Source organism: Salvelinus alpinus, chromosome 24 (assembly GCF_045679555.1).
Source record: "Salvelinus alpinus chromosome 24, SLU_Salpinus.1, whole genome shotgun sequence".
In the NCBI taxonomy this organism is placed as follows: Eukaryota; Metazoa; Chordata; class Actinopteri; order Salmoniformes; family Salmonidae; genus Salvelinus; species Salvelinus alpinus.
In genome coordinates this window covers 11243914-11316002 of record NC_092109.1, presented here as the reverse complement: position 1 = coordinate 11316002, position 72089 = coordinate 11243914, and the positions used below count along the sequence as shown (strand labels likewise).

General features: G+C 42.8%; 1 protein-coding gene across 1 annotated transcript; it reads left to right on the top strand.

Annotated features, from left to right (window-relative positions):
* Positions 1-12444: 12444 nt before the first annotated feature.
* LOC139551689 (GDNF family receptor alpha-2-like) lies at positions 12445-42711 on the top strand. Its single transcript, XM_071362960.1, has 10 exons — positions 12445-12554; positions 19825-20022; positions 20635-21056; positions 21810-22003; positions 22160-22347; positions 33807-33916; positions 36005-36145; positions 36305-36489; positions 37442-37489; positions 38011-42711. The coding sequence occupies exons 1-10, from the start codon at positions 12445-12447 to the stop codon at positions 38152-38154; spliced, it is 1740 nt and encodes a 579-aa protein (XP_071219061.1). The 3' UTR covers positions 38155-42711.
* Positions 42712-72089: the final 29378 nt, after the last annotated feature.

The following is a 72089-nucleotide window of genomic DNA, read 5'->3' as shown; positions in this document are numbered from 1 at the left end:
CTGGGTAGCCGGAAAGTAGAGCATTGCAGTAGTCTAACATAGAAGTAACAAAAGCATGGCTACATTTTTCTGCATCCTTTTTGGACAGAAAGTTTCTGATTTTTGCAATGTTACGTAGATGGAAAAAAGCTGTCCTTGAAACAGTCTTAATATGTTAGTCAAAAGAGAAGCAGAAACTGGTAGCTACCATGGCATACCCAGTTAGCAATGATCACTCGGGAGGCCGGCATCCTTCCAGAGTGGTCAAGTACCATGCGACAGCTTTTTGCCCATGGCCTCATTCATGGGGCACCCGCGATAGGCTGCCGTGCTCCTGTCGTTAACATGTCGTTTTCCAATCACACAACCCACCCGCCTTTCACCCACCCTTCTCCCGACCGGCGACACAACAGATGCAAGTCAGAAGCAAGATGCTTTTTCAGCGACAAGCCAACGGAATGGCTACTCCCTGTCGCCACTTATTTACTTAAAATATATTTATTGATTTTTATTATTTAAGATTCATTGGATGCCATGTCCATTTGAAAAAGGTTTTTGGAAAAGTACTGTAAATGATTATGTGCAAAATATATCAGAATACCAAGTCCTGGTCATGTGGATCCACTGGTGACAACAAATCAAATGTACTTGCAGGCTTCTCACACAATGCAATGGCGACAAAAGTGACAAAGTAATCAAATAAGTGACATAGTCAATATACAGCATAACATACAAAAAAAGATAAAAAGACTAAACTAACAGTCTTGTGGCTTGGGTGTAGAGGCTGGCTTTGAGACAGGTGGTCTGAGACTTGATGTTGACCCTCACTGCAGCGGATCCCTCTCCCTTGTGCGCCGCCTTCTCCCACCATCAGATGACCTGAATCTGAATCCCCTCATCTGTGGCATCCTGGGTTGTTCCGAATGGCTCGTATACACAAAGAAAGAACATTTGAATCGCACATGATCTTACACATGAGTTTAAGAAATGACTTAAAAGTAGAGAAAAACACATTTAATAAATATCAACACATACTGTGAGGAATGGTCTTTAAACAGGCCTTATCCTGGGCGGCAGGTAGCCTAGCGGCCAGTAACCGAAAGGTTGCTGGATAAATTCCCGAGCTGACAAGGTAAAAATCTGTCATTCTGCCCCTGAACAAGGCAGTTGTTCAGGGGCAGAATTCAGGGGCAGCACTGTTCCCCGGTAGGCCATTATTGTAATTAAGAATTTGTTCTTAACTGCCTTGGTTAAAAAAAAAGGTTAAAAAAAAAATTAGCAGCAGAGGTGGCGATGGCAATAGTGGCGATAGTGTATTATTTGTTCAGTATTTTGAAATGTTTGGTGGTGATACGTTAACTCAGCAAAAAAATAAACGTTCTCTCACTGTCAAGTGCATTTATTTTCAGCAAACTTAACATGTGTAAATATTTGTATGAACATAACAAGATTCCACAGACATGTGACTAACAGAAAAGGAATAATGTGTCCCTGAACAAAGCGGGGGTCAAAATAAAATGGCAGAACACTGACATTCCTGTCTTGCAGGAAATCATGCACAGAACGATCAGTATGGCTAGTGGCATTGTCATGCTGGAGGGTCATGTCTGGATGAGCCTGCAGGAAGGGTACCACATGAGGGAGGATGATGTTTTCCCTGTAACGCACGGCTCAGTCCATTGATGCTGTGACACACCGCCCCAGACCATGACGGTCCCTCCACCTCCAAATCGATCCCGCTCCAGAGTACAGGCCTCGGTGTAACGCTCATTCTTTCGATGATAAACGTGAATCCGACCATCACCCCTGGTGAGACAAAACTGTGACTCGTCAATGAAGAGCACTTTTTGCCAGTTCTGTCTGGTCCAGCACCGGTGGGTTTGTGCCCATTGGCGACGTTGTTGCTGTTGTGTGGTGAGGACCTGGCGACGTTGTTGTTGTTGTATGGTGAGGACCTGCCTTACAACAGGCCTACAAGCCCTCAGACCAGCCTCTCTCAGCCTATTGCGGACAGTCTGAGCACTGATGGAGGGATTGTCTGTTCCTGGTATAACTCGGGCAGTTGTTGTTGCCATCCTGTACCTGTCCCGCAGGTGTGATGTTCGGATGTACCGATCCTGTGCAGGTGTTGTTACACGTGGTCTGCCACTGCGAGGATAATCAGTTGTCCGTACTGTCTCCCTGTAGCGCTGTCTTAGGCGTCTCACAGTACGTACATTGCAATTTATTGCCCTGGCCACATCTGCATGTGGCCATCATGTGGCCATCATGCCTCCTTGCAGCATGCCTAAGGCACGTTCACGCAGATGAGCAGGGACCCTGGGCATCTTTCTTGTGGTGTTTTTCAGAGTCAGTAGAAAGGCTTCTTTAGTGTCCTAAGTTTTCATAACTGTGACCTTAATTGCCTGCCGTCTGTAAGCTGTTAGTGTCTTAACGACCGTTCCACAGGTGCATGTTCATTAATTGTTCATGGTTCATTGATGGGAAACAGTGTTTAAACCATTTACAATGAAGATCTGTGAAGTTATTTGGATTTTTACGAATTATCTTTGAAAGACAGGGACCTGAAAAAGGGACATTTCTTTTTTTGCTGAGTTTACAAACAATTACAACTGCCTGTGGCATTTTTTTTCTAAAATTCACAATCGCCATTCTTCTTGCTCCTAGCCGAGAATGGTAACTTTCTGTTGAAGTTGCTGTATGGCATCAGTGGATACTCAGACTGCTCTCATGGCAGATCTGCCAGTTTTGTCAAGCAGAAGTTACTTTTAGTAGCAGGATAGAACCTCTTAAGGATCGGACCCTTTTTTCCCCCGCCTAAAATGACATACCCAAATCTAACTGCCTGTATCCAAGGACCTGAAGCAAGGATATTAATATTCTTGATACCGTTTCAGAGGAACACTTTGAAGTTTGTGGAAATGTGAAATTAATGTAGGAGAATATAACACATTAAATCTGGTAAAAGATAAAACAAAGACAAAACCATGCATTCCATCATCTTTGAAATGCAAGAGAAAGGCCAATATAGGACTTAGGATTCTAGGCACAATTTAGATGTTGGCCACTAAATGGCAGTAGTGTATGTACAACGTTTTAGACTGATCCAATGAACCATTGCATATATGTTCAAAATGTTGTATCAAGACTGCCCAAATGTACCTAATTGGTTTATTAATAAATTTTCAAGTTCATAACTGTGCACTCTCCTCAAACAATAGCATGGTATTATTTCACTGTAATAGCTACTGTAAATTGGACAGTGCAGTTGGATTAACAAGAATTTAAGCTTTCTGCCCATATAAGATATGTCTATGTCCTGGGAAATGTTCTTGTTACTTACAACCTCATGCTAATCACATTAGCCTGCGTTAGCTCAACTGTCCTGCGGGGGGACACCGATCCTGAGGTGCCACCACCTACTGTACATAGTGTGGATCTCTCACAGGATTGAGAGTATGAGTCAGATTTTACCATACAGCATATCAAAAACCTTAATGCATATAACATTACTTTGGCAAAGGAGGGTAAAAAGTGGGTATATTAAGTTAATTCTCCACTATTATTGGTCACAGTTCAATGAAATGGCTATGGATTCCAAACACTTAAGCAATGCAGACTTCATTGAAATAATAGAAAGAAGCAACTATGGATTGGACAATATCCATGTATGACAGTGCAACATCTGAACATGTCCATCATTTGACATAGATGACGAAGAAGCAAACAACAACGAGATGCTACAATTCAAGTTCTGTCAATGATTTTGATTTTATGTTATTGGTGAGAAGCCAAATCGGCTTCCGTTTGCACTTTTTGGGGTGAGCCAGGACCATTCACAGTTGAGCTCACTCAGTTTAGCTCAACACTGATTGGTTATTATTGTATTCCAAAAAAATATCAAGGGAAGCCAAATGCTTGCTGTCTTCCCTTGCATTTAATTCTATGGGCAGCAATGATGTCAATACTCTGTTTGGCCAGATAGCATCAGAAAGTTGAGCTACTGTACACATAGAGACAGAGGGGCACTGTTTCGCTTGCTCGGATGCTTCCTCCGGTACATTCGGCCTCTTGCGAACTGAAGGAAAATGATTAAATAAAGAGAGACAAATGATAAAATTCTACACAGTCGCTACAGTCCCATTCGTTTTCTTTGTAGCCTCGTTTGAATGTTGCGGTTGCGCACATTTGTACGGAATGGGGTGAGTTTACGTTACTGAAGAAAACGCGTGAACAAAACTGAGGTTTTTGGATATAAAGAGACTTTATCGAACAAAAGGAACATTTATTGAGTAAATGAATGTCTGCTGAGTGCAACCATATGAAGATCATCAAAGGTAAGGGATTCATTTTATCTCTATTTCTGACTTGTGTAACTCTTCTACTTGGCTGGATACTGTTTGTAATGATTTGTATGCTGGGCTATGTTCTCAAATAATCGTAAGGTATGCTTTCGCCGTAAAGCATTTTTTAAATCTGACACCGTGGTTGCATTCACAAGAAGTTCATCTTTAAACCTATGTAAAATATGTTTTGTTTTCTGAATTTTTATAATGAGTATTTCTGTATTTGAATTTGGCGCCCAGCAGTTTCACTGGCTGTTGAAGAGGTGGGACGCTAGCGTCTCACGTACCCTAGAGAAGTTAAGGGTATCCTCTGTTTTTAAATGCACTATGTCCAGATGTGTGGTTGTATTGTGTTTTTACAATTGGCAAATAAATCGAATCAAATTAAAATGACAACAAATGTAAGGTATTTATAGAAACAAAAAACTGCTTGCAGCCTCTGGCTGGCTGTGGTTCGCTGGAAGGTGACAGGCCCAATTTGAGATTACAGAAATTCCTTGCTATTGTCTTTGAAATTCACTCATGGCTAGATGGCTGGCCGAAGGCTTATATCTGTCCTCTGAGTGGAGGCTAAATGGCAGAGATTCAAAAGCAGCCTGCCAAGGGCTTATAGCAGTCCTATGAGTGGGGGCTACCCGCCAGAGATGCAAATCACATCTTAAAACGGCAAACTCTGTTGGTGGTAGGAATTTATAGCCTTGGTCATACAGTAGGGAAAGTTGAAAATAGCAACTATTTTGCTGTCTGGGTAGGATAAATTGATTGACAGTGTGTATCCAAAAGCTAGCTATATGATAAACTGATGGCTTTCAGAGTTCCATCCAGCACTGTAGCTAGCTAGCTAACATTAGGTTACCTCTAATCGAGAATATTCCGTTTTGTTGAGAAGGGGAAAAAACGATGGTATCGCATCACTTCTCAGCTGGCGTCAAAGTTTATTCCCAGTCAGTTCAGCTAATCCCTCTGATCATTTTTGTAAGCATCATTCTTCATCGCTGCAAGCCACTGGCAGCATCGTGGTTAATCTCCGGTATGTAGAACGGTGAAAGATAACTCCTTTTTGTGCTTGTTTGTAATTAGCACAGAACACCACACGGGCATGATGACAAACGTTAGTGAAAAACAAACCTGATTATGCATGGTGTGGATCATTTTGACGTTTATGACAAAAACTTTGTTATTAACATAGTATGCAGTGGCAGAGCCAGGAGGGAATGTCCCTTTAAGTGTCTAAAAATGTATATAGCAAGTGCAGATTGCCGCTTTAAATGTCAGAAGACTCCAACAGCGCAACGTGTGTGTTCGTATATGTGTACGTGAAAGCCGGTGTGTGTGAGTGTATGTACTTGTGTGTGTGTCTGTTGTTTAGAGTGAGGTGATGAGCTTACAGACGGAGATAAAAGGATTCTATCAGTCTGATTAGATTTATAATGACCTCATGTGAAGATGCCCACTCAACCCTAGATAGTAAACTATCCACTCACCATGCAGAGATCGGCGACTGACAAAGAGACAGCGAGAGAGAGAGAGAGAGAGAGGGGAAAGACGAGCGGGAAGACAGGAGAGAAAGAGCTGAAAGACAAAGAGAGAGAATGGGAAAGGGAGAGAGAGAAAGAGGGATGAGGCAACAAGCGAGGGAGAAGGATGCAGAGCTAGAGAGAGACAGATTGGGAGGGAGAGAGGGAGGGAGGGAGCGGAAGATAAGAGTATGATATAGAGGATTGTTAAATAGCATGTGCAGGAGAAAGAGGAAGAAAGAAGAGTGGAACATTAAAGGATGTCTTAGACAAGACTGTTACCAATCGATTGGAAGGAAAGGCTGAGCGTGACAGAGAGAGAGAGAGAGAAGGAGGGGGTGTGTGTGCGTGACAAAGGACATTTGAGGTGACAGCGGAGAGACAATCACCAACGAACACACTTCTTTATCCAAAACACTGAGACGCATCAATATAGACAGCTCTGATGCAAATATGTGTGTGAAAGAGAGGGAGAGAAAGTATGTGTTGGCAGTTGTGTTTGTGTTTATGCATAAATATTTCTCAGAAGAGAGCTGATGTGATGTTCTTTGTTCAACTGGGATGCTTTGACAGTTTTTCAGTTGGACAGAGTTGGGACGAGCGCAAGACAACTCTATAATATAAGCCTACACATTTAATTTTTATTTAACCTTTATTTTAAGAGGGAAGACAATTATTGACACCTAGGTGACTTTTTCAAATGCGCCCTGTATATCCGACATAAATATACTATCTATACACACACACACACACACACACACACACACACACACACACACACACACACACACACACACACACACACACACACACACACACACACACACACACACACACACACACACACACACACACACACACACACACACACACGCACACACACACGCACACACAAATACTCTATATATACAAAAGTATGTGGACATCCCTTCAAATTTGTGGATTTGGCTATTTCAGTTACACCGGTTGCTGACAGGTGTATAAAATCGAGCACACAGTCATGCAATCTCCATAGACAAACATTGGCAGTAGAATCGTCTTACTGAAGAGCTCAATAACTGTCAACGTGGCACCGTCATAGGATGCCACCTTTCCAAGAAGTCAGTTTGTCAAATATCTGCCCTGCTAGAGCTTCCAAGTCAACTGTAAGTGTTGTTGTGAAGTGGAAACGTCGAGGAGCAACAATTGCTCGTTAAAATCGTCTGTCCTCAGTTGCAACACTCACTACCGAGTTTAAAATTGCCTCTGGAAGCAACGTCAGCACAGGAGCTGTTAATCGGGGGCTTCCTGTAATGGGTTTCCATTGCCGAGCAGCCGCACACAAACCTAAGATAACGAAAAAGCAAAGCCAAACATCAGCTGGAGTGGTGTAAAGCTCACTGCCATTGGACTCTGGAACAGTGGAAACACCTTCTCTGGAGTGATGAATCACGCTTCATCATATAGCAGTCCAGTGAAGGGAAATGTTAACAATACAGCATACAATGACATTCTAGACGATTCTGTGCTTCCAACTTTGTAGCAACAGTTTGGGGAAGGCCCTTTCCTGTTTCAATATTTCAACACCCCCGTGCACAGAGTGAGGTCCATACAGAAATGGTTGTCGAGATCGATATGGAAGAACTTGACTGGCCTGCACAGAGCCCTGACCTCAACCCCATCGAACACCTTTGGGATGAATTGGAACGCCGACTGTGAGCCAGGCCTAATCGCCCAACTTCAGTGACCGATCTCACGAATGCTCTTGTAGCTGAATGGAAGCAAGTAATTGCAGCAATGTTCCAACATCTATTGGGAAGCCTTCCCAGAAGAGTGGAGGCTATTATAACAGCAAAGGGGGACCAACTCCATATTAATGCCCATGATTTTGGAATGAAATGTTCGACGAGCAGGTGTCCACATACTTTGGTCATTTAGTGTGTGTGTGTATGCAGATATACATATATATTTGTGTGTGTGTGTATGCAGATATACATATATATTTATGTGTGTGTAGTAAACTTTGAAATAGTGTTTTACATTGGATAAAAGTAGAGACTAGAAAATGGTATATCATTCACTGCAGTTCAGGAACAATGGTAAAGTGATTCTGCTTTGAAGTTGATTAACTTGTAACCCCACTTTTGAGAAAATAGCCCTTGAATGTTTTGGTACACCTACTGGAGAGCTCTTCTTTGTCTACACTCGTTGAGCATCGTTCACACCCTCTTAAGCCTTAGCCCCACGCATCACTTTAAGGATTGACATGTGAGGCCATGTGCTAAACAGATTGAGTAGTGTAGTAAACAACCAAAGATTTCAAGACAAAGTGGTAAAAGTAGTAGCCTACAATAAGGAAAAACTCCAGGTTAAAATACACTCCATCTAGTCCTTGGCCTATATCCTAATCTGACTGTGGTGCAGGTCATGTGTTCTTCACATTACCGTCTCTGGTAAACACACACTATATCAAATCAAATCTACGTTTATTTGTCACATGCACATAAAAGGTGTAAACGGTACACTGAATTGGTTACTTGCATAGTAGCAATATCAAAAACAGAAAGTGTCCAGATAGAAATATTTGACAAACATTTTATAGTTATTAGTTATAGTTATCACAAAAATCTCTGAAACTGGAAACACTTATCTCCCTCACTAGCTTTAAGCACCAGCTGTCAGAGCAGCTCACAGATTACTGCACCTGTACATAGCCCATCTATAATTTAGCCCAAACAACTACCTCTCCCCCTACTGTATTTATTTATTTATTTACTTTGCACCCCATTATTTCTATCTCTACTTTGCACATTCTTCCACTGCAAATCTACCATTCCAGTGTTTTACTTGCTATATTGTATTTACTTTGCCACAATGGCCTTTTTTTTTGCCTTTACCTCCCTTATCTCACCTCATTTGCTCACATTGTATATAGACTTATTTTTCTACTGTATTATTGACTATGTTTGTTTTACTCCATGTGTAACTCTGTGTTGTTGTATGTGTCGAACTGCTTTGCTTTATCTTGGCCAGGTCGCAATTGTAAATGAGAACTTGTTCTCAACTTGCCTACCTGGTTAAATAAAGGTGAAATATATATATATATTTTTTTATTAGATGACACTTACCCGATACACAGGAAATGCTAAAACCACCCACATCTTGCTAAGTGGATGGGTCACTATTGTCGAGACATGTACACATGTTAATGAAATACATTAGACGACTGTAATCACCCCCAGACACATCTGGCTAACTTGATGCGTTATATAATCATCTGGCGAAGTAGAGTCTTTTGTTTAGAACCTGCATAATCCCAACTCATACCACTACCAATGCAAACATTGTCATAGCTGTAGTATTAGGCTATAACTAGCAATGAAAATGGATTTCTGATTCAAATAATATTACCACACAGATCATACAAGTAACATTAGCTAGCTAGCTAGCCAACAGTACTCTTTAACTTGCAATGAAAATGACTTTGACAAAATAAGAAACGTATAATATCTGAAAATGTAGCTAGACTCTTACCTGCATATATGGATGAACGATTCATGGCAGACTGGAACCATTTAATGCTGTTTTGTTTATAGCTACATCTTGTTTGGCCAGCATTGTGTCAAGTCACTCCAGTTCACACTGACCGTGGCGTGTTCAGAAAGTAGCCCATAACTTTTTCCAACTAATCTGTCCATACCGCCTGCTAAATTCAGGACATCAATGTTAAGGAAAGTAGCTAAACTTTTGTAGTTCTTGATGGCTTACGTTATATCTTCCAAAAATGGTACGGTAGAAAGGACTATCAACACATACTGAGCAGCTCATGTTATAGACAGAAGCATTCTACATGGCAGACCAATCCAAACTCATCTTCTGGCATGTCCAGCCTATCCATTATCTCAGGAAATCATGGCTAGCAGGAAGGTTCCTACCTTGTTCTGTGGCTAAACTAATTAGGCTCGTAATTTAACAATTTTATTAAGGCACATGAAAGTTCACATGTTCCAGAAGGCATTTGTTCCAAAAAAACTTTTTTGATTAAAAAAAATGTTTACGTTCAAATTCCTCTCTGGTGAAATAGTGATGTGCGACATGTGCCTAGTTTCCTGAAACGAGTCACATATTACACACACATTAAAATACAAAAACAGTAATGTGAAGGAAACACATAAAACATCACAAATCACCAAGAAAAACAGTTACATTCCTCCACAAATATGTCCCAATAAATACATTCAATTGCCCGAACGGCACCAGAACATCAAGATTAAATGTACTTAGAATTTTTTTCCAGCAATACGGTGCAATTAAACTTAAAGCAGATTTACCTAGCACGGTGGAGACCCTACGAACCTCAAGAGTTATTCAAGCCTGTGAATGGGTTAGGCAACTCGTGTCTATATTTCAAATGCAAATTGAGATGAAAAAAGATTTTGAAGTAGGGCCTTGCAAACAAAAAGGGAGTTATGTAGAGATCTATGGGGCTTTAGCGAAGTCCTGCCAAACTTTTTAATACAGGATTTAGTGATGAGTATCAAAACTGTCACCTGTAACAAAACGAAGGGTACTATGGTACATGGCTTCCAAAGGTTTAAGAGCAGTATCAGCTGCACTTTGATAAATAATGTCACCATAATCAAGAACCGATGGAGAGGTTGACTGAATAATCAGCTTCCACCTGCTTAGAGAAAGGCATTATCTGTTTCTGTGGAAAATGCCAACTTTAAATCTTAGCTCCTGAACCAGCTCATCTACTGTAGATTGAGCTTTCAAGTTTTAACAGATTGACAAATGGTGTTTATATAAATAGTGAAGAGAACAGGTCCCAATGTCGACACGTGGTACACCTTTATGTACTTCAAGAAATTCAGACTTTAACCCCATCAATCACGATGGCTGTAATAGTGTTATGCCCAGGCCTAAACCCTGATTGTTTTACATTCAAAATGCATTTCTCAGATAAAAAGAGTAAAGTTGTACATTTACCAAGGTTTGAAGAAATCTAGCTAGACACGGATCACTATTAAGATAATTATTGAGATCACTACTATCCCAGCCCTTATGGAGTGGCAGCACAAGAGCTGATTTCCAGACTTTTGGAATATTTCCTAATAACAATGTTAAATAAAAACGGTGGGTTATTGAACCAACAATGATGGGCGCTGCACACTTTAAGCAGACCAGGATCCAAATTGGACGGCACCTGTGGATTTCCTGTTGTCTATTGCTAGCAAGCATCCAGTACTTATTAGTCTGTAAATAGCCTAAAAGAAAAGCTTTGACAATAATTTCTCTGATCATACAGCAAGTTTCCATTGAGCCCAATATCATTGTGAATAGGCTTACACGGAACCCAAACTGGCTGCTCGCGTGCACCATCGTGCGCCATCGTGCTTAAATGTATTTTGTCCCCCCACACCAAAAGCGATCACGACACGCAGGTTAAAATATCAAAACAAACTCTGAACCAATTACATTGATTTGGGGACTGGTCGAAAAGCATTAAACATTTATGGCAATTTGTCCTATTTAGCTAGCTTGCTGTTGCTAGCTAATTTGTCCTGGGATATAAACATTGAGTTGTTATTTTACCTGAAATGCACAAGGTCCCCTCCCCCGAATATTCATCCACACATAAAACGGTCAACCAAATCATTTGTAGTTATCTCTCCTTCTAGGCTTTTTCTTTTCTTGACTTTATATTGCGATTGGCAACTTTCATAAATTAGGTGCATTACCGCCACTGACCTCGTTCGTCTTTCAGTCACCCACGATGACGCCGGTTTGGGTTCCGTGTTAGAAGGTATTTAGAAGAGATCAGTTATTTCCAAAAGTCAGGTAAAATTCACACAAATAAAATAGGTTGGCGAGGAATCAACTAAATGTCAATCCACACAGATTGATAGTTAGTTAGATGGAATCACACAGTTTGTAGGATCACCACAGTAATAGGCAGCAAACCAGAACCCAACCACAGACTAGAACCCAGCCAGCACTAGGACCCAGCATATAAATACACCCAAGGCACAAAACTCACCAGCCTAACAACAGCAAGGAGAGAGCAGTGACTTACTCAATGCTATTAAATGCTGGGGCCCATCAAAACAACAACGCAACGGAGGCCATGTTACCAGTATGCTAGCCAAGAAAGAAGCACCTTGGAGGGTATGTAGTTTCCAGCACAGGGTGGTGGAAGCCGGGAGGGAGGCAAGCGCTATACCGGGTGGTGGGAGAGTAAAAAAATAGTAAATCCAAGTATACTAAACGAAGTGGAGTTTGTTTGGTAGAAATTCAAAACCATCCAAGGCACAATGTCAAGTGGAAGGATGAAAAAAGCAGTAGGAAGGTGTCTGCTCAGAAAAATGCCCCAGTGCAGAGTAGGGTGCCCAGGTAAATAGAAGTAGGCCTCAAAAGTTTCAGCAGACATGTTTTGTATGTCTCCTTAAAAGTCAGTATGCACTATTGTCCAATGTTTTCACAGTTATATGAAACAAAAATTCAGCTACAAACATTGATCAGAGAAAAAAAGACATGCTTGTCGCCATCTTGAAAAATGAGTGTGACTGAATCACATGGTGACATAACAGACATCATTTAGACCTCTCACATCATTATTATGGATGAGGACAAAGGAGGAGAACAGACAAGAGAAGAAGGTGAAGATAGCAGAAGAGAGCGGAGAGAAGGAAAAGAAAAGACGAAATGAAAGTGGAGAAGAAGGAGAAGGAGGGTGAGAGGGAACAAGAAAAGAAGGAAGGAAGATGGGATATACACTGAACAAAAATATAAATGCAACATGCATGTTGGTTGGTTCCATGTTTCACAAGTTGAAATAAAAGATCCCAGAAAGCTTATTTCTCTCAAATGTTGTGCAGAAATGTGTTTATATCCCTGTTAGTGAGCATTTGAAACTATGTATTTGCACAACCAAAGAATTTGTCTGTCAGAAACCGTCTCAGGGAAGCTCATCTGAGTGCTCGCTGTCCTCACCAGGGTCTTGATCTGACTACAATTCGGCGTTCTAACCGACCTCAGTGGGCAAGTGCTTACCTTTGATGGCCACTGGCATGCTGGAGAAGTGTGCTCTTCATGGATGAATCCCGGTTTCAACTGTACCGGGAAGACAGCGTTTCTGGCGTCATGTAGGCGAGCAGTTTGCTGATGTTATGCTTGCTTGCATACACAACAAGATTTCACGGTTTTGTCCATGTTTCTCCAAACGTCAAATTTCGAAGTTTCTCAAAACTTCATAGTTTGACCCTTAAGTTCGTATAGAGTTACAGTTACAACAGAAACAACTCGTTAAAGTGGAACTGACAGCGATTTAATTACATTGCAGATATGAAACAAACACACAATTATAATATCAAATTCCCAGTTTATGCTACACATTCACCAATCTTCATAAGAGGTTTTAAAAATAGGTTATATTTGCTTCAACGTTCCATGACGTACACTAAGGCATTGTTGGCAGAATAGATGGATGCAGTTCGATATATGATTATTAGAATTCACCAATACATTTCTTGGTACTCCAAAAATATTGCTATCAGGTTGCAAATCACAATTGGCCTGGTACATTGTTTGCTGCCTTTATTCGGGATGCACTGTTTCAGTTTCAATGGCTCAATATTTTGGACTAAAACTGACTAATGTAACTAAGCAAGGGCAATGATCACAAGTCAGTCATAACGTGGCTAATAGGCTAGCTTATCTATTTATGTAGCAAGCTAAAGACACGGAGCCTAACAGCTAGCTAGCTGTTAGGAGGATGTCATGTCATTGAAGGAGTGGGTGAGTGACTGACTTTTTCCCCTCATGTCGTTTTTCGGTGGATAAACACAGCTAGAGATGCAGGTGACAGTTGGTTAGCTAGTAAGAACTTGAATGACTGTTAACCAGTTAGCATATCGCTAGCGTTCGCAAATTCAGTGCAGAATAACTGATGAATTTATGAACGTGCAACACCCACTGACACCGCAAATTGACTCGGTACCAGTAACCCCTGTATATAGCCTCATTATTGTTATTTTTTGTGTTACTTCTTTTTATTTTTATACTTTAGTTTATTTTGTAAATATGTTGCATTCGGTGCATGTGACAAATGCAATTTGATATGACCAACCGGTGTCAGTAAATGTAGGCAAAGAAAGTAACACTTAGTCTTGATAACATGTAACAGCCTAACCAGCTCTGCTAGGGCGAGTAAAATGGTCAGAGTAAGGTGTTCTCTCGTTTGTGTCTGGAAGTAGCTAACTAGCAAGTTAGACAACTTTAGCTAGTTAGCTTTGGGTGCTTGATTGGGATGAGTAGGCTACAATTCCCCATCGTTTATCAGTGCAATTTTGACGGCCAGCTAACTGAAAAAGTTTGAGGGGGTTTACCTCATGTTATTTCATTAGATTTTAGCTCATCTTGCTCTGGCTAGTATTAGTTGTTGATCTTGTTGTTGTTGTGCATAACTGATGGAGAGAGAGCCTAACTTTTCATGGTTGTTTGATCAATAGGACTGTAAAGTTCCCAAATGTACTGTAAGAGGACTCCCGTGGTGTTTACATATTTGCAGAAATCAATTCAGGTGTATTTTTTGGCTTTTGGCGAATGCTTTCTAATGATCTAAAGTCGCGCTGTTGGAACTGCCCGTAAACACACAGTCCAGTTCAAAGTGAATGATGGCAGGCCTGTGTGGCAAATAAATGCCTACAGTAGATCTGATTGGCTGGACGAGACAGAGACTTTTTTTAGGTTTTATTACTGCAGTTAATTGTCCAACTGCACGGCCACTTTCAAACGCACGGCCGCTTTCCCAATCAAATTTTCACAAATGCCTTAGCATACGTAATTCCCAAACATTCTATGAATTTTTGAAAATGGGAAAAAATTTAAATTTAAATAAAAAGTGAAATATTATTCCTGGGATTGTATATGAACAGATGTCATGTTGCTAAAATCCTGTCAGTTCCAGTTTAAGTTTAGGCATTCATTCCGAATGGTTAAGTTCAGGGTTAAGGTTTTGGTTAGGTTTAAAACAAAAAACCAGTGCCTAACACTTTAATTGAATTCGCGGCCCCCTGAGCCAGATCCGGAGCTTGCGGCTTACCCCCATCCACTACCCTCGTCCACAACTGGGCTCCAGAGTGGCGCAGCGGTCTGAGGCACTGCATCTCAGTGCAAGAGGCGTCACTACAGTCCCTGGTTTGAATCTAGGCTCTAGGCTCTATCACATCCGGCCGTGATTGGGAGTCCCATAGGGCGGCGCACAATTGGCCCAGGCGTCGTCCGGGTTTGGCCGGGGTAGGCCGTCATTGTAAATAAGAATTTGTTCTTAAACTGACTTGCCTAGTTAAGTAAAGGTTAAATAAAAAAAATAACTCCCTAGCAAACTGCAAGCCTAGTTGATGGTACGGTAATAACGCTCACCGTTGACCAAAGGGGCTGGTTTTTAAGTAATCTCCCGACATCCCAGGTACCTGGATGGACATTGAATTTCACAACCTGGCTGTGCATACGTGCGTGCTTGCATGCTTGAGTGTGTAATTGCATGTGTGTGTGTGTGTTTGTGCATATCTGCTATTGTGAAACCTGCTACATGCACATTAATTATTCCGTGTGTGTTCCCTGCAGTACGTCTGAGCACAGGGGACTCTAGACATTGATCATTATCTAAGTGAGGGGGGTTGAATACATTCCATGTTCGGTTCTGTTTTATCAGTCTCTGGTTCTAACGAGGTTCCTCTTCTTTCATCTGACACATCATAGCTCTGTCTGTACAGCAGTGGAGGCTGCTGAGGGGAGGACGGCTCATAATAATGGCTGGAATGGAGTCCACCTGTTTGATGTGTTTGATACTATTCCATTGACTCCATTCCAGCCATTGTTATGAGCCGTCCTCCCCTCAGCAGCCTCCACTGCTGTACAGTTCGCTCTGCTCAGTACTGTCTAGCTTCACATATACATCTCCATATCTTTTTCTACCATATTCTTTCCATCTATCTAATTCTACAGATGTTTGTGTGCATGTGCGTGTGTTTTATGTCTGTCGTTGTGTGTGTGTGTGTGTGTGTGTGTGTGTGTGTGTGTGTGTGTGTGTGTGTGTGTGTGTGTGTGTGTGTGTGTGTGTGTGTGTGTGTGTGTGTGTGTGTGTGTGTGTGTGTGTGTGTGTGTGTGTGTGTGTGTGTGGCTTTGGTCAGGCTAGCCAGCTGTGTCTATGCTGCTCTCAGGCGTCTCTCTTCATCTCTCCTCTTTTCCCCTCCTTGTCAAATTCCTTCTCCTTTCCTTTTCCGCTCCTCACTTTGCCAGTTTCCCCATCTTCCTCTCTCCGCTTCTCCTCGTCCCCCACTCCCCCCTCTCTCTGACCTTGTCTAGGGGGAGGGGGGTGTAGTTGAGAGGCTGCCCAACTGCAGCACTTTAATAAAACATATATGTAAGACACTATGTGTAAAAGTGTGTGTACATGTTTGTGTGTGTGCATGCATGTGTACACATCTGAATGTGTGTGCGTGTGTGCGTGTGTGTCTGGGGGCAAGGCTTTGTGTGTAAATACCCGTAAAGGCTGTGTGAGAGAGATAACAGCTGACCCAGGGCAACACTCTAATTGGCCCATGCACTCACTCTGGATATTGCTCTCTCTCTCTCTCCATCTCTATCGCTCCCTCTCCTGGGATCCCTTACTTTTCCCCCTGAATACTTTAGCACAGGAAGGAGAGGAGAGGAGGATGGACGAGATTAAGAGATAGACAGGGCCTTGGGCTATGGGCTTGAGACTCTATAACAAGAAGACACGGTTTAGATTGCAAACAAAGCCCTCGCACCTATGCGCCCGCACACACACACACACTCACCAGCCAGTTGACCCATGATACAAGTCAATATTTGACGCCAATCCATATCTGGATAGGAGGCGTACGTGGAGGTGGGGGGTGGGGGGGGGGGGCGGGGAGAGAGACAGAAAGAGAGATAGGGATAGAGAGAGTCAGAGGTGGTCTACAAACCATCTGCTCGAGAAAATATTGGCCCGCGGCTGATTCTAGTTGATGATCCCTCCATCTTAGCATTCGTCCACCATTGTAAGATATTTTTTAAGCTATAGAAATGCATTTATTAACATCTACATTTGTTTTTGCCAGATGTATTATATTGCAGACACACAAATGCATATGTTTTAATTATATTATGTGATATAAACATTAAAAAAATTGAAAAAATATATTTTTTAAATCCTTAAAGTATCATTTTTGGAATGGTGTAATGTCTCTGTTTTCACTACAACAACAAAATACATATAATTTTGTCCTTGAAACATTTAATTGAAATGCTGTAGAATTCCATTCATTCCTATGGAGGAATGATCTTTCTGGGGAGTGCCAATATGGCTGACCAGTGGCTTCAAAGGCTCTCACTGGCCAACACATAGCATCAGCAATCCAGGGTTTATAAAATACACCATTGGAAGGAACACACAGCCAGGTAGCTAGATATATATGCACAGCGTTCCCCAACATTCCCCAAGGCCAGAGTGAGACTAACCCATCCTGGCTGTAATTGAGTTTAATAGGTAAAACAATTGATGCCTAAACTTTAACACTTCAGATTTTGACGTTTGGAACAACTTAGAAATGTGACATTTCTGAAACATGGATGAACTTCTAATTCTGACGTGAGACCATGAGAGCTAGTTCACACACAACCAAACACTTATTTGAAATGTCCTACATTGGCATTAGGCAATTTGAATCGGCCGCGAATAAGAGTAAATGCCCATTCCGAGAGCAACACACACACACACAAACACACACACACACCGCACATACCGGAAAATAATACAGACATCAGTGCACACATCAGTAATTCTGTGCAGCTGGAAGGTGAAGCTGTAATGAAGTCGTTATTCTCCAGTCATTAAGGCTTGTCTACTTCAATCACCCTGAGCTCAGCTCATTTGACACAATCAATACACTACAAGGAGGGGGAGGTGTGTGTGTCAGTGTGTGTGTGTGTCAGAGTTGCCCTACGGGGACCAATAGTGCTCTATTAGAAGTCTAATATGCGATGTGGAGTATGAAATAAAAATGCTGATTTAGAATGTGTTCCCACTACAACAAACCGTGTCACCGATAATGAGAATAAGGGCTTGAACTTTACATAACAGTGTCTCGTTCCCACTGACAGTATTGTTTCTTTAAAGTGTGTGTGTGTGTGTGTGTGTGTGTGTGTGTGTGTGTGTGTGTGTGTGTGTGTGTGTGTGTGTGTGTGTGTGTGTGTGTGTGTGTGTGTGTGTGTGTGTGTGTGTGTGTGTGTGTGTGTGTGTGTGTGTGTGTGTGTGTGTGTGTTTCTAGCTTCATTAAACAGATATTATCCTGAGTTTATATTTGGTCACATTAGACCAGGGTTCCCCAACTGGCGGCCCGTGTGCCGAATTTGGTCCCCAGGGGGTTGTATTTGGCCCCCCAAGTTTTCTGAGCAAAAAAATACATATATATTGTTTTGTGTGGAATTTCATTGTTGGACATAGACTGTAAAAACACCAGGAAATCAGCTCCAAGTGATTTCAATTGAAGAAATCTATTCTCAAGTATTCCCATGCATAATAGAGAGACACGTGATTGTATACAAATGTAAGCAAGATTTGAAATGATTATGTTTTAGTCAAACATTATTTCTGTTTGGGCTTCTTGCGGTCAATTGAGAGTCTACAAATTATTTGTAATTAATTTCCGTCCCCCCGACCATCTGCTTCAGAAAACATTGGCCCGCAGCTGAATCTAGCTGGTGATCCCTGCATTAGTCTCTGGTGATGTGTAACAAGACAAGCACTGGGGTTAGACACAGATTGTGTGTGTGTCTGTTAACTTTCAGTACTCATATTAGCCTTTTCTCTCTAGCTTACTCTCCTCTCTATCTCTCTCTGCCTCTCAATTCAGCTCAAGTGGCTTTATTGGCATGGGAAACATGTTTACATTGCCAAAGCAAGTGAAATGGATAATAAACAAAGGTGCAAATAAATTATACAAAATTAACAGTAAACAGAAAACTCACTAAATTTCCAAAGGAAAGGTTTCAAATGTCATATTATGGCTACAGTATATACAGTGTTAAAGTACAAAAGGCAAATATATATATGGGTGTCACGTCATGACCATAGAGAGCCTGTTATTCTCCATGTTGGTTAGGTCGGGGTGTGACTAGGGTGGGTCATCTAGGTAATTATATATCTATGAGAGCCTGGCCTGGTATGGTTCCCAATCAGAGGCAGCTGTTTATCGTTGTCTCTGATTAGGGATCATATTTAGGCAGCCATTTCCCCTTTGTGCTTTGTGGGATCTTGACTATGGATAGTTGCCTAGTAGCACTATTGTTAGCTTCACGTTTTGTTTTGACATTTATTGTTTTTTGTTTTGCTGTGAGTTTCACTTCATAATAAATAGGATGGAACCATCCCACGCTGCGCTTTGGTCCGCTTATTATAACGATCGTGACAGAAGATCCCACCTACAACGGACCAAGCAGCGTGCCCGGGAGGTAATGGCATCCTGGTCTTTGTAGGGGATTAGGGAGAGAACATCCTGGACTTGGGACGACATAATGGCAGGAGAGAAGAGCCTGCCATGGAAGCAGGCGGAAGCAGCAAAGGAGGGACAGCGACGAAGTCGGGGAGGAAGGCCACAGAAACCCCAAGATAATTTTTTGGGGGGGGGAACATGGAGCAGTCGGCGGAGCCGAGGAGTGAACCAGAGCCGGTCTGGGAGAAGAAGGAGAATTTGGAGGAGAGAGAAATTGTAGAGTTGTTGAGTTGGTGGAGGATGCACGGATTTGGAATAAAGGAATGTGTTGTCAGTTTGGTGCCACCTGAGTCAGCTCCCCGTACTCGTCCTGAAAAGTGTGTTAAAGTTCCGGAACAATTGATGCCGACTATACGCACCAGGACTCCAGTGCACCTTCACAACCCAGTATGTCCTGTGCCAGCTCCTCGCACTCTCCCTCAAGTGTGCCTTCCCAGTCAGGTGCTTCCTGTTCCTGCTCCTCGCACTCTCCCTCAAGTGCGTGTTCCCAGTCAGGTCCGTCCTGTTCCTGTTCCTCGCACTCACCCTGAGGTGCGTGTCACCAGCCCGGTACCACCAGTGCCGGGCCCACGCATTAGGCCTCCAGTGTGCCTCCATAGTCCAGTACGTCCTGTGCCTCCTCCCCGCACTCGCCCTGAGGTGCGTGTCATCAGCCCGGTACCACCAGTGCCGGCCCCACGCACCAAGCTTCCGGCGACAGTTCCCAGTCCAGAGCTTCCGGCGACAGTTCCCAGTCCAGAGCTTCCGGCGACAGTTCCCAGTCCAGAGCTTCCGGCGACAGTTCCCAGTCCAGAGCTTCCGGCGACAGTTCCCAGTCCAGAGCTTCCGGCGACAGTCCCAGTCCAGAGCTTCCGGTGACAGTTCCCAGTCCAGAGCTTCCGGCGACAGTTCCCAGTCCAGAGCTTCCGGCGACAGTTCCCAGTCCAGAGCTTCCGGCGACAGTTCCCAGTCCAGAGCTTCCGGCGACAGTTCCCAGTCCAGAGCTTCCGGCGACAGTTCCCAGTCCAGAGCTTCCGGCGACAGTTCCCAGTCCAGAGCTTCCGGCGACAGTTCCGAGTCCGGAACCTCCTGAGACGGTCTGCAGTCCAGAGCCTCCAGCGACGGTCTGCAGTCCAGAGCCTCCTGAGACGGTCTGCAGTCCAGAGCCTCCAGCGACGGTCTGCAGTCCAGAGCCTCCAGCGACGGTCTGCAGTCCAGAGCCTCCAGCGACGGTCTGCAGTCCAGAGCCTCCAGCGACGGTCTGCAGTCCAGAGCCTCCAGCGACGGTCTGCAGTCCAGAGCCTCCAGCGGGGGTTCCCAGTCCGGAGCCTCCTGCGATGATCCACTGTACGGAGCCTCCTACGATGATCCACTGTACGGAGCCTCCGGCGACGATCCACTGTACGGAGCCTCTGGCGACAATCCACGGTCCGGAATCCCCAGCGACGATCTACGGGTTCCTCTGGCGACGACCCACGGCCTGGTTCCTCTGGCGACGACCCACGGCCTGGTTCCTCCGGCGACGATCCACGGTCCGGAGCCCCCGGCGACGAACCACGGTCCGGAGCATCCGGCGACGATCCCCACACCAGAGCCGACATTGAAGATGAGGTATCCGCGAGCGGAGTGGGTACTTCGCCCCGCACCGGCGCCGCCCCCGATGGTAGATGCCCACCTGGACCCTCTCATATTGAGTCAGGTTTTGCAGTCGGAGTCCGCACCTTTGGGGGGGGGGGGGGGGTACCGTCACGTCCTGACCATAGAGAGCCTGTTATTCTCTATGTTGGTTAGGTTGGGGGGGTGATTGGCTGCCATTTCCCCTTTGTGCTTTGTGGGATCTTGACTATGGATAGTTGCCTAGTAGCACTATTGTTAGCTTCACGTTTCGTTTTGAGATTTACTGTTTTTTGTTTTGCTGTGAGTTTCACATAGAAATAAAAGATGTGGAACCCAGATCACGCTGCGCTTTGGTCCACTTATTATAACGATCGTGACAATGGGTTGTATTAACAATGGTGTTAGTTCTTCACTGGTTGCCCATTTCTTGTGGCAACAGGTCACAAATATTGCTGCTGTGATGGCACACTGTGGTATTTCACCTAATAGAAATGGGAGTTTATCAACATTTGATTTGTTTTCAAATTCCTTGTGGGTCTGTGTAATCTGAGGGAAATGTGTGTCTCTAATATGGTCATACATTTGGCAGGAGGTTAGGAAGTGCAGCTCAGTTTCCACCTCATTTTGTGGGCAGTGTGCACATAGCCTGTCTTCTCTTGAGAGCCAGGTCTGTCTATGGTGGCCTCTCTCAATAGCAAGGCTATGCTCACTGAGTCTGAACAAAGTCAAAGCTTTCCTTCTTTTTGGGTCAGTCACAGTGGTCAGGTATTCTGCCACTGTGTACTCACTGTGTACTCTCTCTCTCTCTCTCAACCTCACACATCTCCCAGACTCCTCTCTGTCCAAGGCCAACCCATGCTCAGAGCCAGGAAAACCGTGTAACCCATGCCTTGACGCAGCCAAGGCCTGTAACCTCAACGAAACCTGCAAGAGACAACGCTCCAATTACATCGCTATCTGCAACAAGCCTCCTCAGCCCTCACAGGCCAACCAGGAGCCTTGCAGCCGCAAACGATGTCACAAGGTGGGTGGTGGTTGGATTTAAGTCTGAAATTATCCTATTCCCTAGTAATACACTACTTCTAACGAGAGTCCCATCACATGGTGGATGACGATAATGATGATGATGTTGATGATGAATACGACTATAATGATTGCAATTTGTCCTGTGTGTCCCCAGGCGCTGCGTCAGTTTTTTGAGCGTGTGTCGTGGGAGCTGAGTTACCCCCTTTTGTTCTGCTCATGTCCTGACCAGGCCTGTGCAGAGAGACGTAGACAGACCATCGTACCTGCCTGCTCCCACCAGGAGAAACACAGACCCTCCTGTCTAGAGCTACGGCGCAACTGCCGCTCCGACGCACTCTGCAGGTAGGCTACACACTCCCGCACACTCAAGTGTACACACGCATGTACACACGCATGCACAAACACACACTCAAGTGTGTACACTCATCAACACACGCATGCATGAACACACGCTCATACACAAACACACACACACAACCATACACACATTGAGCGCTGGGATCAGTCTTTTGGCTGCCTCAGGAATTAGATTTTCTCTCTTCCTCCTACATGATGTCCCAAATATCCCAGCGGTTTGTGCGGTCTGTTTGGGGGGTTTGGTGTTTGTGTGTGTACTGAAAGGCTTTCAGGGCAATTTAGAGAGTGAGAGAAAGAAAGACAGAGAGCAGAGATGGAGAGAGAAAGAAAAAGAAGGGTGAAAAGAAAGAGCGAGGGGGCAGAGGAGAGAGTAAGAAGAAGAGTGAGAGGGGAAGAGAAGAGAAGAGAGAGAGGTAGAGAGATTAAGAGAGAGGTAGAGGATGGTATCTGCGGGTATAACTTGGGGCCTCTGAGTTGGATGCTGATTGGAGCAGGCAGCCATGAACTCATTAGCTATGCAAATATTGTAAATATGTAATGACAATTAATTAAAGAGAAGATTTAGGCAGAACAAAACCCCTCTTTATAACCAAATACACACTCACAGATGCACCGGGGGGGGGGGGGGGGGGGGGGGTATTGCTTTAGAGCCCTATTAAAACGAGGTAGATTGGTCCTACTACTTTTCAAATGTGCAAAATTTATCTGAAATGTGGCCAACAACTGTCGTTTTATATAATAACACAAAGATATGCACCCCATTATGACATACAAGTGTATGCGAAATGCAGCTGTAATTGCCATAGGCCTACACATCATTTTTCTGTGGGAGAGTTTCAGAAAAGCAAACTAAATCAAACTAAGTGCATGTTCTATATTCATAGCTGATGTGAAATGTCCTACATGGCAGTAGCCAATTAGAATCTGCCGTGAATAAGAGTAAATGGCCATTCCGAGAGCAACACGCACACACACACACGCACACACACCATAGCAAAATAACAAGGAGGGGTGACAAAGTAGGCTGTGTCGTTTTCATAATATTGACATCACTTTTACAGTAGCCTATCACACAACGACTGTGTGTAATGCTAATGACAACAAGAGTGAACGTTTCGTCCTGTACTACTGCGACATACAAAATGTTAAAAATGTCGGCCCTTCTGAAATGCAGCCATATACGCAACTCTCATTTTGCACACAAGAAAGCATACAATGTTGAAGAGAAGCCCTACACACACCATAACCATCGATTTAAGATCACTTTACTGGTCAATTGCACACAAGGTCCAACCAGAATTTGACTTCCGCTTTTAACCCAACTCCTCCAAAAGACACACACACAGTTGTTTTTTGGAGAGGTGCGGGGAGCTGTCACACTGGGAGCCCAGGAGCTGTTCACTTGTAGACAGATTTCTCTTGTTGGAACCGGGAACCCTCTGATAACCCTCTGATTGCTGGCTCGCCTCTCTAACCGCCAGGCTACCCGCCACCCCAGGACAATGGACAGAAGGCTTCCACCAGTCAGTGTGATGAAAGGGTAACGTTAGATGCACCACCCAAGAGGAGCACCACGCCAGGGGTTACCTCCGAGCACAACCAATAGGCCACATTGGCCATTTTCTCAGCAAATAACGCAAAGCTGTATATCTATCAAAAGCAATTAGACCCGCAAAAACAAGAAATTACATTAAGAATCAAATACATCTAAAATATATGTATTGAAGTAAAAAGCAAACGCCTAAACTATATATTACATTAAGAAAATGACCAACAACCAGTAGGCTTACATGAGGGAAAACACATGGTTTTAGCTTACCATTTAGAAGAGTTGCAGCCTCCTCGATGCTGTGTTGAACCGTGCAAGGAAATATGTACTTCAGGGTGGAGAAGGAATTTTTGCACATTGCTGAAGGTGCCCCAAATGTTAATCCAAGTTTCAGTGCCAACAGCGCAGTCGGCATTGCTGACAAAGGCCCGCTGTTATTTTGAAGAACACTGAGTGGGGTCTTTGTTGCTGCTGGGTGTGGTTGCGATTTCTCTTTGCAGGTCACAATAAACTCAGCTTCCACTAGTTCAGTTTTGGTTAGATCCAAGAACGGCTTGACCTTGTCACATCAAAATGTTTGGGCTCAGGATCCATGGTACACAGAGGCTCCACCAGTTGACTATTTGGTTTGCTAAATCGCGATGACATTTCCCCCAGCACGGCATCCAAAATGCTGAAAACAGTTGTTCACTTCTCATTTCCATCAACATGCTGATCCACTTTCAGTGCTCTTGCAGAGTTTTACTGATGAGTCTCCGTAGTTTGCTTGGAGCTGGTGTGCTCATGCCCTCCTGGCATTCACACGAAATCTTTTAGAATTCAGCATCATATCGCAGTTTATCAACGCACCCATAAGTACTGTGGACAATTTTGACACCGGTGTGGAGATCAGTTGCTTCAGACTGCAGTAACTTATTAGGAGGGTTGAGGAGCCCCAGGATATTGTGAATTGTTGTTAGAAATGAACTTAAAGCTCTGCTCTGTCACTGTTTTCAATAAGCCTGTGGCCTTGAGTCTCACATCTGTGCCATACGTGCAAGGAGATTCAAGCATCTCTGTGATGTTGTTACTTGATTTCAAAATGACTGACACACACCACAACCAAATGCGATTAAATTTAGCATGCAATATTTTCTGCACACCCCCCTGTTTTTCCCGGACAACACTCTAGCTGAGGCCGAACATTTGTTAGCGCTGACTCTGAGATAGATAGATGCCCCCCCACAAAATAAAATAAAATGGGTGAGAAGCACCTGCCCCATAAATCCGGGCCTGTCTCCTCTCCTCTCATAAATATACAGTAGGTGTTGTTAAAATGGGAGTGTAGGTTATTTCTGACCAATTATATTTAAGGTCAGCAGTGTCAGTTATACATTTCCATATTATTATAATTTCTCTGTGTTTGGTTTGTGTGTTTTCCCTCTGCTAATGTAAATATTATAATAAGGTGTTTCCCATGGGATAACTGTGAACCTGCTTCACTGTAACTGACAAGTCAGGGTCAGAGGGAGAGAGAGAGAGAGAGCGAGAAGAGCGCTGGGAGGAGAGAAAAAGGGATAGAGTGGAGAGAGAGTTGAAAGAGCGGTCGGGAGAGAGGAGTGGACAGAGAATCTATGTCCTTATTCGATATGCATGTGCACTACGTTGGCTAGCCAAGGCTGTTAGCTTGGACACTAGAATACAGCATAGCAGTTAGCTGTCAGACAGTGAGTCTGTCTTATCTTTCAACACAGTTCTCTTATCGAATATGAATTTACACACACACACAAAAATACACACAAGCACGTGCACACACTCTGCCCTTTGATCGTTGTCTATGAGTCAGACACCACATCCACCATCACAGCTCCCCCAAAACCAAGGGCACAGAAGTCAGTGTGTGTGTCAACTTCAAAGGTTCCTGTGAAGCATTGCTCATCCATCCTAAGACACCTGAACGCATACCGACATAGACACCAAAACACACACAAAGGCATAAGCACACACTCCCATGGAATGACTGACCTCTATGAGAACGTCAACAGCGCAGTATTCAAACCTGTCAGTCATACACACATGCAATTTAGTAAAAATGTGGTACGTGTTTTAATCACTTAATAAATAATCAACCAAATTCTTATTAGTGAAAACACTATAACTAATTGGTAGGTCTAACTTTACCAGTTACTTCTGTGAACTTTCATTATCCTCCCTCCTAATGAGGGAGGGAAATTCAAAAATATCTTAAAGATATGTGGGTTTTTTGGTAACAGAATGACAACACAAGGCAATATTTTTCTTACATTTACAGAAGGCCAATCATTTCTGCAAAACTAAATACACATGTTGATACTATTTGGCAGGGGTCTTTACTTCAAGACTATTGTTTTTGATGTATTTCTAAAACCTTTTAAGACTTTTTCTGCTAGATATTTTCTAAGATCCCATTTGACCAGAAATCAAAGCCTTTGCTTATTCCACATTTGTAGGATGGAAAATTGTTGAAGAATATATATATATACAGTGGGGAGAACAAGTATTTGATACACTGCCGATTTTGCAGGTTTTCCTACTTACAAAGCATGTAGAGGTCTGTAATTTTTATCATAGGTACACTTCAACTGTGAGAGACGGAATCTAAAACAAAAATCCAGAAAATCACATTGTATGATTTTTAAATAATTAATTTGCATTTTATTGCATGACATAAATATTTGATCACCTACCAACCAGTAAGAATTCCGGCTCTCACAGACCTGTTAGTTTTTCTTTAAGAAGCCCTCCTGTTCTCCACTCATTACCTGTATTAACTGCACCTGTTTGAACTCGTTACCTGTATAAAAGACACCTGTCCACACACAATCAAACAGATTCCAACCTCTCCACAATGGCCAAGACCAGAGAGCTGTGTAAGGACATCAGGGATAAAATTGTAGACCTGCACAAGGCTGGGATGGGCTACAGGACAATAGGCAAGCAGCTTGGTGAGAAGGAAACAACTGTTGGCGCAATTATTAGAAAATGGAAGAAGTTCAAGATGACGGTCAATCACCCTCGGTCTGGGGCTCCATGCAAGATTTCACCTCGTGGGGCATCAATGATCATGAGGAAGGTGAGGGATCAGCCCAGAACTACACGGCAGGACCTGGTCAATGACCTGAAGAGAGCTGGGACCACAGTCTCAAAGAAAACCATTAGTAACACACTACGCCGTCATGGATTAAAATCCTGCAGCGCACGCAAGGTCCCCCTGCTTAAGCCAGTGCATGTCCAGGCCTGTCTGAAGTTTGCCAATGACCATCTGGATGATCCAGAGGAGGAATGGGAGAAGGTCATGTGGTCTGATGAGACAAAAATAGAGCTTTTTGCTCTAAACTCCACTCGCCGTGTTTGGAGGAATAGAAGGATGAGTACAACCCCAAGAACACCATCCCAACCGTGAAGCATGGAGGTGGAAACATCATTCTTTGGGGATGCTTTTCTGCAAAGGGGACAGGACGACTGCACCGTATTGAGGGGAGGATGGATGGGGCCATGTATCGCGAGATCTTGACCAACAACCTCCTTCCCTCAGTAAGAGCATTGAAGATGGGTCGTGGCTGGGTCTTCCAGCATGACAACGACCCGAAACATACAGCCAGGGCAACTAAGGAGTGGCTCCGTAAGAAGCATCTCAAGGTCCTGGAGTGGCCTAGCCAGTCTCCAGACCTGAACCCAATAGAAAATCTTTGGAGGGAGCCGAAAGTCCGTATTGCCCAGCGACAGCCCCGAAACCTGAAGGATCTGGAGAAGGTCTGTATGGAGGAGTGGGCCAAAATCCCTGCTGCAGTGTGTGCAAACCTGGTCAAGAACTACAGGAAACGTATGATCTCTGTAATTGCAAACTAAGGTTTCTGTACCAAATATTCAGTTCTGCTTTTCTGATGTATCAAATACTTATGTCATGCAATAAAATGCAAATTAATTACTTAAAAATCATACAATGTGATTTTCTGGATTTTTGTTTTAGATTCCGTCTCTCACAGTTGAAGTGTACCTATGATAAAAATTACAGACCTCTACATGCTTTGTAAGTAGGAAAACCTGCAAAATTGTCAGTGTATCAAATACTTGTTCTCCCCACTGTATATAAAGTGCATTTGGAAAGTATTCAGACCCCTTGATTTTTTCCCACATGGTGTTACGTTAAAGCATTAATCTAAAATGGATTCAATGTAATTTACACACAATACCCCATAATGACAAAATGAAAACAGGTTTTTAGAATTTTTTTACAAATGTATTAAAAATAAAAAACCGGAATACCTTATTTACATAGGTATTCAGACCCTTTGCTATGAGACTTGAAATTGAGCTCAGTTGCATCCTGTTTCCATTGATCATTCTTGAGATGTCTCACGCTGTATAATGATATGAGACGGGCGCAGGAATACGTAATAGGGTTTTTATTTCTCCACCCAGACTAAAGTGCATCATGAAAACGACGGGGACGAAGCCCAAAACAAACACATGTGTATATATAACACAGGGATGTAACCCAAACAAAAGAGTGAGGTGTAAACAGGGGACGAGACTCATAATAACAAGTGCACAATAACACGTACCACGAAAGCCAATACAACAGAGTACAGGTGGACAGACCAATGGACATGGGACAATAATCGACAAGGGCAATGCGGAAAAGAGGGCACATATATACAATTACTAATCAGGGGGAATGGGAACCAAGTGTGAGTAATGAGAGAAGAGTCCGGGGTTGGTGGTAATGAATCCAGTTCAGTGATGCCTAGAAGGCCGGTGACATAGACCTCCGGAGCTGGTGAACGGAATGATCAGCAGTACCGGGGGGGATCCGTGACAATATGTATCTACAACTTGATTGGAGTCCACCTGTGGTCCAATTACATTTACATTTACATTTACGTCATTTAGCAGACGCTCTTATCCAGAGCGACTTAATCAAGATTGGACATGATTTGGAAAGGTTACACCCCTCTCTCTATAAGGTCCCACAGTTGACAGTGCATGTCAGAGCACAAACCAAGCCATGAGGTCAAAGGAATTGTCAGTAGAGCTTTGTGTCGAGGCAAAGAACTGGGGAAGGGTCCCAAAAAATGTCTGCTCATTGAAGGTCCCCAAGAACACAGTGGTCTCCATCATTCTTAAATGGAAGAAGTTTGGAACCACCAAGACTCTTCCTAGAGCTGGACGCCCGGCCAAACTGAGCAATCTGGGGAAAAGGAATGGCCTTACTGAAGAGCTCAGTGATGAGGTTTTGATGTTGGTGTGCTGTGACTTTTGTGTTCCTTCCAAACAACTCAACAGTAGGTTCATCTGTCCACAGAATATTTTGTAGTAGCACTGCGGAACATCCAGGTGCACTTTTGCAAACTTCAGACGTGCAGCAATGTTGTTGTTTTTGGACAGCAGTGGCTTCTTCCGTGATGTCCTCCCATGAACACCATTCTTGTTTAGTGTTTTACATATCGTAGACTTTTCAACAGAGATGTTAGCATGTTCCAGAGATTTCTGTAAGTCTTTAGTTGACACTCTAGGATTTTTCTTAACCTCATTGAGCATTTTGCGCTGTGCTCTTGCAGTCATCTTTGCAGTATGGCCACTCCTAGGGAGAGTAGCAACAGTGCTGAACTTTCTCCATTTATAGACAATTTGTCTTACCATGGACTGATGAACATCAAGGCTTTTAGAGATACTTTTGTAACCCTTTCCAGCTTTATGTAAGTCAACAATTCTTAATCTTAGGTCTTCTGAGATCTATTTTGTTCAAGGCATGGTTCACATCAGACAATGCTTCTTGTGAATAGCAAACTCAAATTTTGTGAGTGTATTTTATAGGGCAAGGCAGCTCTAACCAACATCTCCAATCTCGTCTCTTTGATTGGACTCCAGGTTAGCTGACTCCTGAATCCAATTAGCTTTTGGAGAAGTCATTAGCCTAGGTGTTCACATACTTTTTCCAACCTACACTGTAAATGTTTAAATGATGTATTCAATATAGACAAGAAAAATACAATAATTTGCGTGCTTTTAGTTTAAGCACACTATGTTTGTCTATTGTTGTGACTAAGATGAAGATCAGATCAAATTTGATGGACAATTTATGCAGAAATCCAGGTAATTCCAAAGGGTTCACATGCTTTTATTTTGCCACTGTAGGTCCTGTATTTCAGGAAGCTTGGCCCCAGTGATGTACTAGGCCATACGCACTATCCTCTGTAGTGCCTTACGTTCAGATATCGAGCACATAGCATACGAGGCGGTGATGCAACCGGCCAGGATGCTCTCGATGGTGCAGCTGTTTAACTTTTTGAGCATCTGGGGACCCATCCCCCTCTCCTGAAGGGGAAAAGGTGTTGTCATGCCCTCTTCACAAGTGTCTTGGTGTGTTTGGCCCATGATAGTTTGTTGGTGATGTGGACACCAAGGAACTTGAAACTCTCGACCCACTCCACTTCAGTCCCTTCGATGTTAATAGGGGCCTGTTCGGCTCTCCTTTTCCTATAGTCCACAATCAGTTCCTTTGTCTTGCTCACATTGAGAGGGAGGTTGTTGTTCTGGCCCCACACTGCCAGGTCTCTGACCTCCTCCTTAAAGGCTGTCTCATCATTGTCAGTGATCAGGCCTACCACTGTGTCATCAGCCAACTTAATGAGTCATGATTGTTGGAGTCATGCTTTCTCACACAGTCGTGGGTGAACAGGGAGTACATGAGGGGACAAAGCACACACACCTGAAGGGCCCCAGTGTTGAGCATCAGCGTGGAATATGTGTTGTTGCCTACCCTTACCACCTGGGTGCGGCCTGTCAGGAAGTCCAGTATCCAGTTGCAGAAGGAGGTGTTTAGTCCCAGGGTTCTTAGCTTAGTGATGAGCTTTGTGACCACTATGATGTTGAATGCTGAGCTGTAGTCAATGAACAGCACTGTCACATAGGTGTCCCTTTTGTCCAGGTGGGAAAGGGCAGTGTGAAGTGCAATAGAGATTGCGTCATCTGTGGATCTGTTGGGTCGGTGTGCGAATTGGAGCGGGTCTAGGGTTTCTGGCATGATGGTGTTGGTGTGAGCCATGACCAGCCTTTCAAAGCACTTCATGGCTACTGTTGTGATGCTATGGGGCGGTAATAATTCAGGCAGGTTACCTTCGCTTTCTTGGGCACAGTGCTATGGTGGTCTGTTTGAAACGTGTAGGTATTACAGAGGGAGAGGTTGAAAATGTCAGTGAAGACACTTGCCAATGTGGAATCATGTAGTAAGCAAACATACGGAACATATGGAATCATATAGTAACCAAAAAAAGTGTTAAACACATCAAAATATATTTGAGATTTGAGATTTTTCAAAGTAGCCACCTTTTGCCTTGATGACAACTTTGCACACTCTTGGCATTCTCTCAACCAGCTTTTTATTTTACCTTTATTTAACTAGGCAAGTCAGTTTAGAACAAATTCTTATTTTACAATGACGGCCTACCCCGGCCAAACCCTCCCCTAACCCAGACAACGCTGTGCCAATTGTGCACCGCCCTATGGGACTCCCGATCACAGCTGGTTGTGATACAGCCCGGGATCAAATCAGGGTCTGTAGTGACGCCTCTAGCACTGAGATGCAGTACTTTAGACCACTGCACCACTCGGGAGCTTCATCAGGTAGTCAAATGGAATGCATTTCAATTAACAAGTGTGCCTTGTTAAAAGTTAATTATCGCAGCACTCTGCAGCGATATGCCATTCCATCTGGTTTGCGTTATGTGGGACTATCATTTGATTTTGAATAAGACAATGACCCAAAACACACCTCCAGGCTGTGTAAGGGCTATTTGACCAAGGAGAGTGATGGAGTGTTGCATCAAATCACCCGACCTCAACCCAATTAAGATGGTTTGGGATGAGTTGGACCGCAGAGTGAAGGAAAAGCAGCCAACAAGTGCTCAGCATATGTTGGAACTCCTACAAGATGGTTGGAAAATACATTTAGATTTGTTTAACACTTTTTTGCTTACTACATGGTTCCATATGTGTTCTTTCATAGTTTTGATGTCTTCACTATTATTCTATAATGTAGGAAATTGTAAAAAATAAAGAAAAAGCCTTGAATGAGTAGGTGTGTCCAAACTTTTGACTGATATTGTACACATAGTGTATGAAAATGCTGCATGTCATGTTTCAAAATCGATATCTATCTTACCTCTATATTGTTTATGTCCTCCGGATTTGAGAAGACGAGTTCAATGGTAAGCCTATCAGGTAGCCTTAATTCTCGCACAGCATCTAGCCTAGCTTGCTCAATACTATTTCACTGATTTATGACCACTTTTTTTCTCTGGCCTCCATTGATTTAGTCACCTTTTTTTTGACCATCCTACAATGGGGAAAAACGCCAATAAATGTTGAACGAATTATGATAGAGCCATGACGTTTTGGCCATTGGTTTTCTTAGAGTATTATCTACACAATTACCCATTGGTCAAAATATGTGTTTTTGATTGAACACCCTATACCAAGCTAGGAAGCTGATGTCATATAGAAATATGTGTTTTTCATGTTAATGGTAGGGCAGAAAGAAATAGTGTACTGCTTTTGACCAGGGTCCATATGGCTCTGGTCAAACGTAGTGCACAATATAGGGAATAAGGTGCCATTTAGGACATAAAATTGAAAATAACTCTAATTAGAATCGAGGAAGACCGGATGAGGGAAATATTCACAACTGAGAAAGGCCCTTTTGAGTTTCTCTTTTGAGTTTCTCTTTTGAGTGCACAGCGGCGACTTTGAACGTCCTTGGTGTTTTTTTTAATGGGCATCGAGACAAAACTGGAAGATATCAACAGGACATTCATGCTCGGCTCACTTTCCCTTCCCTTCCCCGTGAGAGACTGAAAATGTAAAGCAAATAATGATCTCTGTGAGTTTCTTTTTCCACTGGCTACCTATGCCTGCGGAGGTGTCTGGCACTCTACAGTACAAAGCAGACAGCTACTGTTTGGCCTTGGCTAACATCGTCTCTCTTACATAGCCTCATTCGCAATGCAACGAAAGACCGCTTACTTTGTCTTGAGGTAACATGTGAATGCGATGTAGTTTTTATCCAGCCTTCCATTATCATTGGCTTGTGTCAAAGTCAATTATTTTCCTTCTCAAATCAATTGGAGAGGACTTTGAGAATGGATGGTAGGTTGGGATTGAGACTCTTCAACAGCAAAAAGTAGTTGCTGGGTAGATAATCAATATCCATTGTAATTCAAAACAACTGATTCACCTTATTTTAGAACTACAGAAAACAATAATATCTCCCATAAAATAGCCGTACAATATGATTATAATGCTTACTGTAAGTCCTATAGTGGGTGGTTCCAATGGCTTAGTGTGGTTAGAGCATGATGCTGGCAATATTAGGGTTGTGGGTTTGATTCCTGCATAGGCCGCGTATGTACAAAACATTATGGTCACCTGCTATTTCCATTACATAGACTGACCAGGTGAAAGCTATGATCCCTTATTGATGTCACTTGTTAAATTCACTTCAATCAACTGCAAAGCTGCTGGGTTTTTCAGGCACACACTGCTGGATTTTTCATGCTCAACAGTTTCCCGTGTGTATCAAGAATGGTCCACCACCCAAAGGACATCCAGCCAACTTGACACAACTGTGGAAAGCATTGGAGTCAACATGGGCCAGCATCCCTGTGGAACGCTTTCGACACCTTGCAGAGTCCACGTCCTGACGAATGGAGGCTGTTCTGAGGGCAAAAGTTGGCGGTGCAACTCAATATTAGGAAGGTGTCCATAATGTTTTGTACACTCGGTGTATGTGTCACTGTCTTTAAGTTCCTTCGGTTGAAAAGCTAAAATGGCGATATTACGATGAGTGCTTGTCATTTGCCCGTGTGTGTGCATGTAGGTCAAGGCTGGCTGATTTCCATACCACCTGTCAGATGACTGGTCACTCCATCAACAGCTGTCCCCATGATAACTACCACGGCTGCCTAATGGCCTACGTAGGCCTCGTTGGTGAGTACATACACGCGCTCTCTCGCAACTCAATCACCAAAGAAAACGCCATACCTTACCATAACTGCAGATACAGAGATATGACATGGCTTGCCATTTTAAATATGGCGTGTGGGGCCGTCTGAAGATCATGAAGTGTTCCACGTCATCTTCTGTATGTTAGTAAAACTGGGAGAAATTAAAACCGAAGCGAACCTTGAATTCTTTTGTTCAATTTAGGCATTGGAGTTATTCTTTGGCATTAATTCCGAGTGGTTACGGTTAGAGTTAAGGTTTGGGATAGGTTTAAAACAGAAAAAAAATACAACTAAACGATTGCCTAGCACTGGGATTGAGAACGCGATGCTCGGTTGAAGACCATTCTCAACCCTATCCCCAAAGGCCTAGCTTGTCGCAAGCCTACTAGATGGTATTAGGGGCTCGCGGTGCCCCTAGTGGATGGTAGGAAATTGCTATGTAAATTAAATGTCACCCCTTGCCATAATTTCACCATTTCAAATATGCCTACATATCCTGTTATGGCTGCAGCCCGACACCGGTACACCTATGACAACATCCAGCTCAAGTGCAGGGCGCGAAATTCAAAATCTATTTTTTTTAAATATTTAACTTTCACACATTAACAAGTCCAATACAGCATTTGAAAGATAAACATCTTGTGAATCCAGCCAACATGTCCGATTTTTTAAATGTTTTACAGAGAAAACACCACATATATTTATGTTAGCTCACCACCAAATAAAAAAGAGGACAGACATTTTTCACAGCACAAGTAGGATGCAAGTAGCATGCACAAGCCAACCTAACTAACCTAGAACCAACCTAAATAACCTAGAAAAAACTACCTCAGATGACAGTCCTATAACATGTTACACAATAAATCTATGTTTTGTTCAAAAAATGTGCATATTTTAGCTATAAATCAGTTTTACATTACTGCTACCATCATAGCTACAGTCAGAAATCGCACGGGAGTAGCCAGAGAAAATACAGACACCAACGTCAACTACTAATTACACATCATAAAATATATGGTGGATAGCTAATGAAAGACAAAGATCTTGTGAATACAGCCAATATTTCCGATTTTTTAAGTGTTTTACAGCGAAAACACAATATATCGTTATATTAGCTTACTACAATAGCTAGCACACAGCAGCATTGATTCTAGTCAAACGGTAGCGATAGCACAGTTCGACAGATATATGAAAAAGCATCCCAAATTGGGTCCTTATCTTTGTTGATCTTCCATCAGAATGTTCTCCAAGGGGTCCTTTGTTCAGAACCGTCTTTATTTGGATCCAGAACGAACGATTTCCCTCTTGAATTAGCAAGCACACTGGCCGTGCGGCGCTAACCTCTCCTTCTTGACAAAATTCTTGCGTCGCATCACGTCTAAAGTCCAGAATAAATTTCAATAATATAATTAAACTATATTGAAAAAACATACTTTAGGATGATATTGTGACATGTATCAAATAAATTCGAAGCCAGAGATCATATTCACCTTTAACGAGGGTTTTCCAGGAGCCGAGTCCAGGTCCAACTTCGCGCCCAGGAAAAAAAATAAAGTGCGCACATCTCACTCCAAGAGGTTGTGTTCAATCCCAGGACGAGATAATCAAGTCATTTTTGCTCTCACTTCCGCATGACACCCAGGGGAAGGCGTATGACGTGTTTCTACAGTCCTAAGTGACATGCCCTTTTATAGACAAGCTCTTGAAGAGAGACATCGATTTTGGAAATCTCACTTCCGGATAGGAAATGGGCTGTAAAAAGAGTTCTGTTCCACTTAGAGAAATAATTCAAACGGTTTTAGAAACTAGAGACTGTTTTCTATCCAATAGTAATAATAATATGCATATTGTACGAGCAAGAATTGAGTAAGAGGCCGTTTGAAAATGGGCACCTTTTTCCAGTTTTTCAATACGCCCCCTGCAGCCATAACAGGATATGCCGTAGTCCACTAGAGTTTGGCTTCCTCTATCCATTTAACAGCAATTTGCTGTAGGGTTTTCTATCCCAACAGAAGCGTTCTTCAAACGTACTCTCGGTTCTGAATATTGTCTACTCCCCCCCTCTGTCCAGGGTCTGATGTGACTCCTAACTACATGGACAGCAGTCCCAGTAACAGCACCATCTCTCCCTGGTGCTCCTGCAGAGGGACTGGCAACCAGGAACAGGAGTGTGACGCCTTCCTCAGAGACTTCACACACAACACCTGCCTCAGTGAGTGGAATGCAAGTGTGTGTGTGTGTGTGTGTGTGTGTGTGTGTGTTGTGTCCCTCTGTGTTTCTTTTTCTAACAGTGACCTAGCTGTAATACCTGCACTCCATCTTTGCCTCTCTCTTCTTTCTTCTTCTCTCTCTCTCCTGCCTGTTTCTATAGAGAATTCCATCCAGGCGTTTGGCTATGGATCAGAGGGGAGTGTACTTCCCGTCACGGAGTCTTTGGCCACGCCCTTTCCTCCCATACAGCCACCCCTCAACTCTAAGCCCGCTCCCTCTCTCCAAGCCAATGACATCAAGCCTCTGGATAGCGCTTGTGTTTTCTCAACCTGTGCCAACCTTAAGGTGTGTGTGTGTGTGCCTGTGTGTGCGTGTCAATGGTTATCAATAGTGACGTTAGTTCATGTGACGTATCTATTTTCATAGTGTATAGGGAGCATCATGTATAAATTATTTAATCATCCGACACTTGACCGGCTGAGGAAATATCTAGTCCTGACGTTCTAAATATTCCGTAACTGGGATGGAGGCTGGAGGGGAAATACACACACGGACAGAATACATCGGGGTAACTGTGAGATGGATGGAAATATTCATGCTGTGTGTTCATGGATGAGTGTGTGTGTGTGTGTGTGTGTGTGTGTGTGTGTGTGTGTGTGTGTGTGTGTGTGTGTGTGTGTGTGTGTGTGTGTGTGTGTGTGTGTGTGTGTGTGTGTGTGTGTGTGTGTGTGTGTGTGTGTGTGTGTGTGTGTGTATACTGGACTGTATGTTTAAACTGTCAAAGGCCTGCAGCTGGCAGTCTAATCCCAGGACTTCTGTCTCCTGCACGGAACCCCTGACATTCAGACTGATCACGAAGAGGTCGGGGGGAGGGTGTGTGTGTGTGAGAGTGTGTTTGTTATACTAGTTATTTATCTCTCAGTTCTCTGCTTTCTATTATTCTCTTGATTTCCTGGCCATGAAAAGAGCTCTTCCTGTTCTGAGAGGAGATAAGATCTGATTGGCTCTCCCACCCTGGAGACGGGCAGGGATATGCTAATGAGACCCAGAGAGGGGCTGATGGGAGATAACTGCAGACTTTGGCGAGAGAGAGAGTGTGTTGGTGTGTGTGTGTGACACACACTGTCCCTCTGGCAGTGTGAGGAGTTAATCACAGTCTTCATTCTCTCCTCCTTCTGTAACTGTATTTAAAACATGAGCTGATAATGTGAGGATTCATCTGCAATATATGTGTGTATGTGTGTGTTGTTGCTTATGCTGTGTGTATGTTGATGCTGATGGTGTGTTTTTTTTCCAGGATGGAGGACAAAAGTGCATTCCTTCCAATGACTTCGAGTGTGAAGAGGTGAGCATGAGTGTTTGCGCATTTGTGTGTGTGTGTGTGTGTGTGTGTGTGTGTGTGTGTGTGTGTGTGTGTGTGTGTGTGTGTGTGTGTGTGTGTGTGTGTGTGTGTGTGTGTGTGTGTGTGTGTGTGTGTGTGTGTGTGTGTGTGTCTCTTTGACTGTGACAGAACTCATAACAGGTTTTCTGAAAGCAGCAGCCCTCCATCGCTCCTCCTCCTCCGTAACACTGTCCATTTCGCTCTCCTCCTCCACGTTCTGTCCATCTGTCATATCTGCTTTACTCTTCTCTGCATCTCCATCTACTCTGTCCATCCATCTATAAACATCTTCATCACTATGTTCATCCATCCATCTATTCACTCATAACTCAATCCTGTCATGCTGCTCTTTCTCTCGTCTTCGCTCTCTTTTCAAAGCACATTTACATCAGATGACTAATTCTCTTGTTCCCTCTTTTCCTCTCTCTTCTATTACCTTTACATGACCTCTCCCCCCCCCCCCCCCCTCTCTCTCTCCCGCTCAGGCGTTATTGGCCCAAGGTTCTGTGGACTCTGAGGGAGAGGAGGAGAGAGCACAGCGCTCTGCAGCAGCCTCTGGACCCCTGGGTGTGAGAGGGTGTGTGAGTGTGTATGTGGCCATGCTGGGGCTTCTGCTCCAGGCTCTGTAGCACACATACTCACCTGACCCCTAACCTATAAACCCCGTCCTCGGGGTCAGACAGGAAGCTAGAACGCCACGCACAGGAACTTCTGTGACATCCCATCCTCCACTACCATGTCAACCAAAACAACAACAACAACATCAATAGAAGAGCCGAGAGAAGAAGAGAGCAGAGGATAAGAGAGGAGCAAAGTGAGAATGGAGAAGTGAGGAGATGATGAGGATAAGAGAGGAGGGGAGAGAGAAGAGATGGGCACTGATCCTACAGCACAGAGAGAAAGAGAACAATAGAGAGAACATGAGACAGATGCTGGATCGACTGAAGGATGTTTTGATGGATCACCAGAGAGACTTGAGCCTCTGATTCTGTCCTATTCTCCTACCCGAAACATTGAGGACTGAGTTCTACATTACCATACTTTGTATTGATGCGTTTTTCTGAGTGCATGGACACTTTGGCTGAGCTGGCAGTTCTGATGTCTTAACTGGTAGAGAGTACAATGAGCTTGTGAAGTGTGCTGCCAACAGACGCACTTGTTAAAATAATCTAATTGGAGACTGCACCTCCAGAAATTCATGCTCATACACATTTTAAAAGAGACTGTAAACCTCATGTGCGGAGAATGGGACAGAGCAACAATCAAGGAGAGGACTAATGATCTAGAGCCAGTGACTATATACTTTGATTGAATGAACTATACTGACATTGGACCGGACAGTACTGACTCTATTGTGATTGGAGCAGAAAGTCCAGAGAGGCGGGACTGTTCCTCTGTCTCTTACCTCAGTAATGCACACCACCTTCACACACACACAGACACAAATCACAACGCTGCATCTCTCTCTCTCTCGCTCCCTATAGTCCTCACTGCCTGGTAGACAGGGTTAACACACATGTGTGAACACACATTCAAATATATACACACACACACACATACATATATATACACATACAGCTGAAGTCGGAAGTTTACATACACTTCGGTTAGAGTGATTAAAACTCGTTTTTCAACAACTCCACAAATTTCTTGTTAACAAACTATAGTTTTGGCAAGTCAGTTAGGACATCTACTTTGTGCATGACACAAGTCATTTTTCCAACAATTGTTTACAGACAGATTATTTCACTTATAATTCACTGTATCACAATTCCAGTGGGTCAGATGTTTACATACACTAAGTTGACTGTGCCTTTAAACAGCTTGGAGAATGCCAGAAAATGATGCCATGGCTTTAGAATCTTCTGATAGGCTAATTGACATCATTTGAGTCAATTGGAGGAGTACCTGTGGATGTATTTCAAGGCCTACCTTCAAACTCAGTGCCTCTTTGCTTGACATCATGGGAAAATCAAAATAAATCAGCCAAGACCTCAGAATTTTTTTTTAGACCTCCACAAGTCTGGTTCATCCTTAGGAGCAATTTCCAAATGCCTGAAGGTACCACGTTCATCTGTACAAACAATAGTATGCAAGTATAAACACCATGGGACCACGCAGCCGTCATACCGCTCAGGAAGGAGACACGTTCTGTCTCCTAGAGATGAACGTACTTTGGTGTGAAAAGTGCAAATCAATCCCAGAACAACATCAAAGGACCTTGTGAAAATGCTGGAGGAAACAGGTACAAAAGTATCTATATCCACAGTAAAACAAGTCCTATATTGACATAACCTGAAAGGCCGCTCAGCAAGGAAGAAGCCACTGCTCCAAAACCGCCATAAAAAAGCCAGACTACGGTTTGCAACTGCTCATGTGGACAAAGATTGTACATTTTGGAGAAATGTCCTCTGGTCTGATGAAACAAAAATAGAACTGTTTGGCCATAATGACCATCATTGTGTTTTGAGGAAAAAGGGGGAGGCTTGCAAGCCGAAGAACACCATCCCAACCCGTGAAGCACGGGGGTGGCAGCATCATGTTGTGGGGGTGCTTTGCTGCAGGAGGGACTGGTGCACTTCACAAAATAGATGGCATCATGAGGGAGGAAAATTATGTGGATATATTGAAGCAACATCTCAAGACATCAGTCAAGAAGTTAAAACTTGGTCACAAATAGGTCTTCCAAATGGACAATGACCCTAAGCATACTTCCAAAGTTGTGGTAAAATAGCCTAAAATTTTCTTAGGGATAGCCCCCTTTTTTAAATTTTCGCCTAAATGACATACCCAAATCTAACTGCCTGTAGCTCAGGCCCTGAAGCAAGGATATGCATATTCTTGGTACCATTCGAAAGTAAACACTTTGAAGTTGTGGAATTGTGAATTGAATGTAGGAAAGAGAATATAACACAATAGATCTGGTAGAAGAAAATACAAAGAAAAAACACAATATTTGAAATGCAAGAGATAGGTCCCAGTTCCAGCCATCACTCTGGTTGTAATTCCAATAGTGTCGACAAGAGAGCAGCAGTGTAGTTGCAAAGTTTCAGACGGATAACGTGAAGTATGAGCGAGCTACATTACATTTAGTGTGAAGTCACCCAGGTACATTTGGGCAAATCGTGAAAGAGACATTTGAATGTCTGTATACTTGGCTTGGACTTTGATTTAGCTTTTCCAGTATTAGTAGCTATATTATATAAGTTCAACATTTGCAAAACAACCAGTTTTCATAACTTCATAACTCTGAATATTCTTATAATTTTTGTTCAAAAGGAAAAGGCATGCTGTCGTACAAGGTTAGTAGCTACATTTTACGACATATACAGGGTTTCCGGATACTCCCGTAAAGCCCAGCTCATTGGCTATCTAGCTAGCTTTGTTTGACCCCGATTGGTGCTTATTTGACAAAGTTAGTCGTTCAAGTGAAGACCGCCCGCGTCATCGGCGTGCCATGAAGGCGTCGCTCTCTGACCAAATATGGTGTCCTATAGGATATACTACACCCCTAATGATATAGTGAAGTCTGGTTACGTTCTAGGATCTCTGAGGAATACATAAACGTGATTTGGCTGGTTGAAACAACGTTTAGGGTTAGACTTTCACAGATTCCTTTCTTTGGAATGGAAATACAAAATCGATCGTGCATGCTATTTGGACCTTTTTAGGATATGAAAAGGATTTTATCTAACAAACGACACTTCCTGTTATCTCTGGGAACCTTTGGATGATAAATCAGAACAAGATTTCAGAATGTAAGTACACATTTCACCTTCAGAGGTGAATTTATCAAACCTATCGCGGTGAAAAAAGTGTTTTGTTGTTAGGAGCTCTCCTCAAACAATAGCATGGCATTTTTTTCACAGTAATAGCTACTGTAAATTGGACAGTGCAGTTATATTAACAAAAATGTAAGCTTTCAGCCGATATAAGACACTTCTATGTATCGACAATTGCTGTTACTCTAAAATCTGCGATCATGATGCAAGGCGCTGCATGATTTACAACTGTCCCGTTGATGGGACGCCTATCCCTAATTAAGGACAACAAAGTCAAGGTATTGGAGTGGCCATCACAAAGCCATGATCTCAATCCTATAGAACATTTGTGGGCAGAACTGAAAAAGTGTGTGCGAGCAAGGAGGCCAACAAACCTGACTCAGTTACTCCAGCTCTGTCAGGAGGAATGGGTCAAAATTCACCCAACTTATTGTGGGAAGCTTGTGGAAGGCTACCTGAAATGTTTGACCCAAGTTAAACAATTTAAAGGCAATGCTACCAAATACTAATTGAGTGTTTGTACACTTCTGACCCACTGGGAATGTGATGAAAGAAATAAAAGCTGAAATAAATAATTCTCTCTACTATTATTCTGACATTTCACATTCTTAAAATAAAGTGGTGATCCTAACTGACCTAAAACAGGGAATTTTTACTAGGATTAAATGTCAGGAATTGTGAAAAACGGAGTTTAAATGTATTTGGCTAAGGTGTATGTAAACTTCCGACTTCAACTGTGCGTACATGCATACACACACACACACACACACGTGCATAAACACCATCTGAATGACACCTTGCAGACACTATTGTAAGTTGAAGTGGTTTTCTATCTCAGTTGTGTTGTTGAGAACTGCTAAAGGAAAATGGAGTCGATGTAAAAACATGATAAAAAAAAAAAAAGTCTCACTTCACAACTGTGTGCGGCAGTTTGAGTGTATACATTTGTATTATATAGCTGTGTGTGTGTGTGTGTGTGTGTGTGTGTGCCTGCGTGCATCTGTCCGTGTGAGCGTGAGTGCGTGTGTGTATTATAATTGTGTGTAATATACCTCTGAGACTGTGGAGTATTTTTCTATGTTGGAGACGCGGAACGCGGACGTGACACACACTTGTTGGGTGTAACACAACTGTTGCTATGGAGACTGGTGGTGCCAACACTCATTTGTGTCAGGTCTTATTGTACTTGTCATCTTTTATTTTCCTGCCGGGAGACAGAGGGAAAAAAGAGAGGAGGAGAGAAGAAGAAGAAGGAGAGAGAACATGAGAGAAGTTAGAGGAGGAGGAGAAAGGAGATGAGCGGAGGCTTATAACGTGCAGGTTTCTATGTAAGCTTTAACGGAATTACAGCAGTGTATATGAAATATGTGTCTAGAGGCCTCAATAAAAACCTCTGTAACATTGCCTGAGTTCTCTGTGTGTTTGGCTGAAGAAGTCATGTGATCTGACGGATGTCTGTTTGCGTTTTCCTACTTCAAATCAGCAATGGTTTTATTTAGTACAAATACTATATTCAACTTACGCAATAAGGCCCGAGGGGGGGTGGTATATGTCCAATATACTACAGCGAAGGGCTGTTCTTAGGCTTGATGCAACCGTGATATACCACGGCTGTCAGCCAATCCGCATTTAGGGCTCGCACCAGCCAGTTTATAATATGTTATAACTAGTGTAGTATTACTATATTTATATACTATGGTATTCACTTTAGTGTTTTTGCAGACATTACTGTAGTATTTACTATAGTGTTTATGTTTTATTATCTTTGACATAGAAGTGGGTGTTTTCTTCTTGAATCCTACTGGACACATACTAAAAGAGCAAATTTTCCATAACCTGTAAGTAAGTATGAATGGCTAGGTTCAGAGCTTCTGCTCTTTTCTATAACCTGTAGGTGGGTAGGACTGGAGCCTGGGATAGTTCAGAGCTTCTGCTCTTTTCTATAACCTGTAGGTGGGTATGACTGGAGCCTGGGATAGGACAGAGCTTCTGCTCTTTTCTATAACCTGTAGGTGGGTATGACTGGAGCCTGGGATAGTTCAGAGCTTCTGCTCTTTTCTATAACCTGTAGGTGGGTAGGAATAGAGCCTGGGATAGTTCAGAGCTTCTGCTCTTTTCTATAACCTGTAGGTGGGTATGACTGGAGCCTGGGATAGTTCAGAGCTTCTGCTCTTTTCTATAACCTGTAGGTGGGTATGACTGGAGCCTGGGATAGGTCAGAGCTTCTGCTCTTTTCTATAACCTGTAGGTGGGTATGACTGGAGCCTGGGATAGTTCAGAGATTCTGCTCTTTTCTATAACCTGTAGGTGGGTATGACTGGAGCCTGGGATAGTTCAGAGCTTCTGCTCTTTTCTATCCATGTCAATTCATTGGATGAGAGGAGGAGGCAAATCAGGGGCAAGGAGGGAAGGAGTAGTTAATTCTAGGCTTGGTGTGAATGCTGAATTCTAATGTGAATTTACCAGTTGTGCAGTCATAAATACGAGTTGGATGCATTCACATGCTTTGAACTCATTGAGAAATGCTGATTAGCTAACGGCAAACAAGCAGCGTCATCCATAAACTAAGAGGACAGCGATCATGCTTGTAAACAAATTATAGTGTTAAAAAACCATAATAGATTGCTTTTTATAAATAATGTTTTGTTGTTGCATTTAACTAACCAAAATGCTGTTATCGGGGTCATTTCCTTGGTAGGTGACGTCAGAGTTCAGTATGTGGGAGAAGTCAGAGCTCAGGGATGATAGACGAGTTCCCCACTAGTGATTAACAGTTGGGGGGCTGTTCAACTGGATTTTCTCCCCAGTTGTATGTGGTAAATACCACCTTTCCACTTGGTTATGAACACAGCATACGGGTACATTCGGTGGTGCTCATGGATCAAGGATCATAACGCAATCGGCTAACATATTTCCCAACACGATTTGAATTAAAACAAACTTTAAAAGGAAAAATATGGAAACGATAAGAAGTAAAGGTCTTTTAAAACAGGGTTATTCAACCGCAGCCCACTCAGGGTCATAATGCACTGCATTTTTCCCCTACATTTTTTTTTAGGAATGTTGCTAGCAACAACAGAATAAACACATTTTGAAGTACAGAACTACAGATATAGGATAACATTTTTAGCCAGCTTACTACAGCTGGAAAATAATCCTACATCAACAGGAAATGTGAATTATTATGTGGATTTTTAGGACATTTTTGTAGGGGTTGATACATAATTGGTAAGGGAAAATAAAGTCTGACATTTCAAGTGGAAATTCAAAACTACAGAATATTTTTTTTTTTTTTTTTTTTTTTTTTTTTTTTTTATCCCCTTTTCTCCCCAATTTTTCGTGGTATCCAATCGCTAGTAATTACTATCTTGTCTCATCGCTACAACTCCCGTACGGGCTCGGGAGAGACGAAGGTCGAAAGTCATGCGTCCTCCGAAGCACAACCCAACCTAGCCGCACTGCTTCTTAACACAGCGCGCCTCCAACCCGGAAGCCAGCCGCACCAATGTGTCGGAGGAAACACCGTGCACCCGCCCCCTCGGTTAGCGCGCACTGCGCCCGGCCCGCCACAGGAGTCGCTGGAGCGCGATGAGACAAGGATATCCCTACCGGCCAAACCCTCCCTAACCCGGACGACGCTAAGCCAATTGTGCGTCGCCCCACGGACCTCCCGGTCGCGGCCGGCTGCGACAGAGCCTGGGCGCGAACCCAGACTCTGGTGGCGCAGCATAGCACTGCGATGCAGTGCTCTAGACCACTGCGCCACCCAGGAGGCCCACAGAATACTTTTTAAACCTAAAATACACTGCAAGTTTTACATTTCTTTTACTTCTCTGCACTACGGATCCCTTTAGTGGGATCATTTTCCTAAACAGCCGCTGAATTGCAGGGCGCAAAATATTACTAACAATATTTATAATCATGCAATCACAAGTGAAATATACCAAAACACAGCTTAGCTTGTTGTTAATCCACCTGTCTGAATCCACTGTCAGATTTTGAAAATATGCTTAGCAGCAAAAGCAATCCAAGCTTTAATGAGTGTATCAATCAATGCTACAACAACTAGCCCCAAATTAGCATGGTCACGAAAGTAAGAAAAGCAATAAAGTTAATCGCTTACCTTTGATAATCTTCGGATGTTTGCACTCACGAGTCTCCCAGTTACACAACGAATGTTCTTTTTGTTCGATAAATATTACTTTTATAACAAAAAAACACCATTTGGGTTGCGCGTTATGTTCAGAAAACTACAGCCTCGTTCCGTTCGACGAATATTCCAAAAAGTATTCGTAGAAACATGTCAAATGTTTTTTATAATCACACCTCAGGTTGTTTTTAACAAACATAATCGATAATATTTCAACCGGACCGTAACTTTTTCAATAAAAGAGAGAAAGAAAATGGAGAGCTACCCCTCTCGCGCGCAGGAACTAATCAGAGGACACCTGACCAGTTTTGAAAAATGTTGCTCATTTTTCAAAAGAAAAGCCTGAAACTATGTCTAAAGCCTGGTCACAGCCTGAGGAAGCCATTGGGGAAGGAATCTGGTTGATACAAAATGGAAGAAATGGAAGAAAGACGGGCCAGGAAACACACCAAAAAAAATCACTTCCGGGTTAGATTTTCTCAGGTTTTCGCCTGCAGAATCAGTTTTGTTATACTCACAGACAATATTTTGACAGTTTTGGAAACTTTGGAGTGTTTTCTATCCTAATCTGTAAATTATATGCATATTCTACGATCTGGACCCGAGAAATAGTCCGTTTACCTTGGGAACGTTATTTAAAAATAAAATAAAAATCTGACCCCTAGCGTCAAGAGGGTAATTACCGCAGTAAAGTTCTCCTGCAACAGGGTGACTAAATGAAGATCCTACATCTGTACCTTAGAAAAGAGGAGAATATATTTCTGATGATGTCATCTTTATTTCTCAACTCCTAATATTGAGCAAATTACACTGATTGGAGCTAATTGCACTTACTGTAGTATCTGACATCTGCTTTCAAAAATAATCTGCGAATAGCGCCTGCCGCTGGCTGCTGATAAGCTTTTTTGACTTGCTCATCAAATGTTGCCAACACATGGCTAACCTTTGTATAACCAGCTAAACAGCTGCTCTTAGCTAAAATGTGTTTGGAATTACAGGTAACTGCCAAAATAAAGGAAATGCTTGAGTAAATGAGAGCTACAAAGTATATTGAAAGCAGGGGCTTCCACACAGTTGTAGTTTATGAGTTAATTAAGCAATTAACATCCCATTATGCTTAGGGTTATGTATAAAAATGTCCAGTTGCCCACTATTGTGGCTAGCATGGCTAGAAGAAGAGATCTCAGTGACTTTTAAAGATGAGTCTCAAAGGAGCATAGGGGGTTTAATGTATGTGTGTGTGTGTCACGACTTCCACCGAAGGTGGCTCCTCTCCCTGTTCGGGCGGTGCTCGGCGGTCGTAGTCGCCGGCCTTCTGGTTGCCACCGATCCATTTTTCCTTTTCGTTTGTGTCTGTCTGTTTTTCTTTACACCTGTGTCCTATTAGTTAATTTCGGTGGGTTTATTAACATCCGCTGCCTGCTAGTCTTTGTGCGGGATTATTTGCTGTGTTTGCTCTGTTAGGGGTGCGTGTTTGCGCCACAGGTTTTTTTTCTCTCACAGTTGTTGTACCGTTGGTACTGTATTAGGAGTAGAGGTTTCTCCTCCGTGTGTTTCGTGGTTTTCCCTATGTGTGGCGACTTCGTTGGGGTGTGTTTCCCCACCTGTTGATGTTGGGTTGGGACTTTATAATAAACGTCTGTGTCCCTGGAAATTTCTTGCTCTCCTGCACCTACCTCTTCTTAGGAGGCACCTAACAGTGTGTGTGTGTGTGTGATCTCTCAAACCAATTGAACACTCATGGGAGATTCTAGAGCAGTGCCTGAGACAGCTTTTTCCACCACAACAACGAAGAAACACACAATGATGGAATTTGTCACAGAACAATGGTGTCACATCCCTCCAATAGAATTCCAGACTTTTGTGGAGCCTTTGGCAGGGCATATTGCAGCTGTTCTGGCAGCTCATGGTGGCTCATCAACCCTATCAGGGCGCTTTATGTTGGTGTTTCCTTTATTTTGGCAGTAGGTTTCCCACTCGTGGGTTGCACAAATTGGGATATGGGTGGGGTTTATGCAAAGGAAATATTAGCATGTCAACACTGTGTGTAGCGTAGTATTCTACAGTATACTACAGTTTACTACAGCAAGTACTGTAGTATTCTATCGTAAACAACAGTATTTTTTCAGGAGGGTATGAGGGTGTTAACCATGATTTATTTTCCATAAGTGAAATGATCTTATTCATGGAATGATTTACAGCTTTCCACCATGATACATACACATTTCTTTTAATGGCTACATACTGTGTTAACAGTACAAAATGTGTGTATATGATTGTCATCGCACAGTAGAGTAATGTGGATAAATAAATGCCATCACAAAGTTATCATTGTACACAGACATGTATTTGTAGGCCTACCGTAGTACGTACCATAGTATACTATGTTAAACTATAGTACGTACTATAGTACACTATGTGACATTTCTTATGGTACAGGGTATTGCAATGTGGTAAAAAATTCTATAGTAAGTTCTGTTACAGTTTTTCTCAATCGCGTACAAGCATGTTTTGGAACTGTGGCCTTTTGCAAAACAGTAAATACATTAATCAAAACTATATTTTACCATCAACATTGCAAATACATTCATCAAAAGAACACGACTGCCTGCAAAAAGATTAACGCAACCATACTTATCTCTTGAGTCCAAGCAGACAAAACAGAAAGTTAGTCTGTGTTTAAAAAATCCCAGTAGATTAAGACATTTTCTTTACAGTCACTAAATCAGGTCAAAATTGAAAGTATAACTATCCAAAGTTGCAGAATTATGAGCAATTACTCTCCTTTTACATATATTTCACTACACAATTTCATACACATCAAATATTATTCCCAGTGTTGCGGAAGGTACAATAACCTTAGTTAAGTAAACTATGTTTTTCTTAAAGTGTAGCAAATAATGTAGCTTAAACACAAAAAGGATGTTTCAAGTGAGAATTATGGAGGTCTGATGCCGAAACGAAAGGAAATTCTTGCCTACTTGACCCATATTTTATTTTTGCAAAAAGAAGTTGTGTGTAGTTCCAGTAGTTAGCTACACCGCTACATGGGAAAAAATGTAATTAACTACTGAAAACACTACCAAGATTTGAATTTAGTTCAACTACCACCAAGCTACTGCAAAATGTAGTTATATTAGTAGTTAAACTACATGTTGTTCACTACTCCCCAACACTGATTATTCCTGATAAAACGTTGTTTGTTTTATGACAAATTTGTTAGCTGGATTCATTCATCATCCCAATACAATTCCATGTATTCAATACAAAAGTTAGTTTACTAATAGTTTTGTCAACTTTCTATTGGCGCACAGAAACACAATAGAAATCAGGAAAGGAGATGGAGGATGGAGGAACACAACAGTGGAGGAACACAACTGATAAGAATGTAGCTAGAGGCCTCAATCCACTCCAGAGCAAAGCTCTATAATGGAAGGTCACAATGTTGGATATGATGATTTAGGAGTAACCCAACTTAATTCTCTGCATGTCCGCAATATTGTAAAAAATTATCAATTACACAGTCCCCATTGCCTCAATCTTTCCATATATAGTACATGGTATGAAACTGATAGGGTCATTTAGAATTGTGTGCAGTAGAATTTACTGATTGTTGGGAACCGTGAATACAATTGCACACCGATTCTCATCTGATGAAAACAATGTGTTAATATTCTGTGAACAAAACACTTAACAGTAAATGTAGTTTTGACTGATGACATTTATATGTAATAATTTGCAAAAGGTGGTCTACGACACAGTTGAAGTTGGAAGTTTACATACACCTTAGCCAAATACATTTAAACTCAGTTTTTCACAATTCCTGACATTTAATCCTAGTAAAAATCCCCTGCCTTTGGTCAGTTAGAATCACCACTTTATTTTAAGAATGTGAAATGTCAGAATAATAGTAGAGCGAATTATTTATTTCAGCTTTTTTTTCTTTCATCACATTCCCAGTGGGTCAGAAGTTTACAAACACTCAATTAGTATTTGGCAGCATTGCCTTTAAATTGTTCAACTTGTGTCAAATTTTTCGGGTAACCTTCCACAAGCTGCCCACAATAAGTTGGGTGAATTTTGGCCCATTCCTCCTGACAGAGCTGGAGTAACTGAGTCAGGTTTGTTGGCCTCCTTGCTCGCACACACTTTTTCAGTTCTGCCAACAAATTATCTATGGGATTGAGGTCAGGGCTTTTTAATGGCCACTCCAATACCTTGACTTTGTTGTCCTTAAGCCATTTTGCCACAACGTTGGAATTATGCTTGGGGTCATTGTCCATTTGGAAGACCAATTTGTGACCAAGCTTTAACTTCCTGACTGATGTCTTGAGATGTTGCTTCAATATATCCACATAATTGTCCTCCCTCATGAAGCCAACTATTTTGTGAAGTGCACCAGTCCCTCCTGCAGCGAAGCACCACCACAACATAATGCTACCACCCCCGTGCTTCACGTTTGGGATGGTGTTCTTCGGTTTGCAAGCCACCCCCTTTTTCCTCCAAGCATAACGATGGTCATTATGGCCAAACAGTTCTATTTTTGTTTCATCAGACCAGAGGACATTTCTCCAAAAAGTACGATCTTTGTCCCCATGAGCAGTTGCAAACCGTAGTCTGGCTTTTTTATGGCGGTTTTGGAGCAGTGGCTTCTTTCTTGCTGAGCGGCCTTTCAGGTTATGTCGATATTGGACTCGTTTTACTGTGGAAATAGATACTTTTGTACCTGTTTCCTCCAGCATTTTCACAAGGTCCTTTGCTGGGATTGATTTGCACTTTTCACACAAAAGTACATTCATCTCTAGGAGACAAAACGGATCTCCTTCCTGAGCAGTATGACGGCTGCGTGGTCCCATGGTGTTAATACTTGCGTGCTATTGTTTGTACAGATGAACGTGGTACCTTCAGGCGTTTGGAAATTGCTCCCAAGGATGAACCAGACTTGTGGAGGTCTACAATTTATTTTCTGAGGTCTTGGCTGATATCTTTTGATTTTCCCATGATGTCAAGCAAAGAGGCACTGAGTTTGAAGATAGGCCTTAAAATACATCCACAGGTACACCTCCAATTGACTCAAATTATGTCAATTGGCCTATCGGAAGCTTCTAAAGTCATATAATTTTTCTGGAATTTCCCAAGCTGTTTAAAGTCAGTCAACTTAGTGTATGTAAATATCTGACCCACTGGAATTGTGATAGAGTGAATTATAAGTGAAATAATCTGCCTGTAAACAATTGTTGGAAAAATGACCTTTGTCATGCACAAAGTAGATGTCCAAACTGACATGCCAAAACTATAGTTTGTTAACAAGAAATTTGTGGAGTGGTGAAAAACGAGTTTTAATGACTCCAACCTAAGTGTATGTAAACTTCCGACTTCAACTGTATGCAAGTCACATATCCAAAAATAGCTTGTACACGATTGAGAAGACTGCAATGACTGAAAGGTACTACAGTGTGTAGTTCATTCTACAGAATACTACAAAATGCTATAGTAAGCACTGTATGATCAAGGGGTACTACAGTGTGTAGTATAGTATTATAGAGCATAATACAACATTCTATAGTAAGGACTACACAGTATCAAGGGAAAATACAGTGTGTAGTATACTATTCTACAGTATACTACAGTTTACTACAGAATACTATATAATTCTACAGTACTATAGTATTAGAAAGTAAACTGTAGTATTTTATGTGGGCTGAGCTACTACTATGAAGTTACATTCAGGGTTCTCATAAATTGTATTTGTCAGTGCTGATTTTCATTCTTCTCCTCTAATCAAGGACAGATTGAGATCTGGGACACCAAGTACATTATATTTGACTCTCCATTACAGAGAAAGCTTGGTCAGAGAATATCTTCAATCTATTTTTCTTTCACAATCCTTTCACAATCTTTCACTTTTTCGATACACCTCTTTTTTTCTCTCTTTCTTGCTTTCTCTCTCTCTCCCGTACACACTTCTGTCTTCCCATCCCACCTCATGCTGTTATTGTTTATCTTAGACTCAGAACTAATACAGGTTGTATGAAAGCAGCAGCTGTCCATCTGTTCTCCACTTCTGTCACGCTCTGTCCATCTCTCTCTCTTCCTCGTGCTCCTCCTCCTCTACAGACTGTCCAGATGTCATATCTTCTTTACTGTTCTCTACATCTCCATCTACTCTGTCCACACATCCATCCACTCAGCCATCCATCCATCTATCACATTGAATTAAAACTGTATTTTACCTGTCCAGACAGACCCACTGACATATTTAACCCTCTCTGCATTGCGTCTGTAAGAAAGGTGTTTGTCTGTGTATTCATCATCATTACTACATTATCACACGCACACAAGCACGCACGCACGTGCAAGCACAGACAGACAGACACACACACAAACACACATACACACACACTGTGCCTCTGTCAGCAAGCGAGAGGAGTTAATCACAGTCTTTATTCTCTCCTGCTGTAACTGTTTTTCAAACATAAGCTGATAATGTGAGGATTTATCTGCAGTGTGTGTGTGTGTGTGTGTGTGTGTGGTTATGCAGCAGCAGAGACAAAGGGGCATTTAGCCCTCCTGCCCTATCGCTATAGCAACATGTGCGAAGTGCGTAGGGACAAGGCTAATTACGAGGGATGAAGAGGAGGGGAGGGTTGATAGACAGAGGTGAGAACGGGAGGAAGAGGGGAGAGAGGGGTGTTTAAAGGAACGCCGGAAAAGGAAGAGAGAAAATAAAGAGCAGTCTCTGCCTCACTCTATTTCTGTTTCACTCTTCTATCTCTTTTTCTCTCTCCCATTCCTCCTCCCTCACCCTCTATTGATATGTCTTTCTCTCCCTCCTAGTCTCTATCACTGCCACCCACTTTTTCCCCTACTATGTCTTTCTGGCACGACGTGATTTCACCAAATAGGACACGTTCCTGGTTCGTCTTTATTATGTTGCCCCTAACAACAAGTCCGTCAACGTAATCAACGTACCTTACTCAAATTACAAAAAATACAAGGCAAATATCACGAGCCCACAATAACGGACCGATTTACAAAGACCAATCAATCACAAACAAACATGGGGAACAGAGGGTTAAATAATAAACAGGTAATTGGGTGAGTGAAACCAGGTGTGTAAGACTAAGACAAAACAAATGGAAAATGAAAAGTGGATCGGCGGTGGCTAGAAGGCCGGTGACGTCGACCGCCGAATGCCGCCCGAACAAGGAGAGGGACTGACTTCGGCGGAAGTCGTGACAGTACCCCCCCCCCCTTGACGCGCGGCTCCAGCAACGCACTGACACCGACCGCGGGGACAACACGGAGGACGAGGCGCAGGGCGTTCCGGATGGAGACGGTGGAACTCCCGCAGCAACAAAGGGTCCAAGACGTCCTCCACCGGCACCCAGCATCTCTCCTCCGGACCGTACCCCTCCCACTCCATGAGGTACTGAAGGCCCCTCGCCCAATGCCTCGAGTCCAGGATGGCTCGAACAGCATATGCCGGGGCCCCCTCGATGTCCAGAGGGGGCGGAGGACCTCCCGCACCTCAGACTCCTGGAGTGGACCAGCCACCACCGGCCTGAGGAGAGACACATGGAACGAGGGATTAATACGGTAATCTGGGGGAAGCTGTAACCTGTAGCATACCTCGTTCAGTCTCCTCAGGACTTTGAATGGCCCCACAAACCGCGGGCCCAGCTTCAGGGCAGGCGGAGGGGCAGGTTTCAGGTCGAGAGCCAGACCCGGTCCTGCGGTGGCGGTCGACGCTCGCCTTTTGCCGCCTCATGGCCCGTTATAGATGCACATGGGCGGCGTCCCAGGTCTCCTCCGAGCGCTTAAACCATTCGTCCACTGCAGGAGCTTCGATCTGGCTCTGATGCCACGGTGCCAGAACCGGCTGATACCCCAGTACGCACTGGAAAGGAGAAAGATTAGTGGAGGAGTGGCGGAGTGAGTTTTGGGCCATCTCTGCCCAGGGGATGAACGCCGCCCACTCCCCCGGCCGGTCCTAGCAATATGCCGCAGAAACCTACCCACATCCTGGTTTACTCTCTCTACCTGCCCGTTACTTTCGGGGTGAAAACATGAGGTGAGGTTGACCGAGACCCCCAGACGTTCCATGAACGCTCTCCAGACCCTGGACGTCACCTGGGGACCCCGATCAGAAACTATGTCCTCAGGCACCCCATAGTGCCGGAAGACGTGTGTAAACAGGGCCTCCGCAGTCTGTAGGGCCGTAGGGAGACCGGGCAAAGGGAGGAGACGGCAGGACTTAGAAAACCGACCAGGATCGTGGTGTTGCCCTGTGAGGGAGGATGATCTGTCAGGAAGTCCACCGAAAGGTGCGACCACGGCCGTTGTGGAACGGGTAGGGGTTGTAACTTCCCTCTGGGCAGGTGCCTGGGAGCCTTGCACTGGGCGCACACCGAGCAGGAGTGCAAACCCTCACGTACTTGGCCAAGGTGGACCACCAAGGTGGACCACCAGTACTTCCCACTAAGGCACCTGACAGTGCACCGTCTGATCGATGCTGGGGTGACCAGAGGAGGGTGACGTGTGGGCCCAATAGATCAACCGGTCACGGACAGCAGACGGAACATACAGGCGCCCAGCTGGACACTGGGGGGGAGTGGGATCTGTGCGTAACGCCCGCTCGAAGTCCGCGTCCAGCTCCCACACCACCGGTGCCACCAGGCAAGAGGCTGGAAGTATGGGAGTGTGATCCATGGACCGCTCCTCCGTGTCATACATCCGGGACAGTGCGTCTGCCTTAGCGTTCTGGGAACCTGGTCTGTAGGACAGAGTGAAAACAAAACGTGTAAAGAACATGGCCCACCCCACCTGGCGAGGGTTCAGTCTCCTCGCCGCTCGGATATACTCCAGATTGCGGTGGTAAGTCCAGATGAGGAAAGGGTGTTTAGCCCCCTCAAGCCAATGTCTCCACGCCTTCAAAGCCTTGACAACAGCCAACAGCTCCCGGACCCCCTCATCATAGTTTCGCTCCGCCGGGCTGAGCTTCTTCGAAAAGAAAGCACCAGCTTTGGTGGTGTGCCCGAGCGCTGAGAGAGCACGGCTCCTATCCCGGCCTCGGACGCGTCCAACTCCACTATGAACGCCAAAGAGGGATCCGGATGAGCCAGCACGAGAGCCGAGGTAAACAGAGCCTTCAGGTGACCAAAACCCCTGTCCGCCTCAGCCGACCACTGCAGCCGCACGGGTCCCCCCCTTCAGCAGTGAGGTAATGGGAGCTGCTACCTGACCCTGGATAAACCTCCGGTAGTAGTTGGCAAACCCTAGAAACCGCTGCACTTCCTTTACCGTGGTGGGAGTCGGCCAATTACGCACGGCTGAAATGCGGTCACTCTCCATCTCCACCCCTGAAGTGGAATAGCGGTACCCTATGAAGGAGATTGACTTTTGGAAGAACAGACATTTCTCAGCCTTGACGTACAGGTCATGCTCCAACAGTCGACCAAGCACCCAGGGACACATGCTCGGCGCGTGTAGCGGAGTATATCAGAATGTCGTCGATATACACCACTACACCCTGCCCGTGCAGGTCCCGGAAAATCTCGTCAACAAAGGCCTGGAAGACTGATGGAGCATTCATCAACCCGTACGGCATGACGAGGTACTCATAGTGCCCTGAGGTGGTACTAAATGCCGTCTTCCACTCGTCCCCCTCCCAGATACGCACCAGGTTGTAAGCGCTCCTGAGATCCAATTTTGTGAAGAAGCGCGCCCCGTGCATTGACTCGATCGCACTGGCGATGAGAGGCATCGGGTCGCTATACCTCACTGTGGTCTGATTGATCCCTCGATAGTCAATGCACGGGCGCAGACCCCCATCCTTCTTCTTCACAAAAAATAAACTTGAGGAGGCAGGTGAAGTGGAGGGCCGAATGTATCCTTGCCCCAAGGATTCGGAGACATGTTTCCATAGCCGCCGTCTCCTCCTGTGACAGAGGATACATGTGACTCCTGGGAAGTGCTGCGTCTACCATGAGATTTATCGCACAATCCCCCCATCGATGGGTTGGGAATTTAGTCGCCCTCTTCTTACAGAAGGCGAGAGCAAAATCGGCATATTCTGAGGGGATGCGCACGGTGGAGACCTGGTCTGGACTTTCCACCGTAGTCGCACCAATGGAAACCCCCACACACCTCCCTGAGCACTCTCGTGACCACCCCTTTAGAGCCCTCTGTTTCCATGAAATAGTGGGGTTATGACAAGCCAACCAGGGTAGGCCCAGCACCACGGGAAACGCAGGAGAATCAATAAGGAAGAGACTGATTCTCTCCTTGTGACCCTCCTGCGTAACCATGTCCAGTGGAGCAGTGGCCTCCCTAATCAGCCCTGACCCTAATGGTCGACTATCTAGGGCATGCACAGGGAAAGGCGTATCCACAGGAACAAGGGGGATCCCTAAACTATGGGCAAATGAACGGTCAATAAAATTCCCAGCTGCACCTGAATCTACGAGTGCCTTATGCTGGGAATGCGGGGAAAACTCAGGAAATGAAATAAACACATACCTGTGGGCAACAGGGGGCTCTGGGTGAGCCTGGTGCCGACTCACCTGGGGCGACACAATAGTTCCCTGCCTGCTGCCTCGACTCCCTGAGGAACCCCCCCAGCACCGACCAGCAGTGTGCCCTCTGCGGCCACAGATGGTGCAGGGAATGGCCCCTCCTCCGGTTGCACTAAGTGCAGCACCTCCCAGCTCCATGGGCATCGGAGTAGGAGGTGCTGGGGGATGGAACTGACAGGCCCCGATCCGGACGTCTGCGGGTAGTCAGCAGGTTGTCCAGCCAAATGGACAGGTCCACCAGCTGGTCCAATGTGAGGGTGACGTCTCGGCAGGCCAACTCCCGACGGACGTCCTCGCGCAGACTGCACCGGTAGTGATCGATCAGGGCCCTGTCATTCCATCCCGCGCTGGCGGCCAGGGTCCGGAAATCCAATGCAAAATCCTGCGCACTCCTCGTCCCCTGCCTCAGGTGGAACAGTCGGTCACCGCGTAATGGTCCAACGCCGCGTCTCCATACGGCGTTGGATCACTCCAGGGCTTTGCCTGAGAGGCAGGAGACGAGGGCGGACACGCTCTCACGTCCCGAAGGAGCCGGGTGGACAGTCGCCAGGTAGAGCTCCAGCTGTCGTAGGAACCCCTGGCATCCGGCAGCCGTCCCATCATACTCCCTCGGGAGCGAGAGCCGAATCCCGCTGGGACCGGGTGAAGGAGAGGTGGACAGTGGGGTCGGCGATAGTGGGGCTGGTGGAGGCGCTGGAAACCCTCCTCCTCTCTCCCAACAATCCATCGTCTGCAGCACGCAATCCATGGCGGTGCCCAGAAGTTGCAACATGGTCGCGTGCTGCTGGACGCGCTCCTCTACCGATGCAGGGAGGGCGTTTGCTCCTGCTGACTCCATTCGGCGGGTGAGTGATTCTGTAATAGGGTCCTGCGTGGGAGTCGAAAAGAGAACAAACAGAAGACTGTATTAACTTCTTGCAACTATAGGGGGTGCTGTTCCGCATTAGCATATTTGGGTCTCCAAATTAAACTGCCTCGTGCTAAATTCTTGATCGTACAATATGCATATTATTGTTATTATTGGATAGAAAACATCTTCTAGTTTCTATAGAAGTTGGAATTTTGTCTCTGAGTGGTACAGAACAATTTCTACAGCACTTTTCATGACAGGGTTCAGATTTCAGAAATTTTTACCTCTGATCTGGAGTCTGTTTTTAAGGCGACAGTGAATGCTATGAAGAAACCGACACTGCCTACGTCTTCCTCTGGGTGTCTGTACGTCATCACGTTTTGAATGAAATCGATGGGACATTCACAGCCATTATAAAAGACCAAAATGTATAGGGACCGCCCTTTCTCGTCGTGCGCCTGAAGCGTGAAGGCCATCGGACTTGCCTCGTTCCAAATCGTTGTCTAACCAGCAATATTTCTCCGGTCATGTTTTCAGTCGTTATAGTTGTTAAAAACATCATAATGTAGTTAATTTGAACCGTTTTATAGCAATTTATATCCGTTTAGTGCGATTTTGAGGAATTTATTTGTTGTGCACTCTGAAACTTTGGACACGTTTTGGGGTGTCGGTCGTTGGTGGTGGACATTTCGAAGGACAGAGGACATCTATCGACCAAAAGACGTTTATAACATAGAAAGGATACATTGCCCAAGAATATGATGGAAGAACAGCTCAAAGTAAGCAATATTTAATATGATAAATCGTGTTTCTGTCGAAATATTTTAAACGCATATTTCGCCATTTTGTTTGGTATAGCTTCACTTGGCGAACCCTGTATTGAAAAGTAAGGATAATTTTAAAAATGTAAATCAGCGGTTGCATTAAGAACTAATTTGTCTTTCGATTCCTGTCAACCCTGTATTTTTTAGTCAAGTATATGATTAGCTTTCAATTAAACTAGATCACTCTGATAGATGACGTCAGACATATTGAGGCTTGATTTCCTAGTATTTTTATTGTGTAACCACGGTTTTGTATGGCTAAATATGCACCTTTTCGAACAAACTGTATATGTATATTGTAAAATGATGTTACAGGAGTGTCATCGGAAGAATTCTGAGAAGGTTAGTGAAAAAATTAATATATTTTGGCGGTGATTACGTTATAGCGCTCTTTGGCTGGAATCGATGCTCTGGTAACGTTTGCACATGTGGTATGCTAACTTATCGATTTATTGTGTTTTCGCTGAAAAACGCTTAGAAAATCTGAAATATGGTCTGAAATCACAAGAACTGGGTCTTTCCATTGCTATGCTTTGTCTATTTTTATGAAATGTTTTATGATGAGTAAATTGGTCATACACGTTGCTCTATCTAGTAATTCTAGTCGATTTGTGATGGTCGGTGCAATTGTAAACTGTGATTTCTACCTGAAATATGCACTTTTTTCTAACAACACCTATCCTATACCATAAATATGTTATCAGACTGTCATCTGAAGAGGTTTTTTATAGGTTATTGGCTATCAATATCTTAGTTGAGCCGAATTGGTGATAGCACCTGAAGGAGTAAGAAACTGATGGAGTTAGAAAAGTGGTGTATTTTGCTAACGTGTTTAGCTAATAGATTTACATATTGTGTCTTCCCTGTAAAACATTTGAAAAATCTGAAATGGTGGCTTTATTCACAAGATGTGTATCTTTCATCTGGTGTCTTGGACTTGTGATTTAATGATATTTAGATGCTACTATCTACTTGTGAAGCTATGCTAGCTATGCTAATCAGTGTGTGGGGGGGGTGGGGGGTGATCCCGGACCCGGGGTAGAGGCTCGTGAAAGGTTAACCTTTCACGAGTCACAAACCCGGATCCGGGATCCCCCCCATCACAAAAGCTGACTAGCATAGCCTAGCCTAAAGTTACAGGGATATCATAAAATAAAATGTTCATGAAATATCAAGTCCAAGACACCAAATGAAAGATACAGATCTTGTGATTCAAGCCATCATCTCTGATTTTTTAAATGTTTTACAGGGAAGACACAATATGTAAATCTATTAGCTAACCACGTTAGCAAAAGACACCACTTTTTTTAATCCACCATTTTGTTTACTGCATCAGTAGCTATCACAAATTCGACCAAATAAAGATATAAATAGCCACTAACCAAGAAACAATTTTACATTTACATTTAAGTCATTTAGCAGACGCTCTTATCCAGAGCGACTTACAAATTGGTGCATTCACCTTATGATATCCAGTGGAACAACCACTTTACAATAGTGCATCTAACTCTTTTAAGGGGGGGGGGGTTAGAAGGATTACTTTATCCTATCCTAGGTATTCCTTAAAGAGGTGGGGTTTCAGGTGTCTCCGGAAGGTGGTGATTGACTCCGCTGACCTGGCGTCGTGAGGGAGTTTGTTCCACCATTGGGGTGCCAGAGCAGCGAACAGTTTTGAGTTTTGACAATTCTCATCAGATGACAGTCTGATAACATATTTATTGTATAGCATAGGTTTTGTTAGAAAAATTTGCATATTTCAGGTATAAATCATAGTTTACAATTGCAGCCCCCATTACAACTATCACTAAAATGACTAGAATAACTACAGAGACCATCGTGTATTAGCTAATTACTCATCATAAAACATTTCTTAAAAATACACAGCGTACAGCAGATGAAAGACACAGATCATGTGAATATAGCCAATATGTCAGATTTTCTAAGTGTTTTACAGCGAAAACACAATATAGCGTTATCTTAGCTTACTACAAGTCAGTCACACAGTAACATTGATTCATGCCAAAAATAGCAATAACGTTATAAACCACCAAACGCTATTAATTTTTTCACTAACCTTCTCAGAATTCTTCAGATGACAGTCCTGTAACATCATATTACACAATGCATATAGTTTATTCGAAAATGTGCATATTTAGCCGCACAATTCGTGGTTACACAACGTGTTTAGTGGGCAAAAAATCAAGCAATCTGTCCGGCGCCATTTTGGAAAGGCACCTAATCTTATCAAAAACTATTCATAAACTTGACTAAAAAAATACAGGTTGGACAGCATTTGAAAGAGAAATTAGTTCTTAATGCAATCGCTGAATTACATTTTTAAAATTAACCTTACTGCGCAATACTGGGTACAATACAGGGTGCGATAGCGCAACGCTACATGGAAAATAATGGCGTCTAATACATTTTTCTTTTTCAACAGAACAACGTTTTATCAGCATAAATAGTACCTACTATTAGCTGAACTCCCATCAGAATCTTGTGGAAGGTGTCCGTTGGCCAAAAGAATCGTTGCTGGGTTGGAGAATGTTTCCCTCGACGTTGCAATTAGCAGTACAGAATGGCATTCGAGAGAGAGACACCCACGTTTCTACAGCGCCATGGAAATAAATACCTGAAAATCGCAATATACTGACCTAAACTGGTATAATTCGGTTCAAAATAACAAGATTATGATGTCTTTAAAGCCTATAGCGAATAAAAACAGAGCCGGATACTTCTAGGAGCTAAAACCAGACGTTCTAAAAAGACATGCCAAGACCCTCTTTGCGTCAGCGCGAAGTCCCGAAAGGTCGGACACCTCGGTTCCAATCAATTAAAAAACTTTGGGAAATACGTAGCCACGTCATTTCAACTCTCCCTATTCGCTAACAGCCAGGGGAAGGCGTATGCAGTGCATCTCAACCAATAGAAGACAGGCAAAGTTAAAGACAGGTCTCAAAGCAGATGATAAAATTTCCCATTCTCACACAGACATAGGAAAAGTGCTCTAAGTCGAGTTCTGTTTCACTTACAGACATAATTCCAACGGTTTTAGAAACTAGAGAGAGTTTTCTATCCAATAGTAAGAATAATATGCATATTGTACGAGCAAGAATTGAGTAGGAGACCGTTTACATTGGATACACATTTGTGCTATGTCGAAATAGCACCCCCTAGTGGCAAGAAGTTAAACACCTGTCTACGCTAGCTAATGTTACGTGTATGATCTGTGTTATAATATTCCTCATATCTCAGAGCTATTTGCATTGCTAGTTATAGCCTAATGTTAGCTCGCTAACATTGAAGCTGGTGGTTTAGCTACCTGCAGATTCATGCAGGGTAGTAACGTCATGAGTTGGGATTATTGTTAATTGTTTAGTTAGGTAGCTACATGTCTAAACAAAATACTCCACTATGCACGTAACCATTTCAATAGAATGTTCATGATGTCACTGCGACAACTGTCAATAGATGTAGCTGTTAAATTCGAGGGCAGAACAACTCATGAATTTATGAACGCTCAACACCCGTTGAAAATGGCCGGTGTCAGTAAACGTCGGCAAAAAAAGCGTAATTAAATTGTTGCCAGCAGCACAGTTACAGTCCCCAATGCTCTGGATAACATAAAAACAGCCTAACCAGCTCTGCTACGGCAAGTAAAATGGTCAGAGTGAGCTATTCTCGCATGTATCTGGAAGTAGCTACCAAGCTAGCCAACGTAAGCCAGTTAGCTTGGGAGCTTGACTGTTGTTGTTAAGTCAGAATGCTCAGATCATCCCTACTCCTCGGCCAGTTTCCAGTTTGCACTCTGAACACTCCGAGAGCAAACAAACAATCTGACAATGCTCTGAGTTTACGAAGGCACAGGGTGCACTCTGGCACTCCAGATTGACTTTACGAATACACCCGTATTATAAACCAGCCTTCAGTCTTGAAATCTTTGGTTGTTTAGTACATGGCCTCACATGTGAATCATTAAAGAGATGGGCGGGGCTCAAGCTCAAGAGGGCGTGAACGATGCTGAATGGGTGTAGACAAAGAAGAGCTCTCCAGTAGCTTTACCAAAAATATTCAAGGCCCATTTTCTCAAAAGTGAGGTTACAAGTTTACCAACTTTCAAAGCAGAATTACTTTCCCCTTGTTCCTCAACTGTAGTGTATTATATACCATTTTCTAGTCTCTACTTTTATACAATGTAAAAAACACAATTTCAAATTTTGCTACATAAGACCAAATCGAGCTGATCTGTCACATTTGAACAATAGAGAATACGTTGTCACTCCAAAGGACATACATAATATCCGTACTGGTATGCTGCACAAGAAACATTTACACCAGGATGATTCTGAAAGTACAGCGAGATTATTAGCAGGTCCTTGTAAAGACAGTGTTTTATTTTACCAGCAATTTAGTTCTGAACAAGATCTGGATATTGTTCTTCAGACTTTGTGGCACGTTGTATAATGATTAGAGACAGGCTGTCACGTTCCTGACCTGTTTTCCTTTGTTTTGTATTTATTTTAGTTGGTCAGGGCGTGAGTTGGGTGGGTTGTCTATGGTTGATTTTCTATGTTGGGATTTTGTGTTCGGCCTGGTATGATTCTCAATCAGAGACAGCTGTCAATCGTTGTCCCTGATTGAGAATCATACTTAGGCAGCCAGGGTTTCACTTGTGTTTTGTGGGTGTTTGTTCCTGTGGAGGTTTTGTTGCCACACAGGACTGTTTCGGTTTTGTCACGTTGGTTGTTTTTGTATTTTGAAGTGTTTTGTTGACTTTCATTAAAAGAATGAACACTAACCACTCTGCGTTTTGGTCCACACCGTCTGTCAGCGAGGACAGCCGTAACACAGGCGCAGGAATGCGAAATATTTTTATTTATTTCACTACCCAAAATAGCGTACGTCATGAACATGACGGGGACGAAGCTCAAAACAAAACACGTACATATATATAACACAGGGCTGTAACCCAAACAAAAGGGAAGGTGTAAAATTCTAATAAATACACGGGACGAGACTCGTAATAACAGTACACGGTACGAGAGCCATAATAAGTGCACACTAACATGGTAGCACGCAAGCTGATACAACAGAGCACAGGTACTCACAAGACCAACAGACATGGAACAACAATCGACAAGGACAATGGGGAACAGAGGGCACATATATACACATGCTAATCAGGGGGAATGGGAACCAAGTGTGCGTAATGAGACAAGACAGTCCGGGGTTGGTGGTAATGATCCAGTTCAGTGATGGCTAGAAGGCCGGTGAAGTAGACCTCCAGAGCTGGTGAACGGAATGGACAGTAGTGTGGGGAGAATCCGTGACACTTTGTCCATGAGGAATAACTTGGAAGAGTATGGAAATAACATTGTGTTTTTAGATGACAATCTGTGTCAACCAGTACTCATTTCCACTTTTTACTTTGCCAGTTAGACATTTTCATGGACATGGAATTCCTATGGCTTGCATTATAACACAAACTATGTCCATTGTTTCCTATCCCACCAAGGTATTACATCCATAGAATAACATTATTTTCTAATTCTTAATGTACGTTAATTCCAAAACCAAAAAAATGAAATCACCTGAAATATGTGTCCATTATTTAATTCATACTGTAGCAGTTGTTTCATGTCGTTTTAGAGTAATACATATTTGACCGCAGTATAGGTAACAAAGGGGAGTGTGGGGTTTCCTCATTGTCTATACGTTAATTTAACGATGCGCTCAAAGACTTCAGAACAATTGAGTTGAGTATGCCATTCCGAAACTAGTCACTAAAGCAATAGCCAGCCTGGATTGTATTATATGCAATGTACCCCATATTTTTGTTTTATCATTGTGCTGTATTTTCAGATGTTTCATGGTTGACAAAAATATGTGCGAAATAAATACATTGAGACCAGATGTTCTGCTATGCTGGTATCACATCCTTCCAGTAGGTGTAAATAATGGCGGTCCTGGATTGTCACGTGCTTCTGGCCATGTAAAAAAATGCCTATATTAGACAAATAGTAGTAAAGCAATTTTATTCAAAACGTTATGTTTGTTGTAGTGAACTCCACTAACATGTTTTTGTTTATAGGCAGTCGTCTGATCGTTGATGAAGTGCAACGGTATGTAGTGTTTCACTAATACAATAGCTTTATACTGCTATTAGCATTTACTTTATTTTGCTTTATGTACCCTTTTATAAGCTAAGGAAAAAAACTATTTTCTGTTTTTCAATGCAGAGGTTTGACTTTGAGGAAACTGACAAGGATTTTCTGATGCACTTTGAAGATTATTCTGTTGTCTCTCAGTACTTCAAGCTGTACTGGTAGAGGATTGGCCGAACGTGAGCAGATTTTGGACGTTGCTACAACCATGGTGATTCTGACACCAACAATTTGGTTGAACGATAAGTAAATCCAAATTCACAAAAACACTTTGTAACTTATTGTTGTTGCATGCAAACTAATTCTTTGTTGCATGCAAACTAATCCTCATTCAATCAAATTCAATAGATATTCCATCACACTTCATTAAATTACAACATTTTATTTCCATAGCAACTTTAAAGCTAGAATCCTTAGTTGATGCACTATTGTAGATGCACTTAGAGTTAGATGCACTATTGTAAAGTGGCTGTTCCACTGGATATCATAAGGTGAATGCACCAATTTGTAAGTCGCTCTGGATAAGAGCGTCTGCTAAATGACTTAAATGTAAATGTAAATGTACATCCAGTTTTGGACGTATAAATTAATTATATAAACCATTTGATTTTTGAAGTATATAACTTATAAATTCCTCACAAGCTTAGTTCAACTGTCGTACCCCATCAAAACCCCAAAATATAAGCTTGTTTTACTCCAATGTTTGTCAACAATGTAAATGTAAACAAACACTGCATAGGCTCAAAACATGGTTAAAACTATGCATCTGATATCATGGATGGCCAGTCCTTGCATCCATAGCTCTTTCTCTGAATTATAGGCTGGTTAAATTTCTCCAGCCCCATCCCTAAGCTTTTTAGCTAATTAAGGATTAAGGCTTTAACCAAAAATATTGTTATAAAGGAGCTTTCAAGAATTTGTAGATTAAGTTCTCAACAGCAGGAAAGGGAGAGTCCAACTTTGACACTGGTGTAGTGTGTCAGGAAAATTCTAGGGGAAGAGAGAGACTGTAGATTCTTCCAACAACAGCTTTATTATACGATTTGCAAAAATGAAGCAATCAACATCACCAAGAATGGTTCAGGGTTGAAAGCTTAACAAACATAGCCAGGTCTCTGCTTTTATAGAGAAAATACAACCCCTTTCTGTATATGTGGCAGTCAGCAGATAGGTTGTAAAAGGTAATTAGTTGTCTGTGTAGACTTTAACATAGCATGAGGTTGATAGCCCGAGGGCTCAACCGTCTAACTGCATTCACAACAACAAACACTATAGTGTACTCCTTTATGCAATGTTCCATACATGTGACTTTCTGTAGATAGTAAACCCACAGGATTTCACATGCTGCGGGTGTACCCAAACGTCTCTTAGCTGTAACCCCAGTCTTATGACTAAGTCAAACCAAGACAAGTTTGTATCAGGTTAGAAAAAACACTGAAATATAACAAGAGACTAGTCTTTAAGCAGTAAAACACTGGATAGTATTACCAATTATGTAATTTTCCACATTTCCTCCCATTTGAGACTAAGTCTCAACCTAATAGAAAAATTCTTACAAGCATTTCATTAAACAAGTATTAACATGAGGAAAAAGAGGAAAAGGAAAGACTTTTCTTAGTACATTACAATACATTACAATTGTAAATGACCTCCATTGTCATTGAGTTTCAAACGTTTACAGGAAAGGGGGAATGGAACATATGAATATAAACATCAGTACATACTTTATCACCACACACAAGGCAATTGCTTCGTTCTACCTTGGGAGCACCGTTCACATAACCCCCACCATGAGCATGGCCCACAATGAGCATGGCCTATGGACATGCTGCACCATTAACTCAATGTTTTTACCTTGGTGTTATGGGTTATCATTGTCTTCATCAGATCAGGCATATGAAATAAATCAGGTAAGTAGGGTTCTGAGGCGTCTCCTTCAGGGGTCAGCAATGGCATGGCAAGAACAGTCTCAGCAGCCTTGCTGCACAATTTCTTAACATAAGTTATAATAAGCATTATTGTGAAAAAAAATAACTAAGCCATAAATCAACCAATGAAATATTGTAGCTCCCATAACACCAAATAATGACTGAACCCATCGGATTCCAATCGTTGTAGGTTGGTGTTCATTTGCGAGATCACTGCTGAGCTCTTTCAGATGTTCCACTACCATAGTCAAGTTACCCTCACCCCAGGGTATGAATGTACAGCAATGGTCACCTATCTTTTTGCACACTCAAGTGCTACCCTATTCTGTATAGCCGTGAGGCGAGCGGCTTGCAATTCCGTTCTTATTATCGCAAATCCTGAAGTGGTTAAATTTACCTAAGATTCTAAATGATATCCTAATCGATCTAAGTCATGTGCATTTTCCGATGCCCCATACCAAGGAATTAACCCACGCCAAAACTTTTCAAGTTTCGAGGATCGTCATGACTCAATTGGAATGTCATTTAATTGTGAAATGCTCCTTCTAAACCGTCTTAATATACTTGGAATGGAGGAGTTGGTTTTATGCATTACCAAAAACACAGCACCCTGTCCAATTTGTTGGTAAATAAAGATGTGCCTTATCACCACAGATCCACTAATGATCAGTAAACGTGGCTGAGCCATATTGATGTGGAGAGTAAATGTCTGTTTCTGTCTGCCCCACATTCAGTGTAATGGGAATACTAGAAGCGCATGTTCCATTTATCCAGCTACATCCTATTGGGAAGACACTGTAATTAACACATTGACATTCCCAGATAGGATTAATTGAATTGTGGTATGGAGATGTTACTTGGGTTGTGACAATGGCAGTTTCGGAATGGGAACAGTACAATGTTTAAGTGTCACATGAGACATTGTCAGCAACACATTCTGAAAATGCAAGCGCCACGCTGGAGTGAGATGGGTGGTCCGTGCCTGTGAGATAAGAGCATGGACAGCGTGAGGAACTTGAATGGTTAATGAGCACATTGCAACAATGCTAGCACAAGCTAACACTGCTTCTATAGCAGCCGCTACAGCCCTGAGACAACATACCAACCCTCTAATCACACTTTCAAGTCTTTTAGAATAGTAAGCAACATGCCTTTGCTTCCCCGTTGCTTCTGAGTGAGGACAGATGACATGAAACCATTTTTCTCACAAACAAACAGATTAAATGGTTTGGAGTGATCTGGCAATCCTAAACAAGGAGAAGAGGTTAGCAATTGTTTCAACTTGTCAAGTGCCTGCAGTCCTTCATGTGTCCACTTTATCTTATCATTAATCACCATCTTGTGGCCGTGAATGAGATCAGAAAGTGGCTGAGTGACTTCAGCATAATCAGGTAGCCTGGCTCTGCAATAGCCTGCCGTTCCTGTGATGTGTCATCATGTGCTGTTTTGTAACTGGCTCCAAACCCAATTTCCTACAATTAGGTGTAATGTCATGTCCCAGATATTTAACTGTTTGGGAGACAAGTTGTAACTTTTTTCTGAGAAACTTTGTGGTCATTTTCAGCAAGAAACACTAACAGAGCTCTGGTGTCGACTTCGCATGCTTGTTGGGTTTCAGAAAACAGTAACAGGTCGTCGACATACTGTATTAACATACAGTGGTTCCTCCTTTAAAAGTTGCGAGCTTCCACCGCGGGACTTAGAGGTACCCAGCGTCACGGCTTCATTGATCTAGACCACCACAAGGTGGAAGTAGAGCACTCATTATGCATTTGGGTCCCAAGGTTTTTATATGACCAATCATATCGAGTGGTTCCAATGACGAATTTTGACGCGAGCCACCCTTACCTTGTGGCGTTCTTCAACAAAGATGGCTGGCAAAACATTACGGTGGAACCAGATGTAAGTTGTTATAAGGTCATAACGAGTCAAGCAAAAAATGTACAATTGAGAGGAATATGTTAGTTAACCTCTCTGGGATATGTGGGATGCAAGCATCCCACATGGCCAACATCCAGTGAAAATGCAGAGCGCCAAATTCAAATAAATTACTATAAAAATGTAACTTTCATGAAATCACACATGCAATACACCAAATTAAAGCTACACTTGTTGTGAATCCAGCCAACGTGTCAGATTTCAAAAAGGAACGACGACGAAAGCACACCAAATGATTATGTTAGGTCAGTACATAGTCACAGAAAAACACAGCCATTTTTCCAGCCAAAGAGAGGAGTCACTAAAAGCAGAAATAGAGATAAAATGAATCACTAACCTTTGATGATCTTCATCAGATGACACTCATAGGACTTCATGTTACACAATACATGTATGTTTTGTTCGATAAAGTTCATCCAAAAATCTCAGTTTACATTGGCGCGTTACGTTCAGTAATGTTTTGCCTCCAAAACATCCGGTGATTTTGCAGAGAGCCACATCAATTTACAGAAATACACATCATAAATGTTGATGAAAATACAAGTGTTATGCATGGAACTTTAGATAAACGTCTCCTTAATGCAACCGCTGTGTCAGATCTCAAAAAAGCTTTACCGAAAAAGCACACCATGCAATAATCTGAGTACAGCGCTCAGAGCCCAAACAAGCCATGAAGATATCCGCCATGTTGTGGAGTCAAAAAAGTCAGAAATAACATTATAAATCTTCACTTACCTTTGATGATCTTCATCAGAATGCACTCCCAGGAATCCCAGTTCCAAAATAAATGTTTGATTTGTTCGATAAAGTCCATCATTTATGTCCAAATACCTCCTTTTTGTTCGCGCGTTTAATACACAATCCAAACTGACGACGCGCGGTCAGCTCCAGGCGAAAGTTAAGACGAAAAGTCATATTACAGTTCGTAGAGACATGTCAAACTAAGTATAGAATCAATCTTCAGGATGTTTTTTGTCAGAAATCTTCAATAATGTTCCAACCGGAGAATTCCTTTGTCTGTAGAATTGCAATGGAACGCAAGCTACCTCTCACTTGAACACGCGTGACCAGCTCATGCCACTCTGGCAGACCTCTGACTCATTCAGCTCGCATTCCCCCCTCCTTCACAGTAGAAGCATCAAACAAAGACTGTTGACATCTAGTGGAAGCCTTAGGAAGTGCAATATGACCCCATTTCCACTGTATCTTGGATAGGCAAAGAGTTGAAAAACTACAAACCTCAGATTTCCAACTTCCTGGTTGGATTTTTTCTCAGGTTTTTGCCTGCCATATGAGTTCTGTTATACTCACAGACATAATTCAAACAGTTTTAGAAACGTCAGAGTGTTTTCTATCCAAATCTACTAATCTACCAATGTGCATTGGTCATACAGTTAATTTACGAAAATGACTATTTAGCAAGTTATCTGACTAGATAACATTAGACAGCTAGCTAGTGTTAGGAGAATACATTTGTAATTGGTGTTGTTTAATGTTTTAGGGACTCCTGAGAAAACCAGCAAACCAGGCTGTCGTCTTGGGAAACAGTGAATGTAAAGAATCTAGCTAGCTAAAGTATTTACTGCAAATTGAATGTACAATTGTGTAAGCTTGCCTTGCAATGCAGCTGAAGTAACATAGCCAGCTAACTATTTACTTGATTATTGTGTAGTGGAGGATAAAAATAACTGTATGTCTGTGGATGTGTAGCTAGCTACAGTATGTAGCCGATCTGTGTATGGACCCTAAAACGTTAGGTTCTGAACTAATATTCATACCAATCTATGAACCTCAGCTATCATAGTTATCAACTTCAAGTCTGAATGACATTAATGAAGCCTATGGATAGAGTAGAATATAATAACTTTATTGTGCCAAGGATGCAAGTCCTATTTACACATGTACTGTAGTTATTACCACGCATGAGATTCCCACATTGTAGCCTGTACATTTAATATATTCACTGATCATGTACTCTTCCTTGGCAAATAAAGGTGCGGTTCAGGTATGAATCTCTGAGACATTATTTTTCAGTCATATCAAACTCCATTATTTGAATGATGTTGGTTCTGCATGTATGTATTACAATTATACACTTCAACAGTGTTTACCACTCCTTCTCGTGGGACAACAATGATTACACATTGTAACTATGCAATAGACTAGAAACATGATTGATTTGTAATTCATATATACAGAAAAATAACTATGCATATCTAACTCCCTTCATCTGCATTAATCTGAGGACACAGGATAGTATTTCAATGAGATACATAATTTCAACCAGTGGAGAATGTGAAACGCTTTATTGAAAGAAGTTCATTATCCATGTGTTATAAATACATAAATGCATTATAATTATGATAATTGTAAAATTATAAATACAAGTTCAATCTATACTTCAATGCACATATGGTGTGCATTATAAAACGAGGAAGAAAGACGAGGTGGGAAGAGAGGTGTAGAAGACAGAAAGGGAAAAAGGTTAGAACAGAGGCAGACAGCATATTATTCATGAATTACAGTGCTACCCTAATATTCTCTATGTTCATCACAATTGCGGTGTCTCCTAACCAGCCTTGGGCCCCCAGTTGGCCCGAAGGTTATCTTAAGAGCTCGTGAGGTGGTGATGACGGGACTGGCTTCCTCTCTCACATCAAAACATACCTGCAGACGAGAGAGCATGATTAAACCTCATCATAAATTAGGTGGTGAAATGCAAAACTGACCTTGGATCATTAACTCTGGGACTGCTACATCTCGGTCTGTATTTCAATGTAAAGCATCTCTTTAATAATACTTCCTGTTCACCTGACCAAGTGACATCTCACCTATGATAATGCTGTGCCCTCTGTGTCAGCCAGTTCAGATGCGGGAAGGGCTCACCAAAACATCTGATATTACCTAGAGGATTTAGGGAGGAGGAGAGGGATGAAGTGAAGAAGAGAGACTGGTATTGTGTGTGTGTGTGTGTGGTCTCACCTGGTGTCCACACTAAGTCGCTACAGAGTACTCTATGCTGAAAAACAGACACATGACGACAAACAATATAATATAATGTCAACAGAAGATACTGTATGTGACGCAGACACCTATCGGAGTGTAACTGAAACATTTAAATATAGAGGGCTATGTGTCTCACCACTTGGTTATTGCAAGGCTAACCCCCAGGGAAATCATGACTTGGTAGCAACAGATAGTCCAGTGAAAATGGCTGTGTTTATGTGGTGTAAATCTGAAAATTAGCAGCTGACATCTTAAGTTTTTTTAAAATTGAGACAGGTTCCATGTAAAACAAGACAGGCAGAGATGGAGAAAAAGAACACAGAACAGTTCAATTACCTCTGGTTATGGACACTTTTGCCAGCAATAAAGCTTCCAGGGCCTGTTCCTCAGACAGTGAACATCTGGCAATATCTACATTATCGACCCCTTGATCAGCTCGCTCTCTGAAAGTAAAGAAAACAGCTTCTTTTTTATAGATATGAAAACAATAACTGAGATATGACCAATCAATCTAAAGCAGCAGATGTCATTTTTAGGATACGTCAATACAGCCCAGTGCTGCTTACCTGAGATGTCATCTTCGTAGGTGTCCGCTTTGACTTCCTTTGTGTCGGAAAAAAGTTGATTTCAGAACAATTATTTTCGATTGAAAATTAAAAAGGTTTTGCTCTCGACAAAAAGACACAAATGTACCTCCATAGCATATAACAATTTGCCTGTGAATAACCATACCTTCATACAAATGTGCTACTGTATGCAGAATTCTTGATGCACAACCGAAGATACTGCCATATCCTGCCAGCACACCGACAAGTGAGCCACTCAGGAGCAGAATGATGACACGTGGAAGAGGGAAAGGAATGAGATGGGAAAAGCAATTTGTTTCAAGTTGGTGAGGAGGGCTAATAGCTGAACAATAGACTATTCAACCTTTACTAAAGAATAGTCTAATAGCCGAGCAAGGTGTGGAAAACTCCCCTCCTATCACAGACCAGATTTGTCTCAATGACCAAAGGGTAGCTTGCTACTCAATGTAATAAAGTAATGACTTTTCAAATAAGTTACCTTACACGTTATGTTGGCTGACAATTTGTTAGCTACGCTGTCCTTACGAACCACACAGCATATCATTACAGCAGTATGTACCCTTATGTTAGCCAGTTACCTAACGTTAATAGTTATACATCAAACTTGCCAGTTTGTTACCTATAGGCTATCTAACTACCCAATGTTTATTTACTTGATTATTCTCATCATTCTTAGCTTAGCTAAATGGTATAGTCGTTGTCCTTTCTCAATGGACATTCGGGTGCTTTCGTAAATTCGCTCTGGCTATCTATAGGCT

What these genes read in the sequence shown, in the direction of transcription:
- LOC139551689 (XM_071362960.1), top strand. Translation starts at nt 12,445, where the DNA reads ATGAGGACAAAGGAGGAGAACAGACAAGAGAAGAAGGTGAAGATAGCA. An exon ending in CTCCCCGCACTCGCCCTGAG is followed by an intron (nt 20,023 to 20,634) that starts GTGCGTGTCATC and finishes TCTGCAGTCCAG; the next exon opens with AGCCTCCAGCGACGGTCTGC. An exon ending in GGCCTACGTAGGCCTCGTTG is followed by an intron (nt 33,917 to 36,004) that starts GTGAGTACATAC and finishes CCCTCTGTCCAG; the next exon opens with GGTCTGATGTGACTCCTAAC.